The sequence below is a fragment of the Chiloscyllium plagiosum genome, unplaced genomic scaffold (assembly GCF_037043375.1).
Source record: "Chiloscyllium plagiosum isolate Xiang-an unplaced genomic scaffold, Cpla_swu_hap1 HiC_scaffold_25, whole genome shotgun sequence".
Taxonomy (NCBI): Eukaryota; Metazoa; Chordata; class Chondrichthyes; order Orectolobiformes; family Hemiscylliidae; genus Chiloscyllium; species Chiloscyllium plagiosum.
The window spans coordinates 51,163,186-51,224,133 of record NW_028270163.1 but is presented as its reverse complement, the minus strand read 5'-3'; the positions used below and the strand labels follow the sequence as shown (position 1 = coordinate 51,224,133).

General features: G+C 40.6%; 1 protein-coding gene across 2 annotated transcripts; it reads left to right on the top strand.

The window, feature by feature from the left end:
* The first annotated feature begins 7,969 nt into the window (after window positions 1–7,969).
* On the top strand, window positions 7,970–57,780 carry arhgdia (Rho GDP dissociation inhibitor alpha). 2 transcript variants are annotated; one of them, XM_043715019.2, is made up of 6 exons: window positions 7,970–8,095; window positions 34,337–34,542; window positions 44,811–44,894; window positions 49,103–49,179; window positions 51,356–51,419; window positions 56,311–57,780. In XM_043715019.2, the coding sequence occupies exons 2-6, from the start codon at window positions 34,353–34,355 to the stop codon at window positions 56,508–56,510; spliced, it is 615 nt and encodes a 204-aa protein (XP_043570954.1). In that variant the 5' UTR covers window positions 7,970–8,095; window positions 34,337–34,352; the 3' UTR covers window positions 56,511–57,780. The 2 variants fall into 2 exon arrangements, with proteins under 2 accessions (XP_043570954.1, XP_043570952.1); XM_043715017.2 differs by having other exon boundaries at window positions 7,983–8,114.
* Window positions 57,781–60,948: the final 3,168 nt, after the last annotated feature.

Here is a 60,948-nt window from a genome sequence, read left to right as displayed (position 1 = left end):
TTCAGTGCCAATGAATTGTCAAGTTTTGAATTACCGACATCTACACCCACCATTTGCACCTATTTCTTTAAACATTAGATATCAAAAGTGTGTATGGGATCAGTACACTACAAGTCAGGGGGAAAATCCATGCACTGCCCCCAAAGTGGCCTACACAACCACCAATATCACTGGCTTAAGTCTTATGAAATCAGAAGTGGAGAAATGTGTAAAATAGTTCTCAATTTGGACTGTGAAGCATTTACCAATGAAGGTGGGATCCTTCATAGCTTAGCAATACCCAACAGTAGTTACTGCTCCTCAAGTTAATTCATTCAATGCAGGGCACCATCAATTGCTATTTGAAGACGAAAGTTCCAACCTTTTACTGTCATTTGTGTGTGCAAATGTTTCCTCATTTACCTGCTGGAATGTCTGGCTTTAATTCTCAACAAAATATCTCTATTACCTCAAGAGAATAAACCCCAAAATTAAAATTATATTTGGAGTTCAAATTCCAACTTTAAGCTCATATAATGTGTACATACTGTAACAAGACCCCCGGAAGTTACATGATAGAGATTTAACATATGATGTAAATTTCAGTCCCTACATGCCTATCAAACTGTTTGGTGATGTTTGTGAGCTAATCGTAACAAGATAACAAGGTCAATGCCATCCAAAAATAACAACAGTTACAATCCGTATTCTCAGCATCAAAATATAAGCTCCACCAAGTCACCACAGATATAGAGGCAAGACATAACTCTAAGTGTGAGCATGTGTGAATTCTGAGGAAGGTCAGATAAAAGATTGCATAGATCCAACTAGTTGAAGAGGTTCTTGTTTCTTCTTTGTAAGAGCTTTAAACAAAGCTGTCTTGCAGAGATAAAACACATCATTTAACCCTTTCATCAGCTGGTTTGAAGCTGCTCTGTTATTTGGATTGACTTCCGCACCTTTATGTGACATTAACAACAACAGTTGGCATTTCTATAGCAGGTTTATTGTAACAAACATTGCAGGCAAGGTTATCAGACAGAATTTGACATGAGCCGCATAAAGGAATAATAGGGCAGGTGACTAAGAGGTGGGTTTTGAGGAGCATCTGTAAAGAATTTAAGTGAAGTAGAGATATAGAGAGGCGGAGGGGCTTCGAGAGGGCATTCCAGAGGATAGGACCTTGTTAGGTGAAGCCATAGCCGAAGGTAGCACAACTGAAGCAGACACCATTAACCTGGGGGTCGGCAAGAGGCCAGAGTTAGAGGAGCACAGGATATCAGAGGGTTGTAGGGTTGGAGGCAATTAAAAAGATAAAGAGGAAAGGCCACATGAGTGATTGAAGATAAGGATGAGAATTTTAAAATTAAGGTATTGTTTATACAGTAAATTAGTCCATGATCTGGTTAATTTGTTACAAAAATATCTTGTATCCCTTCTTAGTAATTTTGTGAAATGAGTCATAGAGTCATAGAGATGTCGACCAGATATCCCAACCCAATCTAATCCCACTTGCCAGCACCCGCTCCATATCCCTCCAAACCCTTCCTATTCATATACCCATCTAGATGCCTTTTAAATGTTGCAATTGTACCGGCCTCCACCACTTCCTCTGGCAGCTCATTCCATACACGTACCATCCTCTGTGTGAAAAAGTTGCCCCTTAGGTCTCTTTTATATCTTTCCCCTCTCACCCTAAACCTATGCCCTCTAGTTCTGACTCCCCGACCCCAGGGAAAAGACTTTGTCTATTTATCCTATCCATGCCTCTCATAATTTTATAAACCTCTACAAGGTCACCCCTCAGCTTCCGACACTCCAGGGAAAACAGCCCTAGCCTATTCAACCTCTCCCTATAGCTCAAATCCTTAAACATGGCAACATCCTTGTAAATCTTTTCTGAACCCTTTCATGTTTCACAACATCTTTCCGATAGGAAGGAGACCAGAATTGCACGCAATATTCCAACAGTGGCCTAACCAATGTCCTGTACAGCCGCAACATGACCTCCCAACTCCTGTACTCAATACTCTGACCAATAAAGCTGAAAATGTGTTGCTGGAAAAGCGCAGCAGGTCAGGCAGCATCCAGGGAACAGGAGAATCGACGTTTCGGGCATAAGCCCTTCTTCATTCCTGAAGAAGGGCTTATGCCCGAAACGTCAAGTCTCCTGTTCCCTGGATGCTGCCTGACCTGCTGCGCTTTTCCAGCAACACATTTTCAGCTCTGATCTCCAGCATCTGCAGACCTCACTTTCTCCTCTGACCAATAAAGGAAAGCATACCAAACGCCTTCTTCACTATCCTATCTACCTGTGCCTCCACTTTCGAGGAGCTATGAACCTGCACTCCAAGGTCTCTTTGCTCAGCAACGCTCCTTAGGACCTTACCATTAAGTGTATAAGTCCTGCTAAGATTTGCTTTCCCAAAATGCAGCAACTCGCATTTATCTGAATTAAACTCCATCTGCCACTTCTCAGCCCATTGGCCCGTCTGGTCCAGTTCCTGTTGCAATCTGAGGTAACCCTCTTCGCTGTCCACTACACCTCCAATTTTGGTGTCATCCGCAAACTTACTAACTGTTCCTCTTCTGCTCGTATCCAAATCATTTATGTAAATGACAAAAAGTAGAGGAACCAGCACCGATCCTTGTGGCACTTCACTGTAGTGTGACATGAACCCAAGGTCCCGGTTGAGGCCCTCCCTATGGGTACCAAACTTAGCATTCAGCCTCTGCTCAGCCACTTTTTGCTGCTGCCTGTCCCGAAGTCCGCCTTGGAGGATGGTCACCCAAAGGTCCGAGGTTGAATGTTCTGGACCAATGAAGTGTTCCCCAGCTGGATGGGAACACTCCTGTCTGGTGATTGTTGTGCGGTGCCCATTCATCCGTTGCCGTAGCCTTTGCTTGGTTTTCCCAATGTGCCATGCCTCATGGCATCCTTGCCTGCAGCATGTGAGATAGACAACATTGGCTGAGTCGCATGAATACCTGCCACGTACCCACGTGTAATGGCGGTATCTATGCCCACACTCTGACAGGTCTTGCAGTGCCTACCATGACAGGGTTGTATGGAGTTGCCCTGAAGGCCGGTCACTTTGCTACAAACAATGATCTGTTTGAGGTTTGGCGGTTGTTTAAAAGCAAGAAGTGGAGGTGTGGGGAAGGTCTTGGCGAGGTGCTCATCCACATTGATAATGTGTTGCAGGCTGTGAAGAACATGGCATAGTTTTTCGGCTCCTGGGAAGTACTGGATAACGAAGGGTACCCTGTCGGTTGCAGCACGTGTCTATCTCCTGAGGAGGTAATTATGGTTCCTTGCTGTGGCACAACAAACTGGCGGTCGATGAGTTGAGCATCGTACCCCAGCACCCCAGCACTCTACCGCAAACCCACAGACAACCTCACAATGCTACACATCTCCAGCTTCCACCCAAAACATATTAAAACAGCCATCCCCTATGGACAAACCCTACGCACACACCGGATCTGCTCAGATGAGGAAGAACATGACGGTCACCTGGAAATACTCAGGAATGCCCTCATAAGAATGGGGTACAATGCTCAACTCATCAACCGCCAGTTCCAATGAGCCACCGCAAGGAACCTTGGTTGTCCAGTACTTCCCAGGAGTCAAAGATCTACGCCATGTTCTTCATCCACTTGCAACACATTATCAATGAGGATGAGCGCCTCGCCAAGACCTTCCCCACACCTCCACTGCTCGCCTTTAAACAGATCATTGTTAGTAGCAAACTGACCGGCCTTCAGGGCAACTCCATACAACCCTGTCACGGTAGGCACTGCAAGACGTGTCAAAGTGTGTACATAGATACCACCATTACACATGGGGACACCTCCCACCATGTACATGGCAGGTATTCATGCGACTCAGCCAATGTTGTCTATCTCACATGCTGCAGGCAAGGATGCCATGAGGCATGGTACATTGGTGAAACCAAGCAAAGGCTACGGCAATGGATGAATGGGCACCACACAACAATCAACAGACAGGAATGTTCCCTCTCAGTTGGGGAACACTTCAGTAGTCCAGGACATTCGTGATAAGACCTTCGGGTGACCATCCTCCAAGGCGGACTTTGGGACAGGCAGCAGCGAAAAGTGGCTGAGCGGAGGCTGAAAGCTAAGTTCGGTACCCATAGGGAGGGCCTCAACCGGGACTTTGGGTTCATGTCATACTACCGGTGAACCACCATTGCACTAAACACACACAGACACACCCACACACAGACACGCACAAAGATACTCACACATACTCCTACAGACACACACACTCCCGCACTCACACATGCACCCTCTCACAGATTTAGACACTTTACACTCACATACACATATACACTCTCTCTCACAGACACTCACAACCCCCCACCTCAGACACACACACACACACTCCTATAGACACACACACTCCCACACTCACACATACACCCTCTCACAGACTTAGACACTTTACACTCACATACACATATACACTCTCTCTCACAGACACTCACAATCCCCCACCTCAGACACACACACACACACACTCCTATAGACACACACACTACCACACTCACACATACACCCTCTCACAGACTTAGACCACTTTACACTCACACACACACACATATACACACTCTCTCCCAGACACTCATAAACTCCCACCCCAGACACACAAACACAAAAAAACCCACATGCACACATACACATTTACGTTTGTGGGGCGAATTTGTACTTGCAGAGTTACATTATACTTTGCTCAAAAACTGCATGAATCCATGTAAGACTCTGTTAATTCACTTTTTAGATTAGAATCAGTCGAAACATTATGGCACAGACAGGGAACACAGGGGGCTAACACCTTCAACATCTCCACATCTTATCTGCGCTGACACCAATTGTTACAGTTAACCTGAGAATGTAACTTTTAAAAAAAGGTTTTGTGATTTACATATGAAAGAAGTGAAACCAACATGGTCATTCTAACAGATAAGAGATTTAACAAACGATCCAAGTATTTTTCAATGTATAATCTCAGTTACCTCACACTGTAAACTTTTGCTATAAATTCTGTATTTTACAATTGTGTCCCCCACAACCACCTGATGAAGGAGCGGCGCTCCGAAAGCTAGTGCTTCCAAATAAACCGGTTGGACTATAACCTGTTGTTGTGTGATTTGTAATTTTGTTTCTTCTAAGGCTTTTTTTCCTAAAATTTGAGTTTTCGTTTTAGTTGTGATGCAGTTAAATCAGTCTCACTACACCATTTAAAACAGTGATCTGATAAAAAGATGGATTCACTAGGTTTGGCAGCACCTGTGGAGAGATGAACTCAATTGTCATTTTGGTTCAATTACATTTTATCAGAATTCAACTGTTGATTCAGAATCAAATTGGACTTACAATTAGGTTGCACTCAAAATTTTTGTAATATGGACATTGAAACTAAAGCTGATGTATTCTATGATACTTGATGTTTTCTGCAGTATTCTGAGAGTGGTATAGGTTTTAAAATGTTGAGCAACAATGTTCGAATTTAAATGACATCAATTTGGAAAATAAAGCAGACTTAATCTTGGAATGTGGAAATAATCTGATCAGAGATAAACAGAAATGTTGGAAGTAAACAGGAAACCGGTTGGTGGCTTAAGTGGGTCATCTGGTGCTTTATTAAGCCTTACAACAACAAGAAATTGGGCTAGGATTGCAACTTTAACTTGGAGAACATGAAGGATATTCCTTAGGAGTATTACCTGAAAAAATGTAACATTGAAGAAGATGTCAAGAGAAATGACCAAAAGTTTAACCAAAGGTCCAGCCACAGATCACAAAGCCTTGTTATTATTTTGCGGATCGGCACTGGACCATACTTTGTTAAGTAGTGGAAAGTTAGCCAGGGTTTCCAATTCCAGATCACAAGCCCAGTGACCATCTGCGGAAAATTGTGGATCTCAGATAAGCTCAGAATTGGGTTAGGGTGTAAAGAGGAGAAAGTGAGGACTGCGGATGCTGGAGATCAGAGTCGAGAGTGTGGTGCTGGAAAAGCACAGCCAGTCAGGCAGCATCTGAGGAGCAGGAGAATCGATGATTCGGGCATAAGCCCTTCATCAGGAATCAGATTCAATAATTCAACTCAATACCCATCAATAATTTGCCAAATAAAATTGAGGAAGAAAGGTAGACTTAGATTGAGGAGGCAATGTGTGGAGGAAGAGGGTACTGAGGAAGGTGGGGGAAGGACAGACTGAGAACAACAATGAACCTGAGAGCCTGTTGGACAAGCTGGCCTTTTCAGTTCTTACAATGTCCTGTTTTTATCACATTTTGTTTATGTCTGACTGAACACAGGATGGGAAGTGCAGCATAGACAAGGGCTGAGTTAGTACTGAGGTGAGTCATTTCGTCTGGTCTTGTAATAACCAGTCGGCTCTTTGTGCCAACTGAATTTCAAGAGACAGGAATGACGAATAAATTTGTATCAAAGCCAGAAAAGGAAATCCGAGTTCAAAGTTGCTGCCTGACCTGCTGTGCTTTTCCAGCACCACTCTGGTCTAAACTCTGGTTTCCAGCATCTGCAGTCCTCACTTTTGCCTACTTGAGTTGGATGGTCATAATGGTATTGAATGGCAGAGCAGGCTTGAAAGGCTGAATGACCCACTCCTGTTCTTTACTCATTGGATGAGGACTTCACTGGCTAGGGCAGCATTTACTCCCCATCACTAATTGCCCAGAGGACAGTTATGAGTCAACCACATTGCTGTGGGTCTGGAGTCACATGTAGGCTAGAGCACTTAAGAATGGCAGCTTCCTCCCCTAAAGGGCATTAGTAAACCAGATGAGTTTTTCCAACAATTAGCAATGGTTTCTCACTTCCAGTTTTTTATTGAATTCAAATTCCACCATCTGCCTTGGCAGGATTCGAACCCATGCCCCAAAAACATTAATCAATAGATGTGAGGCTGGAAGAGCACAACAGGTCTGACAGCATCCAAGGAGCAGGAAAGTTGGCATTCTGGGTTGAAATCCTTCGCCAGGAGCTGGGTCACTGGATTAACATAACGTGGAGGTGCCCGTGTTGGAGTGGGATGGACAAAGTTAAAACTCACATAACGCCAGGTTATAGGCCAACAGATTTATTTGGCAGTACTAGCTTTCGGAGCGTGGCTCCTTCATAGAGAGAGAAATTAGAAATTCTTTCTCTGAAGGAGCCGTGCTCCGAAAGCTAGTGGCCTAGTGGTATTATTGCTGAACTGTTAATCCAGTTAAAATCACACAACACCTGGTTAGAGCCCAGTAGGTTTATTTGGGAGCACTAGCTATCAGCTGAAGGAGAGAGAGATGGCTAGTGCTCCCAAATAAACTTATTGGGCTCTAACCAGGTGTTGTGTGATTTTTAACTGGATTAGCAGTTCAGCAATAATACCACTAATCCATCAACTCCCTGTTGGCTGTGTGTCTAGGTATACAGTGTTAAAAATCACACAACACCAGGTTATAGTCCAACAGGTTTAATTGGAAGCACACTAGCTTTCGGAGCGACGCTCCTTCATCAGGTGATTGTGGAGGGCTCGATCATAACACAGAATTTATAGCAAAAATTTGCAGTGTGATGTAAATCAAATTGTACATTGAAGAATTGATTGTCTGTTAAGCCTTTCATCTGTTAGAATATCTGCTCAGCCACTTTCCTCTGCTGCCTGTCCCAAAGTCCACCTTGGAGGATGGTCACCCGATCACCTCCACAATCACCTGATGAAGGAGCGTCGCTCCGAAAGCTAGTGTGCTTCCAATTAAACCTGTTGGACTATAACCGGGTGTTGTGTGATTTTTAACTTTGTACACCCCAGTCCAACACTGGCATCTCCGAATCATAGGTATACAGTAGTTGGGGGTTCAGAGAGATGCCACCCAGGTCTCCCCCTTCACTGAGCTGCAGTACCCGCGACATGCCGCTAGGGGCTCAAGCCGGCGCTGGCCGGAAGTGACGCACAGGGCCCACCCCGCTCGGTGTTGGGCGGAGAGATTCAGTCAGAGAGAGAGAGAGAGCCCGCTGTTTGCCCGCCCGTCAGTCAACCGGGGAGAGGGAGAGAGAGAGAGAGGGCCACGGCCGCTTGTGCTGGTCAGTGTCACTGAGCACGGTGAGAGAGAACCGGAGAGGGGAATGGGGAGGCGGCGGGGCGCGGCACGGACCGCGCTCTGATCCCGCGGGAGAGGGAGACCGCCCCTCGTGGGGAGCGCTCCCGATCCGTAACGGCTGCTGCCCGTGGGCGCGGACCCGCGCTTTTTAACCCCCCGGGGCGCGGCCCCGCTCGTATCTACCCGCGTTAGGGCATTTCCGCCCCCGCTTTACACCGGGAGCGCGCAAGGGATCTCTCACCCCCCCCCCCATGGGTCCTCGCAACGGGAACGCGCAGGAAATTCCTCTCCTTCCTTGCACCGGGATCGCCCGCCCACATTTGCAGCGGGAACGCGTGGGATATTTGCCCCCCCCGCACCGGGAACGCGCTGGATATTTGCCCCCCCCCCCCCGCACCGGGAACGCGCTGGATATTTGCCCCCCCGCACCGGGAACGCGCTGAGAATTTCTGCCCCCCCCCCCCGCACCGGGAACGCGCTGAGGATTTCTGCCCCCCCCCCCGGGAACGCGCTGAGGATTTCTGCCCCCCCCCCAGGGAACGCGCTGAGGATTTCTGCCCCCCCCCGGGAACGCGCTGAGGATTTCTGCCCCCCCCCGGGAACGCGCTGAGGATTTCTGCCCCCCCCCCCCCCCCGGGAACGCGCTGAGGATTTCGCCCCCTTCCTTGCAGCGGAGCGCGTTCCCACTCGCCGCCCCTGATCTTAATCTAACTCTCTTCAATTAAAATAGCAAGTATTGTGGAGGTTAGGAGCAGGAATGCTGCCTTTTCTAATGGGAGTGAATATGGAATGGGGAAGGGACGGGCTGGGAATGTGAGTTGTGCGGTGCAGAGGGTTTTTTTTATTTCTGATCTCTGAAGCAGGAATATGGCGGGTCACTTCCTGGTTTGTAAATTTTTGAATAAAACTACAATGTGTGATTAATCAGGACGGCTAATAATCAGAAACTGTACTATTCCACTGGGTACTGCAGTTTGGTGAAGCGCTAGATTAATTAGCAGCTCCTCAGCACCCACCAGGCAGTTTAGAAAAATTGCATTTCATTTTTTTTCCCTCTCTTTTATCTTGGGCAGAGAGAAACCTCCTGTGTTTCAGACACAATTTCCTGCCCCCTTCTCCTACCCTGTTTTAACGTTTAGGGCGGTGTCCTCGCACCCGTTCCTCGCCTTTGCAGCTTGCACAGAAATCAGGAAACATTGCTTACTTACGCTTTTGAGATCGGAAATTTGCTACCCCTTTCTAATTCCATGTTCCATCTTTATCAATCAGTCAGAGCTCGCACGTTAGCTTTGCATAAGCTTCATCGGTTGATCAATACGAGAGGGCATTAAAAAAAAATGTCTTTGTTGTACATCATACCGAGCAAAGGTTTAAATGCTGTGCGTGACGCTGTGTGTGTCAAGCTGTTAGTACTTTCTCCTATTTTAGCCAGAGGGAAAGGAGGCTGCAGCATGCTCGGTTAGCCGGCCATATTGTTCATGCATATTCTTCGCCAAAATGATTCGCAAATAAAACTGGATTTTAATTTAAGACTGGGGTAACTGACATCAAGATTTTTATAATCAAAGAGAAGGCTTTGTTATAGGTAAGCGAAAGGCCGGTGTTTGTGCACATGGCTCCCTGCAAACAGAAAACTTCCTCCTATCCCACTTCTCTGCCATTTCCTTGTTAATTGTGTAATTTTTTTTGTTCAGAAGTGTACAATTCTGTTTTTCTTCCTAGCAATCTGCAGAAAACACCAGATTGCTAGTCAGACAATCCTAACACAATGTGGTGAGTCTCTTCTTTCAGACCATAATTCATTTTCTTCTCACAATCTCATTATTTTGGTGGCATTGAGAAAGTTCCAAGTTGACTCCCCCTCTGGTGTGTGTTGTCAGAGAGAGGGCATACAGGCCACCCTTTCTGCTCAGCTGACTTTGTCAAAGCAATATTAAATCAATGCCTGCTGTCCTTCGTTTTTCCAACATCATCAGCTTCAAATGTTTTCCAGTTTTTGCCTTCAGAGATGCTGTGAACTTGGCATCAGTTGTTTCCTTTGGAGAAGCGTGTCATGCTCTGCCATTCCTAAAGTTTGCCGCCTCATGTTTTCCTGGAATGATCTTTATTGATCCTTTGTCAGAATCCTCAACCTGAAAAAACATCCTGAGCAGATCTTGTCTGATGCCTGCCTTGCTGCAATAGCAGCACTCAAAGTGACAGGGAGGAGGAAGAGAGTGACAGGAAGTATGTCATGTTTGTGGCAAACTTGTAATTTATTGCATAAGTTTGCTTTGAGTTTGCAATTTGATATTTCAGCCTTGAGAAACACTGGAATTCACATTGATAAACTTGGAGCTAATGTTTTAATGTCTGTATTTTAACTAATAAATTTAAATTTAATAAATTTAAATGACAAATTTTATGTCACTCATCAAGAAATTGGTTGGCTGTAACAAGGAAATGGTATCAGTGACTTAACCTGGTGGTGTTAGAAATGTGGTGGTTCATAAAAGCATTTGGTGAACTCAACTTGTGGTTGGGGAGTCCGTGCAGTGTTACAATGAATGGTTCTGAAACAGATGTAGCAAACCTGGTCTTTGCTAAATTAAGAACCATTTAAAGAATATTTGTATAAGAGTACTGATACTCCTTATAGTTAATGTTTCCTTTGCTGATTGGAATGTACAAACTTTACTTTGCCATACCTTTGAAAAACTTATTCAATAAGACCTTTAACCTGGAAGAAATACCAACTCTCTCTCTCTCTCTCTCTCTCTTTCCCCCCCGCCCCACAAAAAACGTCATGCACCTTTTTAACTATTCTACTAGAATGATTTGTCATAATGGACTAACCTTTTGCGAAACACGAGGGAAGTAGATTTTTCTGATGAATAGATAATTGACTTCATTTAGCAATTCAGTTGCTGCTATGTATTTTACTTATTTTCTACAGTATTGCTGACAGTTTCCTTCCATTTAACAGGACTGGGAAATGAGCTGTTTGCAGCAGTTATTTGCTGGTTTTATTGTGCTCCCAGTGGAGAAATAATCAGTATCTGCACTATCTCCTCTCAGTTTGCATTGTTGAGATTGAAGTATTTGGATATTAGCTATTTAAGATATGTTTTGGAAAGCTGAGGATTAATCTAACCATAGTGTGTAATATTTATCCCTCAGATATATTTTTCATCTAAATATTTGGGCCAAATGTTATTCATACTAAAACTTGGTCATGTACTAGACTTAATCTTCATTTCTATATATAATATATTCATGTGATTCAGAAGTGATGTTGGACATTTAGTCCTTGGTTGCTGTGCTATTTCATAAGACATTGAACGGAGGCCACAGTTTCATTTTCTTACCTACTACCAATACCCTTTGATTGCTGTAGTCAAGAATCTATTTACTGCTGTCCTAAAAGTATTACACTTCACTCTACTTTCGGAGAGAGTATTCCTGCTGCTCATTGTTCAGTGATTCCTTTCAGCAAGCTGTGAGGATGATGGTGGAAGTGACTGTCTTGTCCTTGAGGGAGGAGTGTTCTCCAGGTTATGGCCAAGTTTCATCGATTTCCAATTGTGGGAAGTGGTCCAAATGGGGATAGGAGTGAATGAGAGTGCTCATACTGACTTTGACACTTCAGGGCCGAGCAGCCCAGCCGGATTTGATCCAGCGGTTCTGCCGACTGTCTTGCCTTCGAGGGAGGAGTGTTCTCTGGGTTCTGGACTAGATTGGGTTGGGATATCTGGTCGGCAAGGATGAGTTGGACCGATGGGTCTGTTTCCGTGCTGTACATATCTATGACTATCAATAATTTATCAACACCCACTAGGCTAATGCCTAAAACCTACAGTGGGCTTATGGTAACCTATGGAGAAAGTGAGGACTGGAGATCAGAGCTGAAAAATGTGTTGCTGGAAAAGCGCAACAGGTCAGGCAGCATCCAAGGAGCAGGAGAATCGATGTTTCGGGCATAAGCCCTTCTTCAGGAATGAGGAAGGTGTGCCAAGCAGGCTAAGATAAAAGGTAGGGAGGAGGGACTTCGGGGAGGGGTGTTGGGAATGCGATAGGTGGAAGGAGGTTAAGGTGAGGGTGATAGGCTGGAGAGGGGTTGGGGGTGGAGAGGTCGGGAAGAAGCTTGCAGGTCAAGAAGGCGGTGCTGAGTCAGAGGATTGGGACTGAGATAAGGTGGGGGGGATGGGAAATGAGGAAGCTGGAGAAATCTGCATTCATCCCTTGTGGTTGGAGGGTTCCTAGGCGGAAGATGAGGCCCTCTTCCTCCAGGCGTCGTGTTGCCATGGCCTGGCGATGGAGGAGGCCAAGGACCTGCATGTACAATGACGGAGTGGGAGGCGGAGTTAAAGTGCTCATTGAGAGTACCCTGTGCTGCTGCATCACTGTCTCGTTCGGGAATTGCACCGTCTTGGATCATAAGACCCGGGCAGTGAGGATGAGCTTAGCCTGGGGGAGGAGGCTGGTCATGGATGGGGGTGGTTCGGGCATGGAGGATTGGTTGGTTGGTGCGGGTGTCCCAGAGGTGTTCTCTGAAACGTTCCGCAAGTAGGCGGCCTGTCTCCCTAATGTAGAGGAGGCCACATCGGGTGCAGCGGATGCAGTAAATGATGTTTGTGGAGGTGCAGGTGAATTTGTGACAGATATGGAAGGATCCCTTGGGGCCTTGAAGGGAGAAGAATTTGAGTGGGGGGTGTGTTAGCCTTAGCTTTTCAGGTGCAGCGTGTGGTGTAAATGTCTTTAATGGAAGGAAGAGAGACTCTGATCTTCTCAGCTGTCCTCACTGTCCGGGTCTTATGATCCAAGACAGTGCAATTCCCGAACCAGACAGTGATGCAGTAGCACAGGGTACTCTCAATGAACCCTGTGTAGAATTTGATGAGGATGGGGGTTGGGAGGTGCGCTTTCCTCAGCCTGCACAGAAAGTAGAGATGCTGCTGGGCTTTCTTGGCTATAGAGCTGGTGCTGAGGGTTCAGGTTAGATTCTTCAGATGTACGCCAAGAAATTTGGTGCTCTTCACGATCTCCATGGTGGAGCCATCAATCTCCAGCGGAGAGTGGTCACTCTGTGCCCTCCTGAAGTCAACAACCATCTCTTTCGTTGTGTCCACGTTCAGAAACCGGTTGGTGGCTCTGCACCAGTCCGTTAACCACTGTATCTCCTCTCTGTATGTTGATGAGACCTACTACAGTCGTATCGTCAGCAAATTCGATGATGTGATTTGACCTGTGCATCGCTGCACAGTCACGTGTCAGCAGGGTGAACAGCAGTGGATTGAGCACACAGCCCTGGGGGGCCCCATGCTCAGTGTGATGGCATTGGAGATGCTGTTCCCAATCCGGACTGACTGAGGTGTCCCAGTCAGGAAGTCCAGGATCTAGTTACAAAGGGAGGCATTTAGGCCCAGCAGACTTATCTTTCCAATCAGGTGCTGAGGAATGGTAGTGTTAAATGCATCTGTTGAGCGGTTGGGTCGATGCGTGAACTGCAAGGTATCCAGTGAGGAGGGGCAACAGGATCTACCTTCACAAAATCCACAAACAGGACTACCTGGACAGATCTGTTGTTTCTGCCTGTTCCTGCCCCATGGAACTGATTTCTTCCGACATTGACTCAATTTTTTTTCTTCCTTTGTCCAGTCCCTTCCCACTGACATCCACGCTTTTACTGATGCTTTACGTTGGTTTCAAAATTTCCAGTTCACAGCAGGAGCTGCTGCCTCTTCACCATGGATGTGCAATCCCTTTATACATCCATCTGTCCCCATCAGGATGGTCTCAGCACTCTCCCCTTTTTCCTGGAAAGAAGGCCCGAACCACCCCCATCCATGACCAACCTCCTCCCCCAGGCTGAGCTCATCCTCACTTGGAACAAAGACTCCTTTAACTCTCTCTCTGTCTTCAGGTCAAAGGTGTGGCCATGGGGACTTGATAGGCCCAGTTTTTCCTGTCTCTTTGTGGGGTATATGAGATATTCCAATCTTACTTGGGACCCCTACCCACAACTCTTTCTGCTTTCCATTTGTGTTCTGAACTGAAAAATTTGTCAACTTTACTTCCAGTCCCTGCCCTTGCCTTCACTTGGTCCATCTCTGACTCCTCCCTTCCCTTCCTCGACATCTCTGGGGATAGGCTGATTAAGGATATCCATTATAAACTCACTGACTCCCACAGAAATGTGGACTACGGACTCTGACATCCTGCTTCCTGCAAGAACTCCACCTCATTCTCCCTGTTTCTTTGTCTCCATAGCATCTGTTTTGATGATGCCATTTTCCACTGGGGAACCTGAAATGTCCACCTTTTTGTCTGCTGATGATTCTCCACTACTATAAGTGAGAGAGCCATTGGCCATGTTTGAGCCATCTCCTGCCTTCGCTTCTCTTTCCTCCTACAGCAATGGTAGGATCACTCTGGTCCTCACCATCCCTTCAGCCTCTGCATCCAAAAGATTGTAAGTCACCATTTCTGTTACCTCCAACAGGTTTCCACAACCAGACACACATTCCCTTCCTCTCTCCTGTCAACCATTCCACAGGGATAGTTCCCTCTGGGACATACTGGTCCACTTTTGCCTTACTGTAAACACCTGCCCACACCCAGAGGACTTCCTACGCAATCACTGGAGGTGTAACACTTGCCTGTTTAGCTCCTCCCTCTTCACTCCCCGAGGCCACTATATACCTTCCAGGTGAAGCAGCAATTTACCTGTACTTCATTCAATCTAGTCCACTTCCCAGTATTTGTTCACCTGTATTGGGAAGGTGAAACACAGACTGAGTGACCGCATTGCAAAACGCTTTTTCTGTCAGTAAAAACGATATAGAACTTCCAGTGGCCTACAACTTCAAAACATCACCACACCAAACATTTCTGTCTCAGGTCTGCTGAGGTGTTCCAGCGAACTACAATGCAAGCTTGAAGAACAGCATCTCATTTCCTGCTCGGGGACCCTGCAGCCTCTAGCAAGTTCAGTAACTTTAGCGCTGGATTCCATTCTCTTTTTTGCCCATTTCCATACCCAGTTCGGTTATGGCATGGGTTGCTTTTTAGCACAGCCAACCCATTTTTACCCACTGTCACCCTATTATCACATTACACGGTTTGCTTTCAGCATAGACTACTTTCCCTGCTACTCTGTTTTCCATCACCAGTTTCTGTTCTGTCCTGGCATGCCATCCCTATTCCTTTCATATCTCTATCAATCCTTCTCTGCCTGTCGGTTCTTGTATTAATTCCACATTTTCATGATTTGTCATCTTTCCTAGTATTATTAATGTAAGTACTAATGCAGCAAAATGATCATTAATTGAAGAAGGATCTTGATATACAAATCCCTGCCTCTTCAGAAGAAAGGCTTGAAGTCTTACAAGTAAACATATCTAGCATTGCTCACCAAATTACACTCTAATTTTGAAGAACTAATTTGGTTGCTTCATTAATATCTGCTGTATAATAGTATACAGATTGCAATTGGGCTGTCATAATCTGTATCACAACCATGACAAGTTGTGAACTGATTTGGACCATATAGGTTCCAAAAACACAATACCGAAAATGGGATGATGCAGGATGCCATATAGATATTTTTAATCAACCAGTTCAGAAATGTTATGAGACATTCTTTGAGCAGATGGGGCTTGAACCTAGCCTATTGCCTGCAGTATGCTGTGTATTGATAATTTCAGTTCCATGGCAGTCACCTTGCAGTCCATTTTATTGTATCAATGATTCATTAACTTGAAATTGTGCTGTGAAAATAGTGCATAATAAGATAGTTTGTAATAATTTACTGTCATTAGCAACGATTTCTGGGCTTCAGACATTGTAATGAAAACACCTGAAACAAATAATAATTTCTGCCATTCATTTAATTTCTCAATGCTGTCATACATTGTGTCCACAATCTTATATGAACGTGTATTCATAATGGGTTTCTGAAAATTCTGTCCAAGATTGCTAGAAGAGGCAATAAATATATAGTCTGTTACCAAATCTTTCCAGTATTGTGATGAATGTGACCAATTATTTCTCTATACAACTGTTCTGTACATAAAATTGTTGTAAAATTACAACAATTACTGACCTTTGTGCAGCTCAGTAATTTTGCTTTGCAATATTGTTGCAACATGTTACCATAAGGTGGTAATATTTTGACAGGTATGCTACAGAAATTGTTTTCATATTACAGACAATAACAATAATGCAGTTCCAGTCTAAGGTTAGCACTTTTCAATCAATTACAGTGCATTATGGCAATGTGTTTGATCAGCAACTAAGTACTGTAAGGCAGATGTAATAAAATTCATGTTTAAGTTATGTAACTAAAATGATGTACATGTTTAAGTCCACAAGGAGTTGAAGAAATGTTTATTGTAGCTTTTCTAATTGGAGATAGTTACTGTCAGATACGGAAATTGAAATGCTTGAATAACAGATCAGTATTAAGCTCACAATGTTTGGTCTGATCTTCCAGTGGTAGGAATGAAACATGCTTGGACTGCTGTTTGGATACAGAGGGAAGCATCTTGTTCACATTTCATAAGTTATTGTTAATATAGCGAACTGCCTTCATGGTGGGAAGAATTTTGCATTGTTTGCTAGCATCCACCTGTTGCATCTCACAGCCGTCAGCTTTTAGACACTGTTCTGTTCTTTGTAGTTCAACTTTCTCTAATGTGGCAATCCCATTATTTATGTTCTTTTTGATAGTTGGGGAGCAATATCCTCTTGTTGTAAATGAAAAATCTTGCCACAGAATATCAATAATCCTAGGTGTTCCTTGAGCATTAAACATAACTAACCTTGAGCCTGTGAATAAACATTATGCCAATTCTTATAACTTTGTAACCATATGATTTCTCAATGTCAATTGGAGTAATGCGAATATATCTATGGCTGAGAGTAAATGATTGAGCAGTATGCTCAAGTCAAATGGTTTTAAAACAACTTACTGAAAATCTTTTATACTAATTTTTGTGATGTGCTGAGTTGTATTTAATATTAGAATCCCAAGTGTGTTTTAAACATCTGCATTGCATTTTCATTTAGATGTATGGAATGAGTTAAATACAGAAACATCTTGTTGCTTGTATTTGTCAAAGCCAGCCAGAATTATTTTTATGACATTGCAGGGGAATTCTACTAATCAGTTTTATATCAGAATTGCTGATCATAATTCCTTGTAATTCAGACATCTAATAGTAACTGTAAACAATATTCAAATGCTCCTGCTGGAACTCTGAACAGAAACTTTTACAGAAGAACCACCACTTACTGCACAGCTCCTCAGAGAGGGGGTTGAGACACCCAAAGTGGTGTCCTAAACAAAGCTTTGGGGTGGTTTGCTTCAGACAGCAGTGGCTGCCCTAGTGCTCTGACTGAATGAACACCTGCAAAGCAATAAAAATGGTAAGCCTTGCGGTGCTTTAAAAATAAAACATTGAATTCCCTCCCATCTCAAGTGACACCCCACTTGCATCAATGGGACAAGCGTTTGCAAGTAATTGAAATACGTGGGGGAAACAATTTTCAGGGTGTAAGTCTGGTGACGATTCACTTTATTTTTGAAGTAAAGGCTATTTTTAGGTATTTGGGTTACAGAGTTGCACCTCAGGGTTTGCAATGCAAATTGTTAGGGATTTGCATGCATATGTTTTTAGATTCCCTACAGTGTGGGAACAGGTCCTTCGGCCCTCCAAAGAGTAATTCATCCTGACCCATTTCCCTCTGATTAATGCATCTAACACTATGGGCAATTTAGCATGGCCGATTCACCTAACCTGTACATCTTTGGACTTTGGGAGGAAACCGGTGCACCCGAAGGAAACCTACGCAGACACAGGGAGAATGTGCAAACTCCACACAGACAGTTGCCCGAGGCTGGAATCGAACCTGGGTCCCTGGTGCTGAGAGGCGGCAGTGCGAACCACTGAGCCAATTTTGTGGCATTTCAGTAAATGTTTTGAATTATATTAAAAATTATACAATAATACAAGAAAACATCAAACCAATTGAAAATGTAAATAATTGTGCAAAAATGACTGGTCAGAACACAGTGACTCAAAGGGTAATCGGAAAGAGAAAATTAGTATTGGAGGAAGCTAACTTTACTTTAACACTTTTTAAAGTTAGTGAAGTAAATGTTGATCCTCTAAAGGGTGAGAATTGGGAGTTACCAGATGATAAAGAAATGGCAGATGTAATGACTAAATATTTTGCTTCAGAATTCACTACAGACAATACAAAAAAGTCCCAATAATTTCTATGAATCATGAGGTTGAAGGAAGAAAGGGGTTTAGTGAAATTATCAGCACCAGGGAAGTGGGACTGAGTAAACTGATGGAGCTACAGGTTCATAAGACTCTGGGTCCTGTTTGACTTCCTGGTGTCAATAATTGGGCAGAAATTGGTACTAATGTTCCAAAGATTCTGGAAGGGTTTCATCAGACTGAAAAGTAGCAAATATCCTTCTATTCAAGAAGGGAGGAAAGCAGATAACTTTCCATCAGTTAGTTTGACCTGTTGCTCACTAGCAACTAGTGAAGAAGTGTTTTCAACTAACCCATTGGATTATAACCTGGTGTTGAAATTTTTGACCTTGCCACAGGAAAGGATTGTAATTGGTCATTAAGGAGGTTATAAATGGGCGCTTGGAGGCAGTGGCCAAGGTTCCAGAAATTGTTTGAAGTAGGAGTTCCTGGTGTAGGCGTTAACATACCGATATGGAAAGAAAATGGGCTCTCTGGCACAAAGGTGTTCATGGAAATGATCTTCCTCAGATTGGCAAGATGTGACAAGCAGGGGTTTGTGTTGGGCTGTCAGTTTTACAATTTATGTCAATGACTTAGAGTGACAGTAGCTACATTTGCAAATGACACAAAGATAGGTAGGAAAATATTTTAAGAGGATATAAAGAGACTACGGAGGGGATATAGGTAGATTAAGTGCATGGGCAAGGAATCTGGCAGATGGTAGGATAATATCGGAAAATGTGAGGTTGTTCGCTTTGGTGCAGAATTTTAAAAACCGTATTTAAATGCAGAACAGGAACAATTCCAAAGTACAGAAGCTAGTTAATTCTTTGAGAGAAATTGAATGTAAAATATGTTAAGTTTCAGTTGTACATGGCAATGGTGAGACAAATCTCATACTGTGTGCAGTTTTGACATCCTTATTTAACGATGTAACTGCATTGGAGGTGCATCAGAGGAGGTTTACTGGGTGGGACTTGAAAATAAGGGTGTTGTTGTCTAATGAGGAAAGATTGTACACGCTAGGCTTAATTTCATCATAATTTAGAGTGTGGGTGATCTGATTGGAGTTTATAAGATTCTGAATGCTGTTGACAGATGGACTTGGAAAGAATGCTTTCTCATGTGGGTAAGTCCAGAACTGGAGTTTCAAAATTAAGGGTTTGGGCTTTTATGCAAAGATGAAGGAAATGTTTTTCACTTGGTGGTATGTGCAACTTTGGCACTCTTTGCCTGCAGAGATGAGACTCATTGAATATTTTTAAGGAGGTGGTAGACTTTTGTTAGGCAAGGGAAGTAGGTTTGGGTAGATAAGAATGTGGATTTCGGATCACAATTAAATTGACCATGATCTAATTAAATGGCGAGGCAGGCTTAAAGGAGATACCCCTAATTTATTTAGTGATTTTTTTCCCTCAGGTGAAGGCAGTTAGGATTGGCTCAGAAATGCTGGCCTTGCCAGTGAAGCCCACATCCCATGAAGGAATAAAAAATGGGTGTGGTTTAAGGTTCTGATTCCATGGCATTCGTGGTGAAAACTTAGAATGATTGTGGGTTTTCTTGTATCCCTTTTTGATTATTTTCTGTTTTTCTGTTGCATTGTAAAACTGACTGCAGGTTATTAAAACCTTTTTAGTACAACATCAGTATTCTGTGTGCACTTGTGGATTTCAATGTTTGCTCATTTGTTCTAAGCTAATTATTTGTTTTTTGGATATGCATTCTTTTAAAATGTAGTGTTGGTGACTCCCAATATTACAAATTTTTTTCATCTCAACCCAGGAGCAAGTCTGCAGAAACCAGACTTGCCCATGGCAGAGACCAGGTAGTTTTATTTTTTCATTTGTGGATGTGGGCATCGTTGATTGGGCCGGCATTTATTGCCCATCCCTAGTTGCTGTTGAGAAACACCTAAACCCTCAACAGAAAATCCTGGCAAGTAAAATAATAATTTTAATGAAACCTGTAGACTGGGGCCATTGAACTGACTTGCAGATTTTCTTTTACCCCCTCCAATTTGTTTTTCAGACTCTGTAATTGTGTAAGGAGGTTTTAGAGTTTTAACTAGTAGAGTTATGTGTTAATAGTTCAGAGATTCTAACTACAGGTTAACAACTATTTACTTCTAATAAATAGCTTTTGTTAAGTACTGACATCTGGTCTGTTTTCTGTGAGCCTGCATCTATTCAAAAGCTAAATTGGGGACTTCACATACATTGTCATAAAAGTTTAAAAATGTTTATTAATGCTGGTAATAGTGGGTATTGATTTCTGGTGCACTACACTGAGGTGTGACATTCTGGAGAAATCCCTCAGGTTAAATTATTCTTGTTGTTAAAAATGGTGTCTCTATTTGGTTTTTCAGTTCATGCTAATATGTATTAAACAAGAGATTCTCATTGAATGCATCCTAGAATTTCAGAAATGATGTGTAATAATTTAAAATTGTTGTTCCATAATGTGTTCCAAGCACACAATTATTGAAGCGCAACAGACTCCTCTGTTGTTGCCCAGTTTGCCTATCAAAAGATCCTTGTCTAAAGCTTATGAGTCATGGCAACTGATTTATGTAAGCAGACTTATCTACAGTGGAGAGTCCTCGGTCTGTGCATCATGAAATATACATACAAGATGGACTGGTAACTTTTGTCCTGCTACTTTCTTTCAGTTTGGGAATTATTGCATATGTCTGTAAAAGATGGTGTATTTTATTTGAATTAATTGTGTAATTGACCCTACTCTGAAGCTGGTCATTATGTAACTGGTTGTCAGTTTAATTTGCAAATCTCAGGTTGTCTCCAATTGGTGTTGACTATCTCAGTTTGCATCACCACCTTTGTGTTTATTGTTGTGAACATTGGTTTAGATTCTGGTCAAAAACTGCTCTAAGTTTGGGCCAACTACATCAGAGTCATGGAGATATACATCACAAAACAGACCCTTCAGTCCAACTTGTCCTTGCCAACCAGATATCCAATATCAATCTAGTCCCACTTAGCATTTCAATATTTATCTTTTCATTCAAGGTGAAAGAAAACTGTTTCAGGCTCGTGTCCTAGTGTAAAATCTACTCCAATATCTTTTACTTCTCAAACTTGACATTTAATGTTGTGGCATCTAAAACTATCACAAACCCAGTCCTGTTTGTAAACATGGAGATTTATCATTGGTGATATTTTTTGCTGTCAATTATATACAGGCCAGATTTTGGATTTCTACATTTATGTTTTCCATAATATGAATATTTGTTAATTTAAATATCAACAGTATACTGTGTTATGAGAATCAAGCAAGTGTCTTGGATTGAAGAGAGAATCCTATAGATTGGGCTGTTTGTGTGGGTTAATTACTATTATAGACTCCTACAGCATGGAAGGTTGATGAATTGCTTTGATTTGCCTTTAAATTGAGGGTCATTTACCATCTCAATTGAACCCTGGATTTCTGTTGAAAGTTAGTGTGATTACATCATATGTGCATGTGCTGTAACCTTGGTCATGATGTGAATTTGTTAGAAGTCTCAAATTAGATTTTAGATATGTAGCTTTAATTTCACTTACCTTTTATGTTTGGAATGTGTTTACAGAAACCATTTTAAAATAAGTACTGTAACCTCAGGCCATTATCCATAACAAGAGACTTATTATGGATGGGGAAATGCAACATTCAAAGTGATAGACAACTGTTATTTCAGAAGAACCATCAGCCTTAGGTAAATGGTGTCCACTTGTTTTTATCTAAGTACATCTCTTTCCCCATTGTATTTAAACTGTTGAAAGAAATTTCCACTTGTTATTTTAATAAGTGGGCATAGATATGCTGGCCTAAAAATGATTTGGAGATGCCAGTGTTGGACTGGGGTGTACGAAGTTAAAAATCACAACACTAGGTTATAGTCCAACAGGTCTATTTGGAGGCACTAGGTTTTGGAGCGCTGCTCTTTCATCAGGTAGTTGTGTGACACAACCACCTATGAAGGAGCAGTGCTCCGAAAGCTAGTGCCTCCAAATAAACCTGTTGGACTATAACCTAGTGTTGTGGTTTTTAACTTTGGCCTAAAAATGTTTCCCTTGTACTAGTGAGGGTGAATCTGCTTTGCAATGGATTGAGTTTTGGTTGATAATAGATGGTTGCTCATTTCTAAATGCAATTTCTGAGTGGCTAGTTAGTGGGCAATACAAAGTCTGCTAATTCTAGCACTGTTGGTTGAGTTGCCCCTTCCATCCCAAAGCTTAATTGAAATAGAAATGACTGTTGTTATAAGTCATTATAATTCATAAGTTGACAGTATTAATAATGGAGCAAAGGAAAAAGCAAGGCAAGGTCAGGTTGCTGATTATTATCTGCTGACCTCCTGTTGGAAACCAGATTGCCTGAGGATAGGATTGTGTACAGCAAAATGACATCTCCAAAGGTTTCTGCAGTAGCATGTCCCTGGGGAATTGCATCAAAGAGTTTGCCTTCCGGTGAATGGACAAAATTGTCAATTTCTAGAAAATTAAACTCAAGTGCACCTGGTCAAAATTTACCTTCAGCTCACTCATAATCTGGGTACACGTATTGCAGTAATTTAGAGGTGTTCATTTTAATTAGCCCCCACTAAAACTCATTAAAATACGATGCACCCAATTTGAGGTGTGTGGGTTTATGTACTACAAAAATACATTTTCAGGTTTCCTTGCATGCATTTACACAAAAAGAGAAAATAAAGAGCAAGAGTAGGCCTTTCAGCCTACCAAACCGGCTCCTCCATTCAAAATGATGGCTGATCTTCTATCTAAATGCTATATTCCTGACCACTCCCTATATACCCTTTGCACCTTTTAATGCCCAGTAATCTCTCTCTTAAATATATTCAGAAACCTGGTCTACTTTTATATTGTAGAGAATTCCGTGGTCACTACTCTGTGAGTGAAGAAATATCTGCTCATCTCAGTCCTAAGTTGTATTAGGGATAGAGGGAAGAATGTGACCCCTTTGTCTTAGACCTTTAGCTGTGGAAGCGCTATCCTGCATATAACCTGTCCTTCAACATACTTCTCATCCCAGGAATCAGCCTGGTGATGCTTTGTCGAACTCCTCCTCTGACAAATATCTTTCCCTGGGTAGCCATGATATGAGGCCCCAGTATTGGACTGGGGTGGACAAAGTTTAAAAATCTCTCAACTCCAGGTTATTGTCCCAACAGGTTTATTTGCAACTACTAACTTTCGGAGCACTGCTCCTCCTTCAGGCAGCTACCTGATGAATGAGTAGCACTCCGAAAGCTAGTATTTCCAAATAAACCTTTTTGGAAAGAGACAAAAGCTGTGCACAATATTACAGGCATGGTCTCACCAAAGCCTTGTAACAAATGCAACAACACATCTTTGCTTATGCATTCTCATTCTCTTGCAATTAAAATGAGTGCTGTATTCCAATTGCCTCCCAAACTGCTTGCTGCCTCTTTCAGTGTATTAGGATACCCAGATCCCATTGTGTAGCAACATTCCCCAGTCACTGTTTAAATACTCTGCCATTCTGTTTTTCATATTGAAGTGGAAACTTCATATTTAAAGATGTTCTACTGCATCTGACATGTACTGTACTTATATAAATTGCCTCGAATCCTCTTCTACAACAGTCAACTTTTTCCAGTTTTGTTATCAGCTGATTTGGAAGCATTACATTTACACCCCTCATCCAAATTTTAAATATACATTGTGAATAACTAGATGCAAGCACTAATCCGTGTGGTATCCTAGTAGTCACTGCCTTCCACAGTGAAAATTATCCAATTATTCCAACTGTTTTCTGTCTGTTAACCAGTTCTTAAACCATGGTAACATACTGTCTCCATTCCCATGCCCTTTAATCTTGCATACTAATCTCCTGTCAGTAAATACAAACCTCTTCTTGTCAAACTTATGGTCCCCATAGGACTTTCTGGAAGTATATTAATTTCAGGGACGTAGTTACTTCAGTACGGTAAACAGCATTCATTGCTTTATCTTGATTCACAGTTGCCATTCCCAGAACTTTATCTGAATGTGAAAGGCTTTTATTTTGTCAATTTATGACTGTTTTGATGTAATTTCTAAATCCAGTAGTTTGGGAAGTCTCTTTTCTTTTCTTCAAACCAAAGTTTTGTTTTATTAGTCGCATTCTATTTGTTGACCATAAAGTTTCATTGGTTTATACATTTAGGAGCTTGTTCTTATTCATTTGGATGCATAGAATTCTTTTTGGTAATGAGGCAATGGTTAATGCAGCTTCAATGCGGAAATAAATAAACACCATTTAACTTTCCCATGGCCTCCAGAATGCAGAAGGTTGTGTTGAGTGACCTAGATTTTGTCTCACTGCAGGTTGTACCTGAGACATTGGGAAAATTGTAAGATGGCAGAGACAGGAAAAAAAGTTTAAAACAGCAACTTTATAGTGTATGTGGTTTGTTTAGAAGTCTGAATCAGAAATTAGGATGGAATCAAGTGTAGACAAGCCTGTGGGTATGAAAATACATGCCGTGTTAATCGTTTATGCAATGCAAGTGTAGCAAATCCAATCACATGAGTGCAAGGGACTGGTAATAGTATTTCCACTTGTATAGACAAGAATTTGAAAACCTGATTTTGATTCCAGTGTTAAAATTGCTTGAAGCTAGTTAGAAAATTTAGAACTATTCACATTGTTTTGTATAAGTGTCAAAGACGTCTCAGCAAAACATGACTGCAACATAACTTTCTTTTTGTTTTAAAGCTCACGTGTTGCAAGCGGAATATTGACAAGATAAGCTGATAGGTTTTCCTGAGTTTTGCTGTTGTGAATATATATTCCTCAGTTGGTCTTCATTAGGAGGGTAAAGTGTAATTCTAAAATAGATTGAACATGATTCTAAGCCTACAATGGAATTTCAGTGACCTGCTGAAATTGGGGACTGGCCATCTAGATAATTCAAAAATCTACACCAAAAGGTATGTTAAACCACTTTGCAAGGCTTGTGTATGACCAGTTTGTGTGAATGGGAGACAGCTGCTCTTATTCTGATTTTAATGCAGCAAATCATTAATTCTGAAAACAATGGCATTTTCACCTTCATCCAACCTTACTGATATAAAAAGGCAAAACACTTCCTGGTCACTTCAATGGTGAGCTGTTACCTTTGTAAATCGCAGAGGGTGGGGGAATGCCAGATATAAATATTTTAAATCAGTGGCACCTAGTGGTAGACATAGACTTTCTCATTCTGGGTGAAAAGTGTTTCCCAGCTTAGATTTGAAAATATATTTGTAAATGCTTCCTTTTTGATACCTTCCTCCATAGTAAGGTGTTGAGCTGATAGTTGGGATCAACCATTGTATTATTTTGATTTTAATATTTTTCCTGCATCCCCAGTAGGGGGAAAGGCAGACAAAAAATCACAAATTCAGAATAGGTCACTGGGATGGCTCCATGGGTTACATGAATCCACTCTTTCATTAGATCCTTTAGATAACTTGTTTAATCTCCTCTTAGTTAACTTTGTACAAATACTCCGGAAGTTCCATATGACCATTCTGAAAGCAGCAGTGAGAGAAAGAGTTAAATATTTCTTTGTAATGAGTTTTTGCCATATTTGATCTGTTTTTACCTGCACGGGTGCTGCCTGCCCTAGGTATTTTCAGCTAATTCTGTTAAGCAATTTGAGTGATTCCCGGTTTTGATTTTTGAATGGCAGATATTTGTCAGCTTTTTGATTGTGGAACCATCACAATTAACCTGTACCTAGGCTTGTGAGCAGTGGTAGTGTCCCCACCTCTGATCTCTCTACTTAAATTAGTTTGTACTGTTTTGGATTACTTGTTACTTTGCTTAGACCCTTGGCATAGGATTCTTCTACCTATCATGTTAATCCAGCCATTTGGTTTGTGTCCAGCAACATCTTATTTTTAATTTTTTTGTAATTATTTCTCTGCCTCAGTTAATCAGATTAACATCATCCCTTCACTTGCTATTCATGTGTTGACACTTTACTCACACTGTCTGACACTGACCCACAAGGGGGAAACATCTTTTCAAGGTACTTGTGCGTAGCTTTCACCCTCTTATCTAAAGAATGATTTGCTGGCATTGGAAGTCCAAAGAAGGTTTGTTAGGTTGATCTTGCATATGGAGGAGAGGTTGGTTACTCATTGGAATTTAGAAGAATGAGAGGCAGCCTTCATGAAAACTGCATGATTCTTAGGGTGCTTGACAGGATTGATGCAGAGAGATTGCTTCCAATTGTGGGAGGGTCTCGGGCCAGTAGGCATAATTTCAAGAGTAGGGGATCATTTATTTAACACAGATGAGGAATTTCTTCTGAGGATAGAATGAATTTGCAGAATGCTGTAGAGACAAGGTCATTAAGTATAGTCAAGACTGTGAAAGAGTGACTTCTAATCAGTAAAGGAATTAAGTATTGTCAGGACAACACAGCAAAGTGGTATTTAGAATTAACAGCTCAGCTGTGGTATCATTGAATGGTGGAGCAGACATGATGCGCTGAATGGCCAATTTCTGCTTTCATGTCTCATTATCCCAAGGTTTTATGGTTGTCTCTGTCTCCTTTTGTCCAGCCCAACTTGTAAGATAACTGAAATTTTACCACACTGAATTTGGACAACTTGAATTCTCTACCTGCTAGCAACAAATTGTGTAATAACTAACTAGCCTAATATACACACAAGGCTTGTTCTGGTGATTTGTCTTAAAATTAATGGTTTAGATTTCCCAAAGCCTGCCTACTCTATAGTTTACTAAATAAATTATGGTAGCACAGAAAATAAGACTAAGAGGAGAAACTGGTCTTATAACAATGACACATAACATATTGTAGTCATATTTGCCTTTCAGCAGTGTTCTGAGATTTATCAGTTTAGGTGATCGATGAATCTTGGAGAGATGAATGGGAATATTTTAAAGTGAAGAATTTATTAATTAAAACTTTCTATTGCACAATAGTGAACCTCCCCCAACCACCTCAAATGGAAAAGTTGACAATCAGTAATTGATGATTAGAAGTTGTCAAAGCTCTGGGTATTTGTGACTAAATTGCAGTTCTTCAATCAGGATTGGAAGGGAAAAGCTCCACCTCACATGCATGCGCACACACCACCACCGATGCTCAGCTGCAGCAGTGTTATTATCTACAAGAGGCACTGCAGAAGTTGACAAAGATCCTTGAATAGCAACTTTCAAACTCATGACCACTTCCATCTAGAACAAGGGCAGCAGATACATGGGGACACCAACACTTTCAAGTCCCCTCCAAGGCACTCATTATCCTGACTTGGAAATTTATCATTATTCCTTCATTGTTGCTGGATCAAAATCCTAGAAATGCCTCCCTAAGAACATTGTGGATCTACCTACAGCATGTGGAGTGCAGCAGATGAAGGAGGTAGATCATGGCTACCTTCAAGTCCAACTAGGGATGTGCTATAAATACTGGCCAGCCAGCAATGCTCACATCTCAAATTGCATAGTGTTTTTATTAGCCCTATCATAGCTGTTGACACCAGCACTCCTGAACCTTCTCAACTTTGGGTGGAAGAGCCCTCACTGCATCTATTATCAAAAGTACTGCTACCTTAAAACTGCACTGGAATGCCAGTGTGAATTATGCATATCCCTCATTCATGGTTAGCTTGTCTCAGTGTGGAATTCTTTTGAGTCAAGTAAGGGGTTATTGTGAAAGCATTCTTTCTGTTGTTGTCTTGCAGTATTTCATTAATGATAAATGGTTAGTTTTACAACAGATAGTAAAAGTTTGTATTTCTAAATATAAATTTGGAGTATTGTTTAGAATTTAGTTGCAATAAGTTTGGAAAGTATTCCATAATTCGGCAGTGAAACAGAGGAATTGTCATATTGTGACTGCTTTAAGCATCGTTTAGAAATTAAGACTGAGAAATCCCAATTCAGCTGACTTCAAATAGAGCTTCCATAAAATGGCTTTGGAGGTGGTTTGGCATTATATCCTGAGTGTTGAGCCATTGTGTGTGTTAAATAAGTGATAGCATTCTGTTTGACTCATTGCTGGCTTGTGTCTTTATCCATGCAGGCATTCTACAACCCTGCTTTCTGTTGCTGTGGTGATCTAGGTTAGTTAACAGTCAGCAAGTATGTTAGAAGACACTACCATGTATTGAAATTCATTTGTTGAGGGTGTTGAGTGGCTTGGTGTATTCTGCATTGTCTTTTCTAGGAGTTTCAGTGGTCTTGAAATAAATTGAGATCACGGGGAATAATAACTTCTGTCAGTCTAGCTTGGTGGTAGTACTCTTGTTTTAGGTATGATAGTTGAGGTGTTTAAACTTCTATTCCTGGACCTTGGGAAATTTAGGCTAATACCACGTGCGGTATTGAGGGAGTGTTTCGTAAGTGGAGGATCCTGCTGCCTTCACCTGGCAATTGAAATGGCATATTAAGATTTTATATGAAATCTGAAAATTCAATGTTGAGCTCAACTTTGTACACTCAATAAATATCCTACAAAACTGACATTGAATTTTGTGCCTTGAATAAATTTCTGTGCCTCAAAGTTGTTATTATGAGGTGTTACAAAATAGAAGTTTTTGTCAGCTTCAGGCTATTGAACTGCCTGTTACTTTGTAGACTTTATAACTAAAATAACCTTATTCAGCAATCACTTGCTTGGAAAAAAGAAGTTCCATTTATTCTCATAGTAGAAGTTGTTCACTTCTGATTTTGGTTTTTCAGTATTTTAACTTCAACCTTAGTTCACTGAGTTTTAATTAACCTCTGCAGCACATTTTTGCTCTTTCTATCACTGCAGCATCTTTTGTAAATGTTGCATAGTGACATAAAACCCTTCCGTGTTGTTCTTCCCCCCAAGACATGATATCTCCAATGATGTTTCATCTAGCCCCATAAACTCTGATTCATGAAATTTGCATTTGTCATGTATTGCATGTCTGCTACACCTATCCACTGATCTTTATGGGTTTGTTTCAATTTTGTAATCCTCATGTTCAAATCAGTTTGTTCCTTTGTCCCAATCTATCTTTACATTGATCTCCAAACGTGTATATCTGCTCTTTCTATTATTGTTTCCTCTCATCCTTTCCCTTAAAATCCCTTTTCCTTTCACTCTCAAAATCAGTTCCTAGTTATCACTGTTATTCCTGTCCTGTCAAGTCGCTCAAACCAAAAGAAATAGCAACAGGAGGTAGGATCCTCGAACCTGTTTCGCCATTCAGTCGGATCGTGGCAAATTCAGCATTCCTTATGTTCACTTCACTGAATTTTACTCATAACCCTTGATTCCCTAACTGATTATAAATCTAGTTATCCTGGCCTTAAATATACAGAAGGGCTCTTCCCCCACAGCTCGCTCTTGAGGTGTTGCAAAAACATAGTCCTCAGAAGAAATTCCTCCTCATCTCTTTCTTGAATTGACACCCCTTTAATCTGAAACTACTCTCTAGTCCTAGACACTCCAGTGAGGGAAAACATCCTCCCAGCATTTACTCTGGCAAGCCCCTTAAGAATCCTATATGTTTCAGTAAGATCACCTGTCATTCTTCTAAGTTCTAATTAGTAGAGTCCAATCTGCTTAAACTTGGCTTATAAGGCAGGAAGGGCTTATGCCCGAAACGTCGATTCTCCTGTTCCTTGGATGCTGCCTGACCTGCTGCACTTTTCCAGCAACACATTTTCAGTTATAAGTCAATCCCTCATACCAGTGAGATTATTCTAGTATAACTTTTCTGAACTCCCTCCGGTTAAAGAATATCTTTTCCTTAAATAAGGAGACCAAAACTAACAATACCCCGTATGTGGTCTCGCCACCTCATACAGTTGCAGCAAGACTTCCTACTCTTTAATCTAACCCTCTTGAAGTAAGGGTCAATATTCCATTAGCTTTTCTGATTACATGCTGCACCTGTGTGCTAACTTTGTGTTTTGTGCATAAGTATCCACCAAGTCCCTTTGTGTTGGAGCTTTCTGGTGCAGTTTATCCCAATTTTAATAATCTTTTTGTACACCCTTCCAAAATGAGCAACTTCAGTTTCCCATATTATCTGCTAACCTGGCAATATCTTTGTCTTTGTCTCCAGATGCTGGAGATCAGAGCTGAAAATATTTTGCTGGAAAAGCGCAGCAGGTCAGGCAGCATCCAGGAAGAAGGGCTGAAGAAGGGCTTATGCCCGAAACGTCGATTCTCCTGATCCTTGGATGCTGCCTGACCTGCTGCTCTTTTCCAGCAACACATCAATATCTTTGTCTTGTCAAAGTCATTAAAATCTATACTGTTGACCATTTTTGAGTGGTTTCCACAATCTTCACTAGCTTTTATGTAAAGCACGATAGAATATTTTATTGCAAATGTAAGCTGTGTATCAGTAGTGTTACTTAGGCCAGAGGCCTACTTTCTTCATATTTTTGACTCCAGCAAGAGCTATAGGAGAGCAGAAGCAAGGAATATAATGATTTTACTTTTTATTTAGAAAGTGTCACCATTGTATCTGTCATGTTTATTTGTAAAATGTTATTTTGTTGGCATTGCCTTAGGAAGCAAATGAGCAAATTAGTGAGCAAACTGCTGATTGGAACAGCAGCAGAAGTAGTTTGTGCCGGAATTTTGTTATTTAATCAACCTATTCAGAGATGTTCTTGCATACCCCTTGTACTGGAGCAGGTGGGACTTGAAACCCAGCCTCTTGCGTCTGAGGTGGGGACATGACCATTACATCAGAAAAGCCTTTTGGATCAAAATATGATCTGTAAGTCTTTATTTGCTGACTATTGTGTTGACAGTCAGTTCTACAGTTCTGTAAAAATGCACACAATTTGTGATTTACCTCAAGTTAAACATTAGATGATTCCACAGTATGTATAGCATAGAAACAGGCATATTGGTATTTGAACTCCATACTAGCAACCTCCTATCCCACTTCATCTAAATTTTTCACTGTACCTTTCTACTCCGTCTTCCCTTAGGGTTGGCTGGCTTTCCCTTGAATGCAGCTATCCTATTTGGTTTGACTACTGCTGTAGCAAGTTCCATACTATAACCACACTCCAAGTGATTAAAGTTCTCTTGAAAACACTTGTTTTGGTGACTGTCTTGAATTTATGGAGCTAGCTCTGGTCGTGTGCAAATACCCAAAAGTGGTACAAAACGGCTCCCTTTCGGAATGGCAGGCGATGACCAGTGGGGTACCGCAGAGATCAGTGCTGGGACCGCGGCTTTTTACAATATATATTAATGATATAGAAGATGATATTAATAGTAACATTAGCAAATTTGCTGATGATACAAAGCTGGGTGGCAGGGTGAAATGTGAGGAGGATGTTAGGAGATTACAGGGTGACTTGGACAGGTTAGGTGAGTGGACAGATGCATGGCAGATGCAGTTTAATGTGGATAAATGTATGGTTATCCACTTTGGTGGCAAGAACAGGAAGGCAGATTACTACCTAAATGGAGTCAAGTTAGGTAAAGGGGCAGTACAAAGAGATCTGGGTGTTCTTGTACACCAGTCAATGAAGGTAAGCATGCAGGTACAGCAGGTAGTGAAGAAAGCTAATAGCATGCTGGCCTTCATAGCAAGAGGAATTGAGTATAGAAGCAAAGAGGTTCTTCTGCATCTGTACAGGGCTCTGGTGAGACCGCACCTGGAATATTGTGTGCAGTTCTGGTCTCCAAATTTGAGGAAAGACATTCTGGCTATTTAGGGAGTGTAGTGTAGGTTCACGAGGTCCAATCCTGGAATGGCGGGACTTACTTATGTTGAAAGATTGGAGCGACTGGGCTTATATATCCTTGAGTTTAGAAGACTGAGAGGGGATCTGATTGAGACGTATAAGATTATTAAAGGTTGGACACTCTGGAGGCAGGAAACATGTTTCCGCTGATGGGTTAATCCCGAACCAGAGGACACAGCTTAAAAATAAGGAGTAGGCCATTTAGGACAGAGATGAGTTGAAACTTCTTCACCCAGAGAGTGGCGGGTGTGTGGAATGCTCTGCCCCAGAAGGCAGTGGAGGCCCAGTCTCTGGAAACGTTTAAGAAAGAGTTGGATAGAGCTTTCAAGGATAGTGTAATCAAGGGTTATGGAGTTAAGGCAGGAACAGGATACTGATTGAGGATGATCAGCCATGATATAATGAATGGTGGTGCAGGCTCGAAGGGCAGAATGGCCTACTCCTGCATCTATTGTCTAAGTATCCCTCCATGTTGAACATGCTTCACCAAAATAATCTGTTAAAGGAGGATGTCATTATGTAATCAAACCTTCTAACGTTAAATTATTTGCATATTTGTTTTTTTTCTTTCCACCTGCCTAAAGGGCTTGAAACTACCCAAGAATCGCCTTTTTGTTCTGTGGATTTTCGGCTATTACTCTGGAAGCATAATGGTGTAGATCTGTTTAAAATATTTTGAAAATTTATGCAAATCCATTGTTACTTGTGGTGCAAGATATTCCATTGTCAATGCATTTTCACTATAAACCTCTTTAAATTGTTAAATTGAAAGTGTTTAGTAGCATAACTTGCAATAAAACTTGGTTCCACTACCAAAAGGGGTGTTCTGCAAAAGTTGTTTTTGTCAAAATGGAACATACTGGAACTGCAGTATGGAAAAGTACCAAAGTCCTTTGAGTTCACGCTGTACCATCCTAACTGTCACATATGAGCAGAGTTGTTGATGCCCAATTTCTAAGAACAGATTCAGTCAGATTTGAGAGCAATGATCCAAATCACAACTGTCTGGTTTTGCAGAGTCTTACTGATTTTCTTTTCCACTATCTCATTAAAATTTGCCAACATTTTTTGTTAATTTAAGACATCAAGGTGTATGGGGAGAAGTTGGAAAAAAAGGGCATTGAAATAAAGGCTAGCCATGATCAAATTGAGTGATTGAGTAGGTACAAAGGTGAAGTGACCTACTCTGGCTCCTAGTTTCTCAGCTATCTGGGTCAATGGTTTTTGCCTTAAAGACTGAAAATGAGTAATGCTCAGCTGATAAAGCAGCATCTATTGAGAGAAAGAATGAACATTTGTGGTCAATTACCCTTCATCAGAACTGGCAAAAATGAAATGTAACTATTTGAAGCAGTGGCAGTGAATGGACTGTGATAGAGTCGAAATTGAATGTCAGAGGAGAGCCTCTCCATGTTTTTGTTTAGAAATCATGTTGATTCTCTGCAACTGTAGGAAAGTAGAACAGTTTTCTGCCTGAGCAAAGTTGTCATGTTCTACGTTGGAGTTCTCCAAATCTCTCTCCAAATCTTTCCATTAAAACTCCTCATACACCAAAATAGATGCAATTTAAATTGAGAAGAAAGCAGGTGCAAGGGTGTATTTTAACTATCTTGGCTACATCACTCCCAATACTCTGTTTCTTGCTGTCGTGTTGGATAATACTTTGCATTTTGTTTAATGCTACCTTTTTGGAAAAAGTCATTTTAAAATAACTAATGGATGTCAGCACATATTTAAGTTTTTTTGCATAGAAGAAACTTTCAATATTTGGTTAAATTAATCTTGAATTCAACAACGTACATTGAAATAACTCCATAGAGGCCAGTATCCAATCACCAAGTCACCTTTTATTTACATGTGGAGAGTCCTCAACAGTGATCTAGCTCCCTCAGAGCCAGCTGTGGGTTAACAGGAATGACATGCCTCTTTTTATCTGTCAGGCAGGGTTCCCTATTTGGACCACATTAACAACCCCAAACGGGGAACTAATTTTGAGGTCCACTCGGTTGACCTTGGGCTATAATCATGGCACAATCATCCCATTTCACTACTCAGAAGAAAATGCACATTGATTAAAGCAGCTTTTAACAAAACTGGTCAGATTTCCAAGTTTCATAAGTTTCTTTTGCGTTTCAGGATGTGGAAGAATTACATTTAATATTCGATCTTAGTGTGGTGGTTAATGTGCATAAATGTTTAGTAATATTGTTGTATTGAAAAGCCATTTAATTGTATTCTAGCTGAGAAGAAATAGAAATGGCAGAACAGGAGCCAACCCCAGAACAGCTGGCTGCCATTGCTGCTGAGAATCTGGAAGAAGAATGTACGGTGACTTACAAAGCGCCAGCGCTAAAGAGTCTTCAAGAGATTGAGGAACTGGATAAAGATGATGAGAGTCTCAGGAAGTATAAAGAAATACTGCTGGGAAACCGTTCAACAATTCTTGGTAGGTTGCAATTTTTTGGATAGCTGCTTTTATTTGTGATACAAACTGAGATGTATACTTTTTTTTAAAAAAACTCATTTACTGCAAGATTGGGTTCTAGATTTTGGATAATAAGAGGCATTAATTTTTCTGTCTGAAGTTAATTGTAAATCTTTCTGTAGTCACGCTGATTTCTTTGAAATTAGCTCTTGAGACCTAGCTTTAGAATTTATTGATATTTGTGTGTGTTGGTAGGATTTTAGACCAAACAAGATAAACAAGTTCTGGTTCAGAAAATAGAGGTTTTTTAAAGCCTCAGGGAAACTCTTTGGAATTTTTTTTAAACTTGTGCTTTTTAAAAAGAATTTAGAACAGTTCTGTGAAGTCTTTGGACAAAGATGGTTGTATAGACCAGTGCTTCTAAGGAGGGAAGGAGACAGTGAAACTAGCTTACCTTTGATTAGAAAGTTATTGTTAGTATTAGACGAGAAGCATCGTGGTAATAACCCGATGAAGTTACTTACAGGTGAGTGCATTTAAGCTCAGTTATATAATAGCTCCAGGAAGATCCTATCACCTTTTTCACTCTAGGACTTAAAGCCACAATATTAGAGACAGGGACTCGTGTGTTCTGGGGTACTATGTAAGGGGAAGTGATGGCCTAGTGGTATTATCCGCTGTACTGTTAATCCAGAGACCCAGATAATGTACTGGGACCGGAGTCTGAGTCTTGCCACAGCATGTGGTGGAATTTGAATTCAATAAAACTCTGGAATTAAGAGTCTAACGAAGACCACAAATCCATTGTCAGTTGTCAGAAAAAAAAACATCTGGTTCACTAATGTCCTTTAGAGAAGGAAATTGCCATCCTTGCCTCGGCTGGCCCACATGTGACTCCAGACCCACAACAATGTAATTGAAAATGAACTGCCCTCTGGGCAATTAGGGATGGGCATTAAATACTAGCCTGGCTAGGTTAGTCTTTATTTGTCTTTGGGTACTATACCATGGGCATATTTTGGGTAGTAAGCAAAAATTTCTTAATTCAATTTATAAAGGTGCATTTTGGGATTAACAGGATGGTACTTTACAGTCTATTTAAAAATCTTTGAATTTGTGTTTACATATAGACAGCTTCGTTTATTCTAATTCATCTCTGTTGCTGATAAACTTTAGCTTTATCTTAAAAGCAATCTACAGCATTGCTTGCTTATGTCTCAAAGAGAGCATTTTGCTAATACAGAAACAAATCAAGATACGATCTAAGTCAGGTGTGTCTGGGATCTGACTTGTTCAGTAATAACATCTAATTTCATCTAAGTAACAGATGAAATCTAAGGGGTGAAGGGTGATTCACTTTGGAAGGAATAATTTAGCAAAGAAATATTCAATGGCATTACGCAAGAGACGAGGGGACCTTGCAGTATTTGTCCATAGATCTCCTGAACATAGGTGGTCATGTTAGTAGGGTAGTGAAGAAGGCATACAGGGCACTTGCTTTTATCAAGCAAGGCATAGATTACAAAAGCAAGGAAGTTCATGTTGGAGTTATATACATCACAAGCTAGCGTATAGAAAGCAGTTCTGGTCACCACGTTACAGGAAAGATGTGATTGCACAGAGGAGATTCAAATTCAAAGGCATCTCTTTTTGATGCCTTTGAGTTGCTTTGGGGGACAATTAATGGCAAATCTGTTTGGATGGTAATAATTGTGCAGAGTAATGGTGTGCTACATAATGTGGACCACTCCAAGAATGAGGAAAAATATCTTTCTTATGTTAGCAATGCAGTGCTACACTATGATTGCTACAGCTTAAAATCAGTACAATATATTTTGAGTAGTGCACTGTATGTGATTACATAAAGGTAATGAGATGCCAATTTCCCTGGCAATAGCTGTGAATGTGAGTCAGTAGAAGAGAAAAGGAATCTTTGTAAATTAACCTTGTTGCAACCGACTGAGGTGGCTGGATGAGTAAAGATGTACAGTCAATTTGCTCTTCTTGCCTAGGAACCTCACAATTAGGCGTGTCACATCTAGAACTACAATAGCTTGAGTCATCTTACTGGGTATTATTGTAGCAGGGATCATAGTGCGTAATTTTATGACCAAAGGGAGAGGTGCTCTGTAGGTAGTTTTATTGCAGTGAGTAAAGAATGCCTTATCAGAAATCATGGAGGACTTTGTATATACTTTTTAAATGGTCATATGGGAACTGGATAAATGTTTGAAAAAGTACATCATTTAAGAGTGGGAGACTGGGACCGGGAGTATAATTCCTTTAGAGCATAGATGTAGCTTCATGTAGTGCCATACAAATTTGTTCCTGTCTTGCCCAATTTCTTGTCAGTGCTGTTCATCAAAATTCCTACCGATCTTGGACTTGAATTTTAATTGAGGCAGCAGCAACAACATGGCAGGGAATTTCTGGATTTACACCTTGCAGCAGATCTGTTTTCTTTGTTATTCTTTAACCTTTGATAAAAGTCAACATTTACCAGTTGTACCCGGTTCAGACATTTGTTTAGGGCTGATAAATCTGGCTGAATTGGGGGTACTATCATTTTCCTGAACGTTTTGGCTGTTAAAGGGTTTATTTTCCAAAGGAACTATCTTCCCTCCAGAAGATGACAATAAGCACTTGCTTTGAACCACTCTGAATGGTGTGTCTATTTTTCTGTCCAAAACTATAGCCTTTTTAGAAATAACGCAATAAATTTAATATTGCAGCTGCAATGCACATGACTGAATATTACTGGAAGGTGTTCTCAGCTAAAACTTGTTAACTATTTCAAAATTGTATATGAAAGAATATAATTTTCGCTTGCTGCTTATATTCCAGTTTTGAATTTACTACAAAGCCTACTCAGTATTTAAGTCAGATTTTCATTGTGAAAAGTTAAGACTTTATCCTGTAAAACTCTACCTTGTAAGCTGTTCTTTTGGGCTTTTAAAGCATCTTACAATACCTTCCAAAAGCCATCTGATACATTGGAAAATTTTCAATGGGGCATTTTATTTTAATGTCCTATGCGATCATGATTGAGTGTCATTGAAATGTTGGTGTTTTCTCAGGGAGCCTATTCTGAATTATTGTAATTATTGTGCTTTTTGATAAACTGCAAGTATTCTGCTGTGTTCCTTTAGTCCGTTATTTGTAGCAGGGTGAATGATCTTTTTGGAGCATATGTATTTCAACATGAATTTTCTTAACGTTATGTCGTTAATGTTTAATCAATGTAATCTAAACCTAAACACAGATCCTGTGTGTGTGGATGTAGGGCAATATAGCAATGCAAGTTCACTTTGACAGGGCTGGAATCCATTTTCTTCATTCAAAAGTGACTGTAACATCACAGTCTTTCTTTCACATTGATTCCTAAATATTGGTAAAAGCAGTACAAATTTTACATCTCACTATTAGGAAGTAGTAGTCCATGTTTTCGGCTGTTGCACATTTTCCAACAAATAATGCTTTTGTTCTGTGTAATTGTAAAATGGACATTGAAGATGAAGGGCAGTTCTTTTCGACAAAGTCAATATTTAGACCTGACAGATGAGAAAATGTTTTGGATGTAAATCTTTCATGCGTAGTGATGAAGAAAAGCTCGCTGTCCTGTTTCAGATGAACTGTTGCACATTTTCAATTTTTTAGTTTTGCTGTGTTCTTTTGAAAGGTTTGAGTGCCTGTGATATCTGTCTAACAGACCAAAACATATCCTATATGTTAAATATTCTTGTGTAGTAACAGCCAAAATTTGATGCCAGTACAATAATTCTAGAATTCATTTTGTGCTGTTGCACTGTGACTCCAGTATATTTGCCAAAACCAGTAATAAATATAGTCTCATAATGTTGGACTCAACCCAGGTTATATCTGCACGGATATGAAGTAAAGGAAATTCGACACATGGTTTGATTGTGTCTTAAAATTGTCTAGATTTTTTACAGTGTGGGAAAGTCGCACACAGTTTTAAAAAATCAGTGCCATGCTTTCTTCTAAGCTTGATGCATTTGTCCCTTAAAACATATATTGACTTTGAATTGTAATGGATCTTTTCAAAAACAAGATATACATTAAGAATAGTCTTTGCTTGCAGATTGAATTTATTTTGTTGTAAGGAAATACTTTGTGACTTATTGACTGTCTGCGCCTTTTGGCCAGAATATTTTATTACCCCCTTCATATAACTGAATATTTGCCCCGACTTTACAGGCTGAGAATTTCCAAAGATGGTGTAATCTGCTGTAAAGATGACCTGAATAGTGAGTTTATAGCTAATAGCTTATTGCCATAGTCAAAATAATCCACTCTTCTTTTCAGAATGGATCTGCCTTTTAATTTATATATTGTAGGGCCTTCGTATGCTCAGTGTGACATACAGTATTTGCAATCGAAACCTTAATGTTTATCAAGTTGGAGAAAAGGAGTTGTATTTCCTTATTAGGTCACAATGACTGAATAAAAGTCTTGGCATTAATATATAGTGCAGTCCAGAGACTCTTTAGTTGACAGTTGAGAGCTGGAATGTGTTCCTCCGTTAGCTGGTCTCACTATGTGACGCACTTGAGCTCATCCAAACCTGTATACTTAGCTGCAATCTCACAGTAAGTCCAATTTAGCAGTAAACCATCTACTTGCTTGCCTGCATTGTCTCTTGATGTGCAGTTTTAAAATTCTCACTCTTGTATTTAATTCCTCTTCCCTCCGTATCCCTGTAACCTCCTCCAGTGCCACAACTGAGATACCAACGTTTGTCCAATTTTGGTCTCTTCCCATTCCTGATTTTCAATGCATCAGTATGAATGCTGTACCTTCAACTTCTAAAACCCTAAAGTCTGACATCCCCTCTATAAATCTCTCTGCCTTGTTGCCTTTCTCTCTCAAGATGCCCCTGACAGCTGCTTCATTGTTGATCATTTCATGTCTTTTTATTTAGTACTGTTACATTGTATTTAGTAATACCTCAATAAAATGTGTTGGGTTGTTTCACAGCATTAAAAATTCAGTATCAATACAAATTGAAGAGCTTGATCTTTTGGTTAACGCTGGAGTAATGAAAAGGGTTCAGTGTTAATTGTTTTAGAATGCAATGGGAATAGTTATGACTTTTACTTTTTCAGTCCATGCCTCTAGACTTTATATTTGCTTTTCTGAGAGATGATAGTTCTTTTTAATAAAGTTTGAATTTTCTCATACATGCCTTGCCATGTTTGCAACACCTATCTTCCTGTTATCCAAATTTTATGGTTGCAATTGCAGTGTTTTCTAATTTAAGGGAAATTGGTGTTTGCATTCTCCTGTGGGCCTCACTCCAGTAACTTTTCAGTTGAGTTCAAGTGTGAGGCTGATATAAAACTTGCAATGAATACTCATTTCATACAATAAGTGTTGTACACAACATGGAAAAATAGAAAATAGGAGCAAGAGTAAGCATTCAGTTCTTTTGAGCCAGTTTGGCCATTCAATATGGTCATGGCTAATCGTCCAACCTAGTATCCTGTTCCCATTTTCTCTCCATACCTTTGATCCCTTTAGCCATAAGAGCTCTATCTGACTCCCTTTTGTGAAGGTGAGTGGTTTTGGGCTGAGCCTCTTTCGATGGCAGAAAAATCCACAGATTTGCAACTCTTCAAATCAAGCAATTTCTTCTCGCATTTGGGGTAGCTGGAGAGATATCACAACAGACTTTACTGAATCAGGTGTATGGAAGTGTAAAGTATCTGACTGTGTTGTTATTCAGTGAGTTATATGGGAAACTGTGCATGTAGCAATCAAGTGCGAAGTTTAAGCTTGGCTATTTGACTACTCATCCCCCATAACCAATAATCTGTCAGCACTTGCTGTTAAGATGCATGCTTGAAGGCTGAGGTCTTAGGGAGAAAAGTACTGGAATGCTGTAGATACCTGTTCAGTTGCCCCTGACAACTGTTGGCATGCTCATGAGAGAATATTATAAAAATCAAATATCTGGATGAATTTCTCTTTAGAAAAAGAAGTTTGAGCAAACTCATCAGCCATCTGCTTTGCAGCAAGTGACCCATTTCTGAACTATTTGGATAGTCTCAAACGAAACTGCATTAAGACTAATGTACAGAAGGATTAGGTAACTTAAAGCTGTAGATGAGGTAGTGCAGTTGATTTAGTTTCTATGGATTTCAGCAAAGCCTTGGATAATTGGATAAAATGGATTCAAAATTAGCTCAGTTGAAGGAGACAGGGTGGTGATAAGCTTCTTTAATGGCTGGAAGCCAGCGTCACCGGTGGTACTATGCGATCTGTGCTAGGTCCCCTATTATTCATCTTTTGTATAAATAGCTGACTGTGGGGCAGTTAGATTAGGAAGTTTTTGGGTGAGACAACAATTGGTCATGTGCTTAAGTGAGATTGAGTGCCTTGAGCTACAAGATAGAAATGGGATGGTCAAATGGCCGTCTAAGTGACAGATGAAATCTAAGGGGTGAGGGTGATGCACTTTGGAAGGAATAATTTAGCAAAGAAGTATTCAATGAATGGCATTACACAAGGGACAAGGGGACCTTGCAGTATTTGTCCATAGATCTCCTGAACATGGGTGGTCATGTTAGTAGGGTAGTGAAGAAAGCATACAGGGCACTTGCTTTTATCAAGCAAGGCATAGATTACAAAAGCAGGGAAGTTCATGTTGGAGTTATATACCACAAGCTAGAGTACAGTATGCAGTTCTGGTCACCACATTACAGGAAAGATGTGATTGCACAGAGAAGATTCACCAGAATGCTGCCTGAGATGGAAAATTTTAAGTTATGAGGAAAGGGTGGATATGCTTGTATTGTTTTTCATTGGAGCAGAGAAGATTGAGGGGAAATCTGAGGTATACAATATTGACGACCATGGATGGAATGAATAAGGAGGAGCTGTTGACCATATTTAGTTCAGTCATGAGACACAACCTCAAGGTGAGGGCTAGGAGATTTAGACAGGATGTGGGGAAAAGCTTTTTTACCTGGAGGGCGCAGTGACTTTGGAACGTACTGCCTGGGAGGTTGGCAGAGGCAAATTGCCTCACATCCTCTTTAAAAAGTATCTGGATGTGCACTTGACAAGTCATAACATTCAAGGCTCTGGTCCAAGTGCTGATAGGTCGGAGCAAATTAGATGCTGGAATTGTACTGAAAACAAAAAAAATTGCTAGAAATCACATTGGGTTCGGAAGCATGCATGGAGAGAGAGCAAGCTGACATTTTGAATCTAGATGATTATTCATCAGAGCTTTAGAGTCGTCTAGGTTGAAAGTCAGGTGTTCGTCATGTGTCGATGCCGACTGTGTTTGCACTGTATGGTTCTATGAGGACTTCAAACTAAAACCAGTGAGGTGTTGAGAAGAGGGGAGATTTAGAGAATTGGAGAAAGGACAAGGCAGTAAGTAGGGTAGTGATTAATGTCAGACGCGTAACAGGATGGTTGCAGCATAAGAATACAGTATACACCATCGCATAAAATCAGAATCCACATTCATACCAGGTGGATTAATTTATCGTGCACAGAAATATTGACTGAAATAATAGAGACATGGTTGCAAAGCGTCCGTGACCATGACCTAAATGTTCAAGAATATTTGACCTTTCCGATGGACGAGGAAAGAGAAGCAGATGAGATCTGAACAGTAGTGAGAAATTATCATGATTTGAAGGATCGGTGTTGAAGCAGTTTGGGTGCTGAGAAAGGAAAGAAGTCAGTCCTGTGTCGGGTTAATAAGCCTCCTAATGTTATACTGTAGGACAGAATATAAATTTAGAAATAATGGATCTTTCTAAGGAAGAGGAAGTATAATAATCAGAAGATTTAAATTATCAGAGATTAAATTAATTCTTTTGCCTAAAGAAGCCTGGAGGGTGAGTTCATAGAGTATATTTTGGGACAGTTTCTTATAACAATATATTCTGGAACGAGAAAGCAGTCTTTTTTTTAAAGCAATGGTAATGTGTAATGAGGCTGGATAAATGAATGATCTCATCTAGGATCGTCTAGGTAAGAATGATCATAACTATTCATTGAGGGTGAGAAGTTTGGGTCTAAAATTGAGGAAGGAGATCTCAACCTGAAACATTAACTCTGATTTCTCTCCAGATGGTGCCAGACCTACTGAGCTTTTTCAGCTGTTTCTGTTTTTGATTTACAGCATCCACAGTTCTTTTGGTTTTTATTGTGTCTAAAACTATTGTCTTAAACTTAAATGATGCTGGGAGAATGTTTCCTTGTGGAGAAATCTAGAACTGGGGCATATTTTAAAGATAATTTAAGATGGAGATGAGGAATTTCTTCTGAGGATCACTAACTTTTGTAATTCTCTTTAATACAGAGCATTGGAATCAGGGTCATTGAGTATATTCAAAGATGAATTGCCGAATTTTGATCTAGATGAAAGTTGTAGGATTTGAGGACAAGCAGAAAAGTAAATGAAGGCCAGGATCAGATATGCTAGAGTTGTATCAAGCAGCCAAACAGGCCTTGTTGTGTTCCTATTTCTTAAGAACTTGCAGTAAGCTTCAAATGTATAATGTAGGCTGAGATTAAGGCCAATTACCTTTTGCTTGAGATACTATTTCAGATAGGAGGAGGAAAGGGAAAGTAGTGCAGTAACTTGCTTCAAAAGATTAAGCGTAATCCTTTGTACAACTTCTTTTGAATAGTCTGTGCTTGGTTCCAAGGTAAAACTGGAAGTGTGTTATTGTGTCATAGTGCTCTCAAATGAATTGGTGATGGTGTAAGGTCTTCCTTCTGAGCTTTTAGGGTCTGTCAGGGTTCAGAAGAAAAAGGGTGGTGGCTGTCAGTTACATCTAGTGAAGCTCCTAATTTGCGAAATTTATAGAAATATCTTCAGGTGATATTGTTTACAAAGAATAAATGTTACCCCAACAGGTCAGCACTGGCTTTTGATCTGCATTGTTACTGGTGTTGGCCTTGAAAATCAGTAGCTCTGGAATTCGCCAGTTGCTTTAAACATATATGGAACATAACCATTCAGCTGAAGATAAACTTAGTCTGGGTACTGTAAATTCTCTTGTTATATTGCATATTATTTATAACTTTAAAAGGTGAGACTTGTGCAGATACATTTGTTTTGGGATGGAATAAAAGTTGACCTCCAGATAAACTAGTTCCTCCTATTCTAACTTGATATGAATGCCCAGTGATTGTAATAGCTCTGTGCTCAGAGGCAGGCAAGTGTTTTTAATAATGCATACTTTCAAATACTGAGTATTTAATCTTTTTGATATGTTTGAGCATTATAGCAGGTGCTTAAAATTTGTGCAGAAGTTTAAATTTGAGGTTGTTCCAAAACCCTTGAGTTGCATTTCCTGGAACTTTGTAATAACTGGGAAAAAATAAACTCTGAATTAATGTGCTTAAAGCACATTAAGTTGGTGTTTTGAAGGTTCCAGTTTCAAGAAGGTGGGCAGATAACTTTGGGAGTGGTGGGTGGGGGCAGTCACCTTGTGTTGCTGCATTGCTTTGACGGTTTCATCTTTGTCTTATTACAGGCCAGTGCATGAGATTCTGTTTCTCCACTTGTAAAGATTTTCACTATTTGCTTCTGCAGCAATTACATAGAGCTTCTAAAGTCTCAAAATATCCCAGGGTGTGAAGGAATCAGATACTGACTAGGAAGATTGAAGAAATGTTGGGGAAATGACAAGAAGTTTCCATGATTCACAACTTTTTCATCAAATTTGAGATTGGAATTATTATTTCACTGTATGGAGGAGATTCAACATCAGTAATGCTTAAAAGAACTATAGTGGCAATGATTTAAGATGTGGAAGCTGAATAACATCAGGAATTCGTAGTTCAGGTGTTAAATGATTTGATCAGTCGTGCGAATCTTCTGTCAGTTATAGAGACAAGATGTACAGAGTTCTGTAAACTGTTTCAAATTCCACAACCTGTTAGGCTATAAATGGCTGTGTAATCATTTTTTTGCAAGTTGTTTCTTTATTAATACTAATTTATATATATCAAAGCACAGCTCTTTTTATAGAATGCAAGTTTCATGTTTATGGAGGAGGTATCTGAATGAAAATTGAGTCTCTTGGTTTTGTTGATCAGAACTTTCAGGAGGACGTGAATCTTTTTGACTTGGAATTTGTATTTCAAATTGTGCCACGAAAAGGAATTCTCTGTAAGCATATTTCAAGTGTTGTTTCTTGAATCTTGCTTTATCTTGTCCTGTCTTACATTTGCTATGAAATGGCAGATATGTTTGGAAATGTCGGTATTTAAATTTTATGTTCTTTTATTTGTAGATCCCAATGTTCCAAATGTTCAAGTAACTCGACTAACACTGGTGTGTGCAGCTGCACCTCAGTCCTTAGTGTTGGATTTAACAGGTCAGTAAAGCTACCTGATTGAGAGTCTGTGATCACAATGTGCATTTCTGATGTCATTTTCAAAAAAGCGTTAAAATCAATTTATAGTTTGAACCTTTTGCCCCCCCCCCTTTCTCATGGTCACTGTTTAATTTGAAATAATGTTTCAAATTGATATCTTCTGTACAATTTGCTGTTTTTGTACCATCACTTCAGTTTATAATGGCTGAAAATGGTGAATTCCTTCTCCAAATGTCTGTGGGCAAGGATCACTCTCATCCCATTCAGGTTTTGAACATCTCCCTTGTGTCATGATGACGAAGGGTCTATGTCAATGTGTGGTCTAATCAGAACACTGTGCCATTATTCAGAAGATTTTCTCTGGTTTGTTTCCACCTCAGTAACATTGCTTGATCTGGTCTCTGTATCAGCTTCCTTGTTAAAACTTTGATGCCTTTCATTTGGCTATTCCAACATGTTTCTGATTGGCCTCTAGCATTCTGTTCTCTGTAGAAAATGCTGCTACCTGTCCTAACTTACATAACATCTGTTCACCTATGCTTATGCTTGGTGACCTATATTAGTTATGTTGGTTGATATCGGATAAACGTTTCTCACCCTCCTTCAGATTTCTCTAGAGACTTGCTCTTCCCAGTGTCTGTAATCTCTTCCACCCATTATCTTTGGAGATATTCATGTAACTCTGGCCTCAAGTACTCTAATTTTAATTGCTTTACGTTGGTGCTCAGGCCTTCAGATGCATAAGTTAGAAACTCTGGAATTACTTATTATTATCCCCCCACCCCAAATAATCCCTCCCACCCCCCCTTGAACATGTTCCTTAAATTTTCTTAAACCAAGCTTTTATATGGCTTGTATTTCATTATGTGACTTGCACCTAGTTTTGCTTATAGCCCTCCTGTGAAGTATTTTGAAGATTTTTGTGTTAAACACACTTTACAACATACTGTTCTGCCTTTACAAACACACAACTAGTTATAACGTGGATGCTAGAAATTTGAAATAAAAGCAAATTACTGGAGAAATTCAGGTCTGGCAGCATCTGTGGAGAGAGAAATAAGAGTTGACATTTTGAGTTCAGTGTGATGATTCTTCCTAAGAGGAGTCATACTGGACTCAAAACATTAACTGTTTTTCTCTCTCCGTTGATGCTGCTAAACCTGCTGAATATCCCCGGCAATGTTTGTTTTTATTATCCATTCTGTTGATGTCATTTATATCTCTGCAGTGTTTGGACATGTTGACTATATAAAAAAAATCTAGTTGAACCCCTAGATCTTTTTGACCATCTATTTGAATATTTAGTGAACAAATAGCACTTGTTCATACTACATCTTTTCATTTTTATTTGATCTAATTTATTTTCAATTCCTGGATTACCTCATCAAATTCAATAAAATCTTGTAACTGAATGCCTGAATTTAAACCACTAAATGGATGTTCAAGACAGAAGGTTGCCTGGGTTCATTTCAAGTTATATCTGATTTAAATTAGCTCTCTATAGAGTCATAGAGATGTACAGCACAGAAACAGACCCTTCAGTCCAATCCGTCCATGCCGACCAGCTATCCCAACCTAATCTAGTCCCACCTGCCAGTACCCGGCCCATATCCCTCCAAACCTTTCCTATTCATATACCCATCCAAATGCCCCTTAAATGTTGCAATTGTACCAGCCTCTATCACTTCCTCTGGCAGTTCATTCCATACATGTATCAACCTATGCGTGCAAAAGTTGTCCCTTGGGTCTCTTTTATATCTTTTCCCTCTCACCCTAAACCTATGTCCTCTAGTTCTGGACTCCCCGACCCCAGGGAAAAGACTTTGTCTATTTCTCCTATCCATGTCCCTCATGATTTTATAAACCTCTATCAGATCACCCCTCAGCCTCCGATGCTCCAGGGAAAACAGCCCCCACCTATTCAGCCTTTCCCTGTAGCGCAAATCCTCCGACCCTGGCAACACCCTTGTAAATCTTTTCTGAACTCTTTCAAGTTTCACAACATCTTTCCGATAGGAAGGAGACCAGAATTGCATGCAATATTTCAAAAGTGGCCTAACTAAAGTCCTGTACAGCCACAGCATGACCTCCCAACTCCTGTACTCAATACTCTGACCAATAAAGGAAAGCATACCAAACGCCGCCTTCACTGTCCTATCTATCTATGACTGCACTTTCAAGGAACTATGAACCTGCATTCCAAGGTCTTTGTTCAGTAACACTCCTTTGGACTTTACCATTAAGTGTAGAGGTCCTGCTAAGATTGCTTTCCCAAAATGCAGCATCTCACGTTTATCTAAATTAAACTCCACCTGCCACTCCTTGGCCATTGGTCCATCTGGTCAAGTTCCTGTTGTAATCTGAGGTAACCTCCTTCACTGTCCACTCCACCTCCAATTTTGCATTCTGCAAACTTGTTAACTATACCTCTTTTGCTCGCATCCAAATTATTTATATAAATGATGAAAAATAGTGGACCCAGCACCGATCCATGTGGCACTCCACTGGTCACAGGCCTCCAAACTGAAAAGCAGCCCTCCACCACCACCCTCTGTCTTCCACCTTTGAGCCAATTCTGTTTCCAAATGGCTAGTTCCCCATGTATTCTGTGAGATCTAACCTTGCTAACCAGCCTCCCATGGGGAGCCTTGTCAAACGCTTTACTGAAGTCCATATAGATCACGTCTACCGCTCTGCCCTCATCAATCCTCTTTGTTACTTCCTCAAAAAACTCAATCAAGTTTGTGAGACATGATTTCCCACACACAAAACCATGTTGACTATCCCTAATCAGTCCTTGCCTTTCCAAATACATGCACATCTGTTTGCTCTGAAGCTGAAAGAGAAGAACTGTTAAATGCTAGAACCGGGTCCTTTTTATTCTGTGGTGTATTGTAGGACAGTTCAATAAACTATGCTTCAAGTGATCATTCAATAGTTCTAGAATCAGAATCATATAGCTCGAAAACAGGCCCTTCAGCCCAACTCGCTCATGCTGACCAGGTTTCCTAAACTGAAGTAGTCGCATTTTTCTGAAGCTTTTTTCGTTTGGTTTATTATTGCCACGTACTGAGAAAAGTATTGTTTTGTGCGCTGCCCAGGCAAATCATACTTTATATAAGTACATCAGGGTTATAGAACAAAATACAGAATTATAGTGTTACAGCAACAGAGAAGGTGCAGAGAAAGATCAATTCTAAGATGAGAGCTCCATTCAAAAATCTGATAACAGCAGGGGAGAAGCTGTTCTTAAATCTGTTGTTATTTGTTTTCAAACTTTGGAAGAGAGTATAACGAGGGTAGGAGGGGTTTTTGTTATGTTGGCTGCTTTCCTGAGGTAGCTGGAAGTGTAGATGGAGTCAATAGAAGCAAAATTGCTTTGTGATGAACTGGGCTGCACTCTAATTTCTTGTGGTCTTGGGCAGAGCAGTTGCCATACCACGCTGTGGTGAATCTGGATAGGCTGCTTTGTATGGTGCATCTATAAAATTTGGTAAGAATCATTGTGGACATGTCAAACTTGCATCACCTTATGAGGAAGTAGAGGTGTTGGTGTGCTTTCCTGACTATAGTGTTGACGTGAATAGACCACGACAGATTGCTTGGTGATATTTTACTCCAACTTGAAGCTCTGACTGTCTCTACCTTGATAGAGAGTCAATGACCAGCTCCTTCATTTAGTCCATATCCTTCTCATCCTTTCATGTGAATTGGATGGTCAAAGAGTTTGCAATGTCATAACATGTGAGATGTTTAGAGTATAGCTCTTTTGTACATAGGCCGTAGTACTGAACTTCAAAGATAACTCCCCAAGCTATCTTAACGTTGTCGTACTACCTGTGCTAATCCCACTGGCATTCATAATCCACATTCTTAACAATATCACCAGTTCTGTTTTAGTTACACTGTCTTTTCTGTTTACTGATTCCTTGTCCTCCCCTCTACTCATTTACCTTGTCTTCAGTAGCATGCCCTAATGGGTACTCCCTGTTGGGCTCTGGCAGGACACGCATCTTCTACTTTGCAAAATTTTCTCAAAACTTTTTCCAATTGTGCTTTCCACGATTTAACCACTTAGTTTCTGAAACCTTTTCTTTAAAGCAGCCTTGGATTCTTTACAATCTGTAATTTTGTGTATGCACCTATTGAAACTGCTCAAATTTCTAAATAATTTAAACCTGTGTTTGACAAAATGTTTTTATTTTCAGGTGACGTTGAAAAATTTAAAAAACATTGTTTTGTGCTGAAAGAGGGTGTTGAATACAAGATAAAAATCAACTTCAAGGTTTGTTTCTATTCTTGTAATCACGTATTGAGATTGCTTGGGTAGTTATTGTTTGTGGTCTTCCTGACTCTGGATTTGGGCAATTGCTTACCTCCTATAGCCTCCAAATTCATACCCTTCCAGCTCTTGTGTATTTAGCTGAAAAGCAGGAATGCTGTTAGCAACCTGAACTCTGGAACAGTGAGAGTGCAGACTTGCATATTGATCAGTTTTACAGATGGTCCCATTGTTATGTTTGTGGGGCTCCCTCCACTTTGTGCTATAGCTTAAAATTCAGAATTATGATTGCTTGGGTCTATTTTTAGAGTTGTTTCTGTTGCTATTTCTTTTCTGTATGACAAGAATCTTAAAATCTTGTCAGTAAAAATAGGAAGTCTTTATAATTAAACTCTTCTAGTTATCTACAGGCATGGAGGTTATTTTATTATCTGGTGGTCTTGGAACCGTAGCCACTTCCTAGCTGTGGCTGAGACAACAAAGTGCCTCACAATTTTAATGCTAAACACTAGTAGGCATTTTTGACTAAGGACAGGCTCACCGAGGAAGCATGGTGTTGGCTGACACCCAGAAGGCAACACTGGATAGTATATATAACAGTCAGGGATAGAGGTCCCTCTCCGTGAATGCTGACTGTTGGGAGTGTTCTTAGTTTAGATTAGATTAGATTCCCTACAGTGTGGAAACAGGCCCTTCAGTTCAACCAGTCCAAACCGACCCTCTGATGTGTAACCCACCCAGACCCATTTTCCTCTGACTAATGCATCTAGCACTATGGGCAATTTCCCATGGCCAATTCACCTGACCTGCACATCTTTGGACTGTGGGAGGAAACCAGAGCACCCAGAAGAAACCCATGCAGACACTGGGAGAATGTGCAAACTCCACACAGACGGTCGCCCGAGGGTGGAATCGAACCTGGGACCCTGGTGCCGTGAGGCAGCAGTGCTAACCACTGAGCCCCACCGTGCCACCCTTTTACACCATCTTACACCACCATGAATGTCAGCATTGTCAAAACTCTGCCTGTATCATGTCACCAAGATTTTTTCACCCATTGTCTCTGTGCATGCCAACTTAAATCGGCTCCCACTCCTAAATTTGATAAAATTTAAACCCTTGTCAAAATCCTTTTTAGACCCTCTACATATCTCTCATCCCAGCATCATGAACGTCCTTTCCTCTTCCAATTCTGGCTGCATGAGTATTCTGATTTCTAATTGTTCCATTGTGGTGGTTGTGTCTTGAGCTGCTGGGGCCTTAAACTCTAAAGTTCCCTCACTTAGTTTCTCCTCTTCAAGATGCTCTTTAAAACTTACCACTTCCCTGTCCAATTATTGCCTTGTGCAGCTGTCAAATTTTGTTATTGCTCCTCTGAAGCATTTTGTGGCACTTTGCTACATGGAAACATTCTATCAATACACATTGTTGCTGATGTATGTGGAAGTCCCATTTGGGAAAGTACCAATTCTGAGTGCCATTGTGCTGCAGCTCTAGTCTCCAATCTCATGGTGAGAAGAGGGGAGATTTGTTTCTACTTTGCAATCCATCCTTTTATCTAGTATGCCTATACAGTTAAGTTTATGGGGATGTGATGACCTAGTGAGATTATTGCTAAATTATTAAGCCAGTGATCCAGATATAATATTTCCTGGAGTGGGGTTTAGAATCCCAGTACAGTAGATGGTGAAGTTTGAATCAATAAAAATCTGGAACTAAGGATCTAATAATGACCATGAAACCATCATCAATTGTCAGGAAAACCCATCTGGTTTACTAATGGATTTAGAGAAGGAAATTACTGGCCCTGCTTGGGCTGTCCTACGTGTGTTTCCAGGCCCAAAGCCTGGAAACTGCCCTCTCAGCAATTAGAGATGGGCATGGATGCTGGCCTAGCCAGTGAAGCTCATAACAGAATTTTTAAAACAGCTTTGAGAGTCCATTCTTACACCAGGATCATGGTGTTTGCAAAGCTAACTACAGACCTGCTTGAAGGCAATGAATAATGAAACTTACAATGTCTGTCTGTTCTCTAGAATGAGCATGTTTTATATCAAACTCCTTACAAATTAATCCACAATAAGGGTTAACATTGATTGTATCAATAGCTGAAAGGCCATGTGTTTATTTAATCTCCCTCTCCCTCCCCCTCTCTCTCTCTCTCTCTCTCTCTTTTCAGGTTAATAAGGAAATAGTCTCTGGACTGAAGTATGTTCAAACAACGATAAGGAAAGGAATCACAAGTGAGTACAAGTGTGTTTTGTGCACTGAATGTGAAGTTAAATTTCTCTTTCTGAAATACTTGGAATGAAAACCAATTTTTAAAAAAAGTCGACGTTTCCTCCATATACCACGTTCCCAAGAGCAGGTTTTTCTTCCCTGCCCATCCCCAGCTAAATAGAAACACTCCAGTTTCCTTGTTATTCAGATTTCAAATACAATAACTTTGTTACTCCAGATAAATAGAGTTTGATGCAATTTTTGTTAAATTCAGAATTCATAGCTAATGTTGCTTTGGTTTGATTTTTGTGCTGATGACATAGATATTAGCTCTAGTTGCAGGAATTAAGTTAATCAAATAATAAAAATTGAATTTGCAGTTACTTGAAGGATCAATTTCAACATTCTGATATCTGATTTGGACTTAAACACATGGAGACTGAGGGCAGTGTCAGAATAGAAAAAGCTTACTGTGTTGCCCAAAGTGTCCTAAGAGGATTGGGAACGTGTTGGAAATCCTTAAATGTTGATCAGAAAAGTGATGAGGAGGGCTAAATAAAACTAATAAGATATATGAAAGCCAGTTATAAAGGCTACTGTTTTTGAAAGGAAGAAACTGGCAAAAGTGTAGATCCTGCAGAGAGTAGAAGCAGAAAAGAAATTATAGTGGAAATAAGAAAATGGCAGAAATGCTAATCAAATGTTTTATCTGAGTTTGTATGGCAAACACTATTGATGTGTTGGGGATTAAAAGTAATGCAAATGAGGAATTTATGGATATTATTGTTAGGCTAGAAAAAATACTGGAAAATCTAATCATCAAATCCCTGGTCATGCTGACCTACAGCCTAAGATTTTGGGAAGTCGTTGGAGTGATAGATATATATTTTAATTTTTGCATAATTCTCTTGATTCTGGAACAGTTCTGTACACTAGAAAATAGCAAAAGCAAGCTAACTGGTTTAAAAAGGGGAAGGAGGGAGGAAACTGGAATGACAGCCTGGCATCAATAGTGAGATAACTAGATTGTAGTAGCATTTGGTAACATCACTATAGGCATTTCAGAATGCTAGGCTGACATCACTGTTATGAAAGGGAATTAAAAGTTGGATACATCTGACTGTTTTGAGGGTGTAGCATAGATAGGGCAAGCACAAGATGAAATGTATTTGACTTTTCAATGTATTTGAGATATAGTAAGTTGTATGGTTAGGAGTAATACATTAGCGCGGGTTGAGGGCTGGTGAATACACTGCATCAGAGAAACCGGTCATTTTCTGGATGGCTGGATGTAAGATGTTCTGCCACTTCCAGCAGGATACCTTGATCCCCAAACACATCATCATCCTTTTCCCTTTCACTGTTAGCATTCCACAGGGCCTGCAATGCCCGGTCCATCACTGTTAAGGCACTTTCACTCTCTGCACATTCTGTGCTCTTTTCTCTTTGACACGCACGCCATTCAGAGCATGATGCCTGTGCTTCGTGTTGATTACATACCCCTGTCTCTGCTGTGGTTTGTTGGCTCAGAGGAGATTTTTTGTCGTCCTGTTTAACGTACACCTATTTCACATCTAAATCTTCTCACGGGTGTCACCAACAGGAGATTCACCTTTTCTGTTCCATTTGCTGCTGCTCTCTCTCCTCCTGTCTCAACAACAAATAAAACCCAGCATTTTCCAGTATCTTTCAGCTCTGAAGAAGAGTCATACTGGACTCAATATGAATTCCATTTCTCTCTCCACAGATGCTGCCAAACCTGCTGAGTTTTTATAGCATTTTGTGTGTTTTGTAACAAGTGAAGTGCTGGTTATTTGCTATCTATATCGGTGTCTTTAAATGAAGAGACCAGGTGTAATATATTCAAATTTGTTAATACAAAACCAAGTGGGGCAGTAAGTCACAAAGAAATACCTTGAGTTAGGAGGATAGCGAAAGATGGAATATAATGTTGGATAAGTGAAAGTATTCACTGTGGTAGGAAAACACAAGTGGAGTTTGCACATTCTCTCTGTATCTGCCTTGGTTTCCTCCGAGTGCTCTGGTTTCCTTCCACAATTCAAAGATGTGCAGGTCAGGTAAATTGGCTGTGCAAAACTGTCCACAGTGTTCAGGGATATGTAGGTTAGGTGCATTAGTCAGGGGTAAACGTAGAGTAGTAGGGGAATGAGTCTGGGTGGGTTACGCTACAGAGGGTCAGTGTGGATTTGTTAGGCCAAATGACCTATTTCCACACTGTACGGATTCTGTGAATCTATGAATTATCTAAATAGTGAGTACCTGCGAAATGTAAATGTTTAAAGGGTTCAGGCAACCTACATAAAATATAGTTAACATGCACTAGAAAGGATACAAATAGGAATATTGTATCCAGTTCTGGTTGCCCAGTTATAGGAAAAATATTAAGTTGGAGAGGGTTTAGAAGAGACTTACCAGGATGTTGGACATTTTGAGTTATAAAAGGCTGAATAGGCTGGGACTTTTGTCAATGGAGTATTGGGGGTTGCAAGTACACCTGATAGAGACATGTATAGAGTAATGAGAGGCAGAGATAGAGTTAATAGTTGATTTTTCCCTAGGTTGGGGCATTTTAAGACCGGGGGTACATTTTTTTTAGGTTAGAGGAGAGCATTTTTAAAAAAGACATGGGCAAATGTTTTACACAGAAGGTGGTTTGCATGTGGAATAAACATCCTGAAGAAGTGGTGGATGTGGGTACAATTCCAACGCTGAAAAAAAACTTCAAATAGGTACATGAATAGGAATGGTTTGGAGGGAAATCAGCCAAGCGCAGGCAGGTGGGACTAGTTTAGTTTGGTATTATGCTCGGCAAGCACTGGTTGGACTGAAGGGTTTGTTTCTGTGCTTTATGATTCTATGAAGGCAAATGTTGGCCTTAAGAGTTGGAGGGTAGGAGTGAGAAAATCTTCAGTTGTGGCCATATTTAAAATACTGTGCGCAGTTTTGCTTTTCATATCCAAGTAAAGATAGTGTTACAGGTTACAGTTAAATGTTCACTAGAGTGATGCCTGGGCTGACACTGTCCTCTGAGGAGAAACTTGGTGGGATGACACTGTATTCCCCAGAGTTTAGAAGAATGAGAACTGATCTTGATGAAATGCTGACAACTCTGAAAGGGCTTAACCAGTAAGATGCTGAGAGACTGTTTTCCATGGCTGGAGACTCTAGAACTGGAGCTCATAAGGGGCTGACTGTTTAGGATTGAGATGTGAAGTTTCTTCATTTAGAGTTGTGAATCATTAAAATTCTTCTCCAAAATGCTACAGGTACTCCATTGAGGACTGAGATCGCTAGAGCTTTGGAACAAAAGTATTCAAGGACTGAGAGGCTAGACCAGGAAAGAGGAGTTGATTTAGAGATTCAGCTGTGATTTTACTGATGAGCAAACCAAGCTTGAGAAGCTGTAGAACATACTGCTGTAAGGTTGTGGGTGGTTAAGTTGAAAAATTAAAATGTACTAGTTTTTGTTTCGGAAAGGATATTAAGGACTACAGAACCGAGACAAGGTTACGATAATCCATCATCTAATGGTATGTAGGCTTAAGATGCCAAGTGGCTGTCTCCTAGGGTGATGGAGATGATGACAGATGGTGAGCATTTTGAGAACTTACTCATCAGTAAGCACACCCCCCCTGCCCCCCCCCAATAAGCTCAGACAGATGATTGCACCAAGTTCAGCACCCATTTGTGACCCCTCTAATAATGCAACAAGCCCTGAACAATCAGGCTTAGGGTGAAAGTGGCAATTAACATTTGTGCCACACAGGTGCCAGATAAGGAAGAATCTAACCATCTCCCTTTGACATTCCATAAAAGAAGAGCAACATAGGTTGGAAATTCTGTGGTGAGGTAATTCATCACCTGTCTTCCCCAAAGTCTACTAACTATAATGCTGGAGGGTGCTAGATTACCCTCCACTTGCCTGACTGAGTACAGCTTTAACAACACTCAAGAAACCTGGCACTATTCAGGACAAAACAGTCCACCTGATTAGCATCCCATTCACAAACATTCATCATTCCCTCCTTCCCCTCATTTTCTACTTGGGGGTCCTGCAACCTTCAGGATTCCATATTGAGTTGAATAATATTAGGGCCTGAGCACCTTCTCCTATGTCCTTGCCCTAAACCCCACTCCAGGTCTTATCATATGGGCTGTTACCACAAACTTACATCCAGAGTTGGAGTTCCACAATAATCCATTGTCAGCCACTAATTAGCAGATATTGTTTCCCCCAGGCCGACGATTACCCATTCCCTTTACCCAATTGTTTTTCTTTCTCTAGGCTCCATGACCACCTATTGTTTACTCTTCCCCTACCCAATCTTCAGCATATATGCCAGCCTTTTCCTAGCTACAGTCACTTCTGAAGAAAGGTCACCGGACTCAAAACATTATCTCTGCCTCCTTTCCATAGATGCTGCCAGACCAGCAATTTCTGTTCTTGTGTCTGATGATCCTCAATTCCATTTCCTGTCTTTTCCCCCTAACCCAAGAGCTCTCCCACCTGGGCTGGAGTGCATGGCAACCCCTCTTGCAAGTTCCCTCCCATGGCCCACACCATTCTGCCATGGAACTATAATCAGGAGATCGATATACTGGAGCTCCCTTCTTGATGGTGCTGTGGTATATCAACATCAAATGGATTGCAGCAATTCAAAAAGGTGACTGACCTGGGGAAGCTTATCAAAGGGCAATTAATGCGCGCCTAATCAGCTACTCCCACATCCTGTGAAAGAATGTAAGCAGGGCGAGCAGGTTATGGAACGTTTTAAATAAGCGTGTATTGTGCTCGGAATGTCAGAAGCATAAATGTGCAGCTTGAATGAAGACCTAGTGAGAAATTAAATGGATGATTCATTAAAATTCCTTTTTCTTGTACCCTTTGAACAGTTGATAAAGCTGAATACATGGTGGGGAGCTATGGTCCACGTGACACCGAATATGAGTTCCTTACAACACAGGAAGATGCACCCAAAGGAATGTTCGTGAGGGGCACCTATACTATCAAATCCTTATTCACAGATGATGACAAGCATAACCACCTCACCTGGGAGTGGCAGCTCAACATAAAGAAGGAATGGAAAGATTAATCAACACAAGACCAGCTGTAGTCCATCTGACAGAGGAAACATAAAAATACACCACCTGTACCAAAGTAATCTTTTTTTGAAAAGGAACAAAAAAATGCGAGATTTATACTGCACAGTGAGATCATTGGCAAAAGAAAATCAAATCCTTTTTTTGTAAGGCACAGGTCAGAGGCACGGCTACATGTTTCATTCCCCAGTCTCATTTTAGTTTGCTTTTTTTCCTTCCAGCAGCTGCCTTTTGTGGGGGATGGGGAGGGTGGGACTGCAGTATGTTGCTTTAAAAGAGGAAGCAATGAGTCATATAGACTTGGCTTGAGGTCTTGACATTCTGCAGTGGAGCTTTGACCACTTCTTATCTATTACTTAAGCGCAATGCTAAGCTTGGAAATTTAGATGATCATGATGTTTCAACCAGGCAAAAGAATATAATGTAAATTTGTTAGAGGCAGTTCTTTCTCTGAATTTAAAAAAAAACTTGTAATTTTTATTGTGTAACCATGTTGCCTTATATATGCTAAAATTGTTTTTGAAAAAAATCATAGAATTTCCTAGTCAAGGTCTTTATACTAGTAGCATGAATCCAGAAACCATTTTGTCTTACTAGGTGCTTGTGGTTGTGATCACATTGCACTGCAGCTAGTCTGATCAATGCTGGCATTTCTGATGTGAATGCACATCTATTAAAAGTAGTATTTCAGATGTACACAATTGAGTATTGAAGGCCTATGGTTTAGAGAGAATTTTGTGCTGTGTCTAGGCATGTTACAGCAGACGGAATCATGTATAGTTTTTCAAGTTACAGGTGCTAAGTGGAACTGCCTGACCATGAAATGTCAGCAGTGGATGAAGTGTCAACCAAAAAGATAAAGGAGCATTGCTTCAAAGTGTTGGAAAGAGATGGTGGAACTCGTGTTATGCCTCTTTGTATTTTGTGCCTCATATCAATCTGTGTCAGTATTCCATTTCTGGATTCTCTACACTACCATCCGGCTAATTTTAGTTGAATAGTTTCATTTTTAAAATGTGGCATATTCAATAAAGTGTTCTAAGCAGCCAGCATATATCATTGGAAGCTTTTAGCCATTGAGGTTAGAACTGGGACCAAATGTGATTTTACCTGTCTGTCTTGCCATATCCCCTGCTCTTCCCCATATACAATAATGGATTTTTTTTTATGTTCTCTTGTGACTCCTGTGTAGACTGGATATTAACAGGTTAAAAAACCATACCCACGTTTTCACTGCAAATATAATAAAATATTCCGACTAAATACTTGTCGTCTTTTCTCTGTCAGCAACTTGCATAATCTCTAAATTTGAAGACAACATCCTAAAGCATTTTGCATACATTATCTGAGTTTCACACCAATCCACGTGAGAAATTAGGACAGGTGGCCCAACGCAGCAGTAAGTTTCATGGACAATTGCTGGAAATCTAAAATATGAAAGGAAAATTTCAGGAAATCTTGCAGCATCTGTGAGGAGAGGAGTGGTTAACATTTGAGATTGACCTTTGAACTTGACAAGGTGGCTGTTGAGAGGCTTGTTTTCCGTCACACTGACCTCTAGAAATGAGGAATTGCTTCACTGGAGGAGTTTTGTTGGCAGCAGAGGGTATAATGCAGTAAAGTGGGGTTAAGAGACAATATTGGGCATGTTCTTTTTGAATGGTGTAATTGGCTTGAGCGGGTTGTACTGATTCATTGGGGTGGTGACAAAGGGAATTTGATTCCTTTACCAAAAAAGATCAATTTTCCAGCAAATGTAGAAGTGAAAGAGGATCTTTCTGTTCCTTCTCCCACAAAAAGTAAACTCGAAATTTTCAACATTTTAGCATCAGCTTATGGCAAATTTAATATCATGACTCACAGTTTTTCAGTTCCTAACCTAAAACCCCAAAGCTAAACTTCTTGAATGCCAATTGCAAGACACTACACACTGGAAAGGAGTCGGGCTTGACATACCTTTAGGCACCAAGTACTCACCCTGCGTTAATACCATCAAGTGTATCAAGCAATTGTCTATTGAAAGAACTGCTGAATTGGAGCCCAATTCTGGAAATTGGGACTTTCATTAATCAGATGAAGATTATCAAAGTCCCAAGAGTTGTTGGAGTTACTGAGTTTTGAGAAGATTTGTAGCTCGGGTAGGGGTTCTGGATGTAGGTTTGCTCACTGAGCGGGAAGGTTTGTTTTCAGACGTTTCATCACCATACTAGATAACATCATCAGTGAGCCTCTGAATGAAGCACTAGTGGTATAGCCTGCTTTCCATTTGTGTTTAGGTTTCCTTGGGTTGGTGATGCCATTTCTTGTACTTTTTTTCAGGGGATGGCTAATGGGATCCAAGGCAATGTGTTTGTTGATAAGAGTTCCAGTTGGAATGCCATGCTTTGAGGAATTCTTGTGTGTCTCTCTGTTTGGCTTGTCCTAGGATGGATGTGTTGTCCCAGTCGAAGTGGTGTCCTTCATCTGTATGTAAGGATACAAGTGAGAGTGGGTCATGTTTTTTTGTGGCTAGTTTTCTGCCTGTTTGTCCAATGTAGTGTTACAGTTCTTGCAAGGTATTTTGTAAATGACATTAGTTTTGCTTGTCGTCTGTATAGGATCTTTAAAGTTCATTAGCTGCTGTTTTAGTGTGTTGGTGGATTTGTGGGCTACCATAATGCCAAGGGGTCAGAGTAGTCTGGCAGTCATTTCCGAGATGTCTTTGATGTAGGGGAGAGTGGCTAGGGTTTCTGGACATGTTTTGTCTGCTTGTTTGTTGCTGAGAAATCGGTGGACTGTCTTCACTGTGTACTCATTCTTTTTGAATACACTGTATAGGTGATTTTCCTCTGCTCTGCGTAGTTCCTCTGTGCTGCAATGTGTGTTGGCTCGTTGAAATAATGCTCTAATGCAGCTTCATTTGTGGATGTTAGGATGATTGCTTCTGTAGCTCGATATTTGGTCCGTATGTGTTGTTTTCCCATCGACACTAGTTTGAAGTTCCCCGTTGGCTATTCACTCTCTACTGCAACATCTAGGAATGGCAGTTTGTTGTTTTCCTCCTCTTTAGTGAATTTTATGCCAGTAAGGGTATTATTGATAGTCTTGAAGGTTTCCCCTGATTTGTTTTATTTACTGATGACAAAGGTGTCATCCATGTAGGGGACCCAGAGTTTGGGTTGGATGGTTGGCAGAGCTGTTTGTTTGAGTCTCTGCATTACTGCCTCTGCTAAGAACCCTGACATCGGAGATCCCATGGGTGTTCTGTTGGTTTGTCTGTAGGTTTTGTTGAAAGTGAAGTGGGTGGTAAGGCATAGGTCCACTAGCTTGACAATATTGTCTTTGCTGATGAAGTTGTTGTTTGGTGTATGTGTCTTTGGTTCTTAATGTGGTCAGTGTTTCCTTGGCCAGGTTGATGTTGATGGATTTGAGCAGAGCTTTTGCATCAAAGGAGACCATTATTTCATCCTCTTCTATCTTGGTGTCTTTGGTCTTCAGGAATTCTTGGGTGGAGTGCCTTGAGTCTTCTCCACTCTCACTAGTATCGTTACATACAGATGAGGAAGGACACCACTTCGACTGAGACAATGCATCAGTCCTAGGACAAGCCAAACAGACACAGATGAGAATTCCTGGAAGCATGGCATTCTAACTGGAACTCTCAACAAAGATATTGACTTGGATCCCAGTTACCACCCTTGAGAAAAAGAACAGGAAATGATGTCACCACATGAAATGACATCACCAACCTCAAGGAAGCCCAATCATATCAATAGAAAGGGGCCATACCACCAGTGCTTCTTCCAGAGGCTCACTGATGTTACCTAGTATGGTAATGTAACATTTGAAAACGAACCTTCCAGTTCAGCACACAAACTTACATCCAGAGTTAGAGTTCCATCAAAAGCCTTGTAACATGGTGGCCCTGCCTTACATTCCAATTTCTGAGAGGTTTGCAGTGTTTGCGAGCAGCTGAGGATTCCACAGCATCCTCATCGCTCAGATCTTTAAGTAAAGGAGTTAGGAAGTCTTGTTGAAGTTGTACAGGACGTAGGTGAGGCCTCTTCTGAAGTACAGTTCTGGTTGCCTTGTTACAGGAAGGATATTATTAAACTGGAGAGGGTTCAGAAAAGGCTTACCAGAGTGTTGCAGGAATGGAGGGTTTGAGTTATATAGATAGGCTGAGACTTCAGTGGACCATTGGAGATGATGGGGTGACCTTAGTTTATAAAATCATGAGGGGTATAGATAAGATGAATAGCAAAAGTCTCTTCCCTAAGATAGGGAAGTTCAAAATTAGGGGGCATATTTTTAAGGTGAGAGGAGAAAGATGTGAGGGGCAACTTTTTTAAAAACCGTTTGTATGTGGGGTGAACTTCCAGAGGAAGTGATGGATATAGGTATAGTTCCAACATTTAAAAGGCATTTGAATAAATTTATGAATAGGGGTGG

Bases quoted from the DNA above. Each gene is read 5' to 3' on its own strand.
- arhgdia (XM_043715019.2), top strand. From the start codon at position 34,353: ATGGCAGAACAGGAGCCAACCCCAGAACAGCTGGCTGCCATTGCTGCT. The intron at 34,543-44,810 runs GTAGGTTGCAAT...TTTTATTTGTAG, and splicing joins AAACCGTTCAACAATTCTTG to ATCCCAATGTTCCAAATGTT. The intron at 44,895-49,102 runs GTCAGTAAAGCT...TTTTATTTTCAG, and splicing joins CTTAGTGTTGGATTTAACAG to GTGACGTTGAAAAATTTAAA.